Raw genomic sequence first — 70,233 nt, forward strand, 5'->3', positions numbered from 1 at the left:
GGGACTGAGGGAGGACACAAAGCCTGCGAGGGCCTATCCGGTTGACCCTGAAGCCTGGGGTCAGCTCCACAGGGACTGGCCATGGGGAATGGCGAGTGCACGCACCCCTAGGCCCTCTGGGCAGCATCTTCCCTGTGTCAGTAGGAAGCCCTGTGGGGAAGGTGGGGGAGGAACTCCATTTTTCTTCAGCCTCCTCCCCACACCAGCCCTCTGGTGAGTCCAGCCTGCCTTAATGACTCATGGCCTAGTCACCCATTCAGGATTTGAATCCTGAAAGATCAAGATCATATTCATCAATAAACATTTTTCCAGTATTTTCCCCAAAGCTCTGCATTAAATGCTCTTGACACAGTTTTTTATTGAATCTTCATAACACTCAGGGTCAATTCTGTTATTGTCAACACTAAGCAGGTGGTAAACTGGGTCTCAGAGAAGTGAAACCATCTCGTCCAAGGTCAGACATCTGTCAGGGAAGAGCCAGGATTCAATATGATTCTGAATCTGTGCTGTTTCCCCATCTGTGTGAAGGCAGGACTCACTATTAGAGAAGAAGATGGATTCTTCAACCTAACTCCATCCCCAATTTCAATACCAAGCACATTGATAATAGTCATCTTTTTCTTTCTTTTTTTGGCTGTGATGCATGTGCGATCTTAGTTCCCTGACCAGGGATGGAACCCATGCCCCCTGCATTGGAAGTGCAGAGTCTTAACCACTGGAGCACCAGGCAAGTCCCAAGAGTGGTCATCCTTAAAGCGTTAGCAGGTGCCTATACCTTAGTGTGAATGGATGATCATTGTGACCTTGTAGCACTAATGTCTTCTCATTTAGCATCTTATTGAGTTCATGCCAAAAGGAGCAGATATCATTACACCCATTTTACAGCTGAGAAACACAAGACTCAGGGAAGTGTGGTGACTGGTCCTACAATGCCCTGGCTGGCACTGCAACCAGCTCCTCTGTTAGGTGGGCCACTCCCTCTACCCCAGCCCCTCTCATTCAGGACCTTTCTCCCAGTGCACTTTTTTAAAATTAATTAATTAATTAGGCTGCACTGGCTCTTGGCTGCAGCATTTAGGATCTTTGATCTTTACTCTGGCACGCGAGATCTTTAGTTGCAGTATGCAAACTCTTAGTTGCGGTGTGTGTGATCTAGTTCCCCAGCCAGGGATCAAACCCAGGGCCCCCTGTTTTAGGACCATGAATTCTTAGCCACTGGACCACCAGGGAAGTCCCCCAGAGCACATTTTGTTAAGAGGAACCAGGACCCCAGAGAGACAGGGTGATGACGGAGAGACGTGGGTAGCAATGAGAAAACAGAGACTATCCAGACGATGGCTGGCCATCCTAGGCCATCCCTCAGGGGAAAGACTTCTCTGCTAATAGGCTGTTACACATGTTCACTGGAGAGCTGTGGGTTGCTCACCGTCCAGTGATGGCAGAAGTTGAATTTCACTTTTTTTTTTTTTGGTTGCCCAGCATGTGAGATCTTAGTTTCCTGACCAGGAATCAAACCTGTGCCCCTTGCAGTGGAAGTGCAGAGTCTTAACCACTGGACCACCAGGCAAATCCCTAAATTTCACTTGATTATGTAAAATAACCAGATCAGCATTCAACTTTCTGATATAACTGGAAAATAGTCTTTTAAAAAAATCAGGATCCTTCCAAAAGACTGTAGGGCAGACCTAGAATAGGGCTTCCCAGGTGGCGCAAGTGGTAAAGAACCTACCTGCCAATATGCAAGAGACATAAGAGATGTGAGTTCAATCCCTGGGTCAGAAAGATCCCCTGGAGGAGGGCATGGCAACCCACTCCAGTATTCTTGCCTGGAGAAGCCCATGGACAGAGGAGCCTGGCGGGCTACAGTCCATAGAGTTGCAGAGAGCTGGACACGATAGAAGTGACTTAGCACTGGCACATGCACACATACACAGGCCTGGATCAGGGCTTGTAACCTTGTGTGAGTCTATGCCATAACCTCCTTTGTCATATGGAGAAGCCTATAGACCCTTTCTCAGAATAATGTTCTTAAATGCATAGCATAAATAACATAGGCCTATGAAGGAAACCAACTATATTAAAATGTAGTTATCAAATATTAAAAAATATTTTAATGTAGATAGTGATTCCCAATCAATGCATAAAATACCAAGATCTAGCAACAAGTATAATCACTAATGTAGTTTCAAAACAGCAATGAATGTAAACCGTATTTCGATATATCTGAAAAAAAGTGATTTGAAAATAACTGTAATTCTCCCCGTGACACTAGCATCATTCCCCCTAATACTGCCAGTGCCAATACTGCTACTGGCAATGATGTTACCACATTATTGATGAGGAAAGGGAAATTCAGGTAGAGGTCGGTGAAAAGAAAAATTTTTATTTTCTCCTTCCAACTTTCAGACTCTTAAATGCTATCCTTTGATCTCTAGGGATCCCACAGACCCCAGATTAAGAACTGGCTTAGTTCTATCTTTTATAGCACATGTGTATAATGTGTAGATGTGGTTTTTAAAATCTGAGTAAGTTTACAAATAAATGAGACTAATTAAGAATGAGAATCTTAAATGAGAAATGAGAATCTCTGTGCCTAAGGCCTAGAGCTCCTGCTAAGGTTACTCCATTTGTTCTCCTAGAAAAAACAGAGCCTCTGTTTGCTCACCCCCAAAGTGGAGCTCCCAGGGTTACATCAAGGCACTGTGCCCCAAATGCCCACAGACTGCTTGGCACGGAGCCAGGCCTTCCTCCACCAGTGGGGCCTCTGTGCCTGTCCTCACACTGATGCCACTTGGCAGGAGAAGAATTACATTGGATCTGGGAATATTTTGACTGGCCCCTGACCTGGAGGAGGGTGACTTCACAGCCAGCCCTCCGAGCACCAGCCTCTCGGGCCCCCTGAGTCCTCTCACACCCAAAGCTCGAATGGCCTGCATCCCGGGAATTCCCCAGAAGCCTTTAGGCGCCTGCTTCCGTTCTTGACTCATTTGTGGTCACATGAGGAACAGAGTCACGAGCCAGTGTGAGTAGGTCAGTGCTGACAGGCTCACAAGACACTTGGCCAGGAATCAGGCAGCAGACAGTGCAGAGCTGCAAGGCCCTCAGGCCCCAGAGGACAGACGGAAGCCTAGAACAGAGGCTGACCCCAGCCCCTCAGACTCTGACTACCCAGATTTCAGGCCCTACTCCTCCCTGCAGCCTCCCCCATGGCCAGGCCGGGATTTCCAGGTGGCGCTAGTGGTAAAGAACCCACCTGCCAATGCAGGAGACATAAGAGATGCAGGTTCGATTCCTGGGTTGGGAAGATCCCCTGGAGGAGGGCATAGCAACCCACTCCAGAATTCTTGCCTGGAGAATCCCATGGACAGAGGAGCCTGAAGGGCTGCAGTCCATGGAGTCACAAAGAGTCGGACACGACTGAAGTTGCTTAGCACACACGCATGCATGGCCAGGCCGCTCTCTCCCTTGCCTGAATTGTCAATGCCGTGGGGCTCATTCCCTTCCCTCTAGCCAAGGTCTGCCATCCAGGTGCTCCTTCTCCAGAACCTTTTTCCCTCATCCTTTCCACATTCCTATCAAAACCCTCCTACTCTGCGTCCTGTCAGCCTCTGCTTTAAGGCAACTCCCAGTTATCTGAGGTAAGTGGAATTTGGAGTGAAAAGACCTGTATTCAAATATTGGCTCTGACTAGCTATGAAGTCCCCTTCCTCTTTGAGCCTTGTTCAGTGTCCTCATCTATTACATGATGTGTTGTTTTTTTTTTGTTTGTTTGTTTTTATGGTTGTGCTGGGTCTTCGTTGCGGCACAGTCTTTCTCTAGTTGCAGCAAACAGGGGCTACTCTCTAGCTGCGGTGCAGTGGCTTCTCATTGCGTTGGCTTCTCTTGTTGCGGTGCATGGGCTCTAGGCATGTGGGCTTCAGTAGTTGTGGCATTCGGGCCCAGTTGCCCCATAGCATGTGGAATCTTCCTGGACCAGGGATTGAACTGGTGTCCCCTGCATTGGCAGGCAGATTCTTAACCACTGGACCACCAGGGAAATCCCACATGATGTGTCTAAATTGCTGCCCTACCTTTCACAGCTGTTTTGAGGAGCAAGAACATTTTTAGATGTGAAATGACCTCATAAATTCTAAAGCATTTTCAGACCTATAATATGGGACTCATCCTGGCTGACAAGTTACAAGATGTATTTCGATTATCAGGATCCTACTGGAGAAATGAAAGTGGTGGTGTTTCAGGAAGAGGCCCTGCCACACAGTTCCACCCTGTCCCCTAAATCATACCCCAAATAAGACATGCCCTTGGAGGCAGAGTCTGGTCTTGGATCTGAGTGGGAGTTTGAAAACTGGAAAAATAACCCCTATAAACCCAACACAGGAAATTTACTGAGTAGGTGCTGTGGGTGGTGCAGATTTGCTTCTGCTTTAGAAGTGATTCATCCTGTTCATCTCAACCATTGTCAAAGAGGGACAATGAGAAGAGGGAGACTTGGAAGGATGGGACCCATTTCTGAGGAGGAAAGCTGGAAAGGTGCTGCACCCCAGGAGCCAAGCCTGAGGCTCACAGGAGGGCGTGTTCAAACCGTTTGTCAGCGTGGGGGCCTGGAGAGTCACCTGCTGGGAATCACGCCGGGTTTCACAGCAGAAGGCCTGGATTCCAGAGCCTGCTCTGCTGTGCCCAAACTGTGTATCCATGGCAGGTCACTGGCCATCTCTGGGTCTGCACACCCTGTGTGTAAAGGGCCTGTGATAACCCCGACTCAGGAGGGTCTTCCTAGGATTCATGTGTTCAGGAGATACAGAAATGCCTGCAGGGTGAGATGAGTTGCAGGGTGAAGTGCCCACCCACCCCAACTCCCAGCACAGCATCTATCTAAGCCTCTTACATGTTCATCTCCTCAGTGGGCTGACCTGCAAGGGAAAGCGGTGCATCTCTTCTGTACTCACAACTGGAGGCACCTGTAGTTACAGCAGGGCCCAAAGCCCAGGAAGGCCCCTTCCTCCCTGTGAGGCTATGATCACATGTCCACATCTGTATTGTTCTCACATGTATCATTTACCTCTTCCCTCTGGGGTCAGAGAAAACCTCAGCCCCAGCTTGCAGTTACCCCAGTGTCTGGGAGAATTTCATCAATGCCCTGTCTTCCTTCTTTGGGACTACAGAGTCTGGATCAGACCCCAGCTCTGACACTAGGTATAACCTTGGGTAAGTCACTTAACCACACTGTACCTTGATTTCCTCATTTGGGAATAATAATTCAACCTACTGCTGGGTAGATGTATATTCAGCCTGACAAGAAAATATCATATTGTTTTCTTTGGGGGGCGGGGGAGAATGTGGTTGTGCCTCTTGCCGCAAACAGGATCTTAGTTCCCTGACTAGGGATCGAACTCATGCCTGCTCTGCAGTGAAAGCTCTTAGCCACTGGACTTCCAGGAAAGTCCTTCAAATTGTTTTCTAGAGTGGCTGTGCCAATGTATATTCCCAATAGCTGTGTTTTGAGAGATCTGATTGCCCACATCCTCTTCTGCCTTTGTATTAAAACTTCGGGCAGCCAAATGGATGTAAAATGGTATTCATTATGATGTGTGTTTGCATTTTCTTGAATGCTCATGAGGTTGAGTACTTCTTCATGTTTACTAGTCAGATATATTTTCCCTTCAGGGAAAAGCCTATTCATATCTTTTGTTCACTTGTCTATCGTATTATATACCTTTTTGTTAATTGATTCATAGGAATTCTGGTTTTTTCTATATATTCTTTTTTTCTTCCTTTTAGAAACCTGTGTCCCTTTTTTATTTTATCTATTAATGTATTTACTTTTGGCTGTGCAGGGTCTTCACTGCGGCACGGGCTTTCTCTCGATGCGGTGAGCGGGGCCACTCTTCATTGCAGTGCGCCGGCTTCTCATTGTGGTGGCTTCGTCTGCTGCGGAGCACGGGCTCCAGGGAGCACGGGCTGCAGTGGCGGCAGCATGTGGTCCCAGTAGCTGTGGTTCACAGACTCTAGAGCACAGTCTCACTAGCTGTGGCACACTGACTTGGTCGCTCTGAGGCATGTGGGATCTTCCTGGATCAGGGATCCAGCCCATGTGTCCTGCACTGGCAGGTGGATTCTGTACGCCTGAACCACCAGTGAAGCCGTCTATATATTCTTAATACTCATCCTTTGTCGGTTATAGAAAATGATTATCTTCTCCCAGTTTGTAGCCTTGTCTTTCATTTTATTCAAGGTGTCTTTGATAAGTAGAAGTTCTTTTGTTCAAGTAATTGTATTTATTTATTTTTGACTACACTGGGTCATTGTTACTCTGCTCAGGCTTTCTCTAGTTGCAGAGATTGGGGGCTACTCTGTTGTGGTGCACAGATTTCTCATTTCAGTGGCTTCTCTTATTGGGGAGCACAGGCTCTAGGTGCTTGGGCTCAGTAGTTGTGGCCCACCACGGGCTTAGTTGTTCCACATAATGTGGAATCTTCCCAAATCAAATCCGTGTCCCCTGCATTAGCAGGCAGATTCTTAACCACTGGGCCACCAAGGAAGTCCCCCCAGAGCCAGTCTTAACAGATCTTGAGGGGGCAGGAAGGGAGGGCCCAGATAAAGCCTGAATAACACAGAATTCCCTCTGCCTGACAAGCACTTCAGAGGGGGTGTCACATCCGAGGAGCCTAGAGACGAATGAAGCCGCACTATAGCTTTGCCCAAGCAGCCCCTGCCTGCATTGGAGCTCAGCATTAACTGTTTTATTAAAGATGTAACACACACATGTGGCAAATAATGATGATAATACTTCAAATAGTGTTCCAAAGTATCAAATGAAGTTAAATTTTACCACTGCCCAGAGGTAATCACTTCAGTAGTGGCTTAGTAATGATTTTTAGCTCTTGTGAATTCTCTCGCTGCCTGCAAATAATATGCTTGATGCTTCTTATTATTGTTGCTTAGTTGCTAAGTCGTGTCTGACTCTTTTGCAACCCCCTGCACTGTAGCCCACCAGGCTCTACCTCCTAATTTATCAACTCTAGAATCACTCTATTTATTCCCTGCGGCAAAAGTTAGTTTTCTTCCATCTCCCCCATCGCTCCTCCCTTCTCGATCATTCTCAGTGTTTGATTTTTTTTTTTAATGAATGCTACATGTTATGCCAACTCCTGCAGTTGCTGCCACAACTGTATTTCAGGAAGCCCAGCCCTGTGAGGTTCCCGCCCCGACCCCCACCCCAGCAGGAGGACGTTAGACAGGACACTTCCCATCACCCCGCTTCCTGACTCCAGACATCAACACTGAGCTGGACAGAAGGAAAACAGCCTGTTGGTATCTGGGGCTCTTCCCAACAATGGTGCAAATGAAAGCATTGGGCCTGTTTCCTGAATGGGGGTGGAGAGCCCCAGGACAGGGCGGGAGAAGAATGTTGCCCAGACTGGTGATAGCCTGCCACAGGCTCCCTTGGGTGACCTTGGGCAAGTCCCTTCCCAGTGTCTGCATCTGTAAAATGCAGTTTATTGAGGTCCCTCCTACCATGGACTTTCTGTGGTAAGTTCAGAGTGACTTCTCTGAGGAGACCTTCTGATAAAGGGTAGAAAAACTTCAGGGTCCCTCGGGACTTCCAGAAACAGGTTGGGAGGCAGGAGTTAACCCTTTCTGAGCTTGCAGAGACCGTACCACCTAGGCCTACTGCAGGAACTCACCCTGGCTCAGGCTCAATGGACGGTTCTCTGAGACCAGTTTCTTTCAGAAAGTCTTTTCTCAGCCAGAGGAGAGTGGGGGACTGTTTGACCTGAGGAGACCTTTGCTCACGGGACCCCAGACAGTTCAGAAGGGCCTGGGGCCTAGTTCTCTCTCTAGCCCTCCCCAGGGGCAGAGCCATTCACACACTCTCCACTCACAGTCAGGCACATTCTTGGCCACACCACGTCCTGGAGACTCTGGGGACCCACAGGCTAAGCCCAGCACAGCCTGGCACTGGCCGCAGTTGGGCAGGCCTATTTCCCTTCAGGCCCAAGGCCACAGCCCAGGAAGGAAATGAAGGTGGGAGGGGCCCAGAAACGCTGACTTGGCTAGAAGTCTGCCTGGGAGGGAGGAAGCACAGAGGCCCAGCCAGAGGCTGTGGGCAAAGCCAGCAAAGCTGCCCTGGCATCTCTGAAGATCCAGGGCCAGCAGGGCCTTACCTGGGCCACTCAGCCCTGGCTTGTGGCCAGGAGGCTGGAGGAAGGATCTTGACAAGGTCGCACTGTGAATGAGGGACTGAGCCCACGCCCAGCCTCAGCTGCCCAGAGTATGTGTTTTTTCCCCTCACCGGCAGCAAGGGGCAGGGCTGGTGGCTCGTGGGCAAAGAAACGCCTATAGCTTAAACAAGCCCCTTCCCCAAGAGCCCAGCCTGGGAAACTGTACTTCTGAGCCCAATAGCAAGAAATGAGGGAAACAAAGAGACACCAATGAAACAAAGTCTCTTTGCTTTTGTAAGAGGGCAGAAGGCCCTCCAGGCTGGGGCAAATCTGAAAAATCCCCTGAGCCTAGGTCTGAGCACTTGGACCGCCCCCTGATATGTGGCCTACTGGGACAGATATCTTGCCAGCCCACCAGTGAGCGCTCACTCCGCACCTACTTTTCTGGTCGTGGCAGTGGAACTATAAATTGTCTGCCACGGTCAGGGTTTCTGAACCTCAGCACCACCTACATTTTGGGCCAGATATTGTTGGGCGGGGCGGGGTGGGGGCTGTACTGGGCTTTGTAGTGTGTTTGACAGTGTCCCTGGTCTCTATTCACTGGATGCCGATAGCACCCCTCCCAGTTGTGACAAACAAAAATATCTCCGAGCTCTGCCGAATGTCCCCTGGAGGGCAACAGGGTCCCCAGTTGAGGAGCACTGCTCTAGATACATTCTTCCTATCTTTGGTAATAAGATTCTTTTTGGCTGCCCTGGTGGCTCAGTGGTCAAGAACCCGCCTGTCAATGCAGGAAACATAAGAGACACGGGTTCAATCCCTGGGTTAGGAAGATTCCCCCGGAGGAGGAAATGGCAACCCACTCCAGTATTTTTGCCTGGAGCATCTCATGGACCGAGGAGCCTGGTGGACTACACAGTCCGTGGGGTTGCAAAGAGTTGGACACAACTGAAGCGACTTAGCATGTACACAGGCAGGAGGAATGTGGGATCTTCCCTGACCAGGGATTAAACCCATGCCCCTTGCGGTGGAAGTGTCGAGTCTTAACCACTGGACCACCAGGGAAGTCCTGCTAATACGACTTTTGATTTTCAGCTGACATGTAGTCACCAGGATCAAAGATCAAGGAGCAAGACCACCACTGCGGTTATGTGTAGCCACGTGGCTAAGGTCTGGCCAAGGAGAGGTAGCCAGAAGTGCAACTTCCAGGAACTGTCTTTAAAGGAAAGGTGTGTGTCCTTATGACGTCTTCTCCATTCCCACTGGTTAGAATGCAAGTGTGGTGACCAGAGCAGTGCCACTCATGGGTTATGGAGGGTATCAAGAGCTAATATGGCAAAACACATGGTCAGGAAGGAATGCCAGGTCCTGGATGTCCGTGGAGATGCTGTGGTGGAGAGGGACTCTCCCGCTGGACTTAACTCACCGAGAGAAATAAACTTGAGTCACTGCTATCTTGGCTGTCTCTCCAGAGCTGATTATAGCCTCTGATGAACTCTCCTGATACCATGGCCTCTTGTCAGTCCCAGTCAAATCTAATCCTAAGTAACATACTTGTGGCTTCAATCACCCACTGTCCTCATGTCTGTGAACTTCAGATTTGCCCCAGCCCAGTTCTGGTAGTTCACTGGACAATTCCACACAGTAGCCATCCTCTCTCCAACCTGCCCCTCCCCCAGTGCTCCCTGTCTTAGGAAAGGGCACCTCCACACTCCCAGCCCCGACCCCCCCAGTCATCTCTGATTCCCCTCCCCCTACTCCACCTCTCTTGTACCCACAAGATCCCAAATGCCCCATTCTGCTTCCTATAATAAAAAGGATCTATTCCTTCGTTCTACCTCAGGAGCAAGTGTCCCAGCTCAGCCCCTGACCTCTCCATACCTGGTTCATTGCAACCATCTCCTAACTGGTCTCCCTGCCTCCAGTTCCCACCCAGCCTGTCCTGGCCCTCTTGAGAACTATCCCATGACTCCCTTTAGTCACTAGGACAAAGTTCAAGCCTTCTGAGAAACATCATGACCCCCTGCCTTCTGCCACCTCATTTCACATCCCCTTACCCTTCTTCCCTCAGCACCTCCTTCTACAGGATTCTACACAGAAGTTGTCCCAGTTCCAGTAATATGCTGTGATTCTGTGTTTGCACACTCTGTTCCCTCTCTCCAATGGTCTTCCCAACTCCTGTTTGTAAACTCTTACTTCTCCTTCAAGGCCCAAGCAAAGGTCACCTCCTCCATGAGGCCTTGCCTGATTTCGCCAGCAAAAGTAGCCTGTTAATCTCTCCTCTATGCTACTGCAGAAACTTGCCCCTCTATCCCAGGGCTGATCCCACTGCATTCACTGAGTCAGGGTGTCTGTCTCATTTTAATGTGCTGGGAACCCACAGCACCTAATGTAATGTTGGCAAGGCATACGTGTCCAACACAGTAATGTCACCCATTTCCTAAGCCCTTACTCTGTGCCAGGCCCTGAGCTAGATACTTTGTTGAAACAATCTCATTTTATCCCCAAGATCACCCTTCCGGAAGAGATGAGACTGAGTTTCAGAGAGGCTGCAGCTGCTTCAGGTCACAGAACTTGTGCACAGTAGTGTCAGAGACTGATTCTCCATCTGCCACACTTGGTTCTTCCTCAGGATCTTGCCTCACCCCCACTGCTAAGCTCAGAGGTCTCCAGCGAAGTACCAATACCCAGAGCTAACCCGACCTGGGTGCAGAAAAAGCACTTTGTCCTTTTCTTCAACTAACAAGTTGAGATTTCTTGAAAAGTAATGTTAAATAGTAAACCAAGAGAAAGCACTCACAAACATATACGTATATGAAGAAGCAACTGCTCGGTTGTTTCTGAGCTTTGTGACCCTATGGGGTGTAGACTGCCAGGCTCCTCTATTCATGGAATTTTCCAGGCAAGAATACTGGAATGGGTAAACCATTCCCTTCTCCAGGGGATCTTCCCAATCCAGGGATCAAACCCAGATCTCCTGCATTGCAGATTCTTTACTGTCTCAGCTACCAAGGAAGCCCCATACACATATATACATACACATTAATATATCTATGTATGTATATTATATATATATACATATATATTTTAAACAAAATAGATGGGCAAGTTGTTCAGGTCCTCCCTCCAAGCTCTTACTTCCCACACTCTAAAACCAGCAGGAGGGACTAGATGATCACAATGATCCATATCAGTCCTGATAATCTATGATTCTTCAACTAGTTGCCCAGATGGATCTGGACTGATAAGTTTTGTTGGGAAGGGCAGGCCACTAGGGACACAGCTAAGGAAAGGGGAGGGGAAGGTCTTGCTGCAAGCTGACCATCCCCTATCCAGGTCCCCACCCCTTTATGACTAGACCTTAGAGGTCTAAAGGGAGAAAGAGACTTGCCCAAGAACCTCTCCTCAGCCTCCTCCCTCTCGCCTGGCCCTGCCTGGCCAACCTGGAGCCCAAACTGCATGCTTCCTGCAGGACCTACAAGCGTCCTGTCCCTTCTCTTGGCTTGTTCCCGCATCTTCCCTCCATGGGCCACCGCCCACCCTGGGCTCCCAGGCCCTGGCTCCTCCTCCCCACTCTGGCCAGTGGGACCCTCTGGAAAGCCCCACTGACTGCTGACACAGGAAGGGAAGAGGGGAGGCTCGTGGGCGAGTTCCTGCAGAGGCTCAGGCTCTCAGCTGTAGCCGTTGGAGCCTGTCATTTCCCTTCCCCCGCCCACCCAGCTGGGAGGCCCAGAAGTTTCATCACTGCTGAGTTGCTATCCTTATAAGGGAAGGGCCTCTTGAGCCTCTTCCTTGGGCCCTGGCTGGCTGATAGAGAGCCAGACCAACCTCGGGGTGTCTTTTAGGGGCCAGGAAAGGTGGAGATGTCCCAGGTCGGCCAGAATTTCCCTGGGCTGAGCATCCATCTGAAGTCACAGACTCTCCAGAGAAGAAACAGGAAGCAGTTGATTGTCACCCCATGCCCGGAACCTAGGGTGTGGAATCCCAGGTCCCGACGCTTAACTTGTGGTCTCCTAGGCAAGTTAAGTCTCAGTTTCCTAACCTGTAAATGGACTGAACAGAAATCTTCCTCATGAGGCCACTGGTGACAGTGAGAGACCAAAACAGGCCTGCCAAACAGCAGGGTTCTGCGAGCCTGGGCTGCTGGAGTTTATTAACCTCGCTTTCTGTGAGGCAGACCATGGGCTAAGTGTTCCACAGTAATCCTGTGAAGAGGGAGATTAGCCCATTTGACAAACAGGAAAAACAGAGGCACATTTTACCTAAGGTAAATGGCTTTACCTAAGGTAAACGCATTCGTGGCTAGAATTTGAATCTAGATGTGTCTGCCTCCAAATCTAAAGTTATATTTTTCTACTTACACCCTGCTACTTCCTCCAGGAACTTTGTTCCTTTAATAAAATTATGACAACAGGGTGGAATTCTACCATGACCTCTCCACCCTCCATGTCCCCCCACAGAGCCTCCTGGTAATGTCTCAGAAACCTCCACTTAAATGAGTTCATGAGGTCTTTTTTTCTGACAGCCCTGCCTCATGTCTCTGACATGTCTCCTGTCTGGGATAGGAGAGAGGGGTAGGGAAGGTGGGGAGGCAGGAACACAAGACTGGGGGGACACAAGATACGGTGGCTCCAGAAAGACACAGGGAGGTTCCCAGGCTCGGGCTCGGATGGGACCGGAGGCAGGGCCGCTCTGGTTGTCCCCTGCCCCACCTGATCCTCCCACAATGTCCTGAGTCCTGCTTGAAGGCAGCCATCTGTGGTTTGTAAAACCCCACAGGGCTTCAGACCAGATATACCAGGACTCGTATTTAGACGAAAAAGGCTCCGCTTCTCTGCACAGGCCTCCTGCCCCCAGGGCCAGGAGGAAAGAAAGTTCTCACCACATCCTTCCTCAGTCTTGCGGCTGGCTGGCCACTGACACCTTCCCGGCAGCTGCTCCCTCCAAGGCGGCCCTCAGGAGGAGACCTTGTTCCTGGGCCAGAGTAGGGGCACACCCCCGTCCCCGTAAAGGGACTTCTCTCCCTCACCTCCCTCACAGATGAAGTGAACCGATTTGCCTAGGGTCCCCCTGCTTCTGCAGACCACCCACTTGGTATGGTGGACACACGTCAGGCCAGTGACAGGGGAATTCCTGAGGGATAATACGAAGGTCAGAGAACAGTCAGTAAGTCCCGGGTCAGGTGCTTCCTGTTGTGCTGACCACCAGGCCTGTTCAGCAGCCCTCACAGATAAGGAAGGCAGCCGACCTTTGGGGAGCAAATTGCAGTGCTTTCCCACATTAGGAATGGGTGGCACTGTGATCCCCTTTATGAGTGAGGAAACTGAGGCCTCCAGAGGCTGAGCTTCACTGAGGTCCCTGGTGGGACTCGACACCTTGCCAGCAGCTTGATTTGCCTTGGTCGCTTGACTTGGAGCTGTCTGCTGGCCCAGGGGTTTCTATAGAGCACTCAGCAAAGCCCTGGGTCCTGCTGAGATATGTCAGGGGTACTACAGGCATCAGGTGAGGCCCAGGCTCACCCCAACCAGGACCAGGCTCTGAGGTTAAAATGGCAGCTGGAATAATTTTGAACCATCATAGGAAATACCTGTTCAGGCAAGAATCATCAGTGGAGACTAGATCTAGAGGGAAATTTTGATGAGATGCAACACATTTATGAATGGTCCTTTTTTTTTTCTAAGGCCACACTATGTGGAATGTGAGATCTTACTTCCCTGACCAGGATCGAACCAGTGGCCCCAGCAATGGAAGCACAGAGTCTTCATCACTGGACCACCAGGGAAGTCCTGTGCATGGTCTCTAAATGTCTCCCAGATTGCTTATTAGTTACAAAAGAAAAATATATAACTATACAGTAGAAAAATTAGACACTTTGGGTGATCAAAATTAACATCATCAGTGAAGGGCAGATGGAGATTGTCTCCAGATATGATATCCTGAGAAGGACCTAACATCACCTGTGCAGTTCTCTGGCTGAGACTCTATGACTTTGATCTAACTTGATGTATGAGGAAACCGCAACAAACCCCAAATGAGGACTATTCTATTAAAAAGCTGGGGAGGACTGTATTCTTCAAAAATACCCACATCATGAAAAACAGAAGCTGTGAAAACATTTCAGATTAAAGGAGACTTAAAGGGACATGTATGCAATATTCAACCCTACCCTGGAGGTAACATATGATTAAAGGTTATTAATGGGTCTAATGATAAAACCAGAAAATGAACAGTATTCTATCCATGTTAAATTTTCTGAAGTTCCTAACTGTACTACGATTAATAATAGAATATGTTTATTTTTAGGAAATACACACTGAAGTATTTAGAGGAAAGGGGCCATGGTAACTAATTCTCCAAAGTCTCCAAAAGAGAACTGTATGTCTATAACAGAAAAAAGGCACTCAAGAGATAAGCCAACAGGTCAACCTGAGTATATAGGTGTTCTTTGTAACTGTACTTATTCTTTCAATGTTTCTCTATGTTTGAAATTGTTTCCAATAAAGTTTTTAAAAACTGAAGAGTACTGTTCCCTATGATACTTAGCCCTCAGGCTGTAGAAATGTGTTAGTGGAAGGGGTGAGACTGTAAGGCCAGACCAAGTTTAGCGAAGATGGAGCATTGTGAGAAGGCGAGCCCCCCCAGCTTAGCCTATGAGAAGGGGGCCCTGGAACAGAGTTTGGAGGACTGGGGATGCCCTCATCAACCACCAACTATCCTCTGCTTCCATGAGGCCCTGGAGCTGGTCTCCACATCAACAAACAGGCTTGTGGCAGAGAAGTTCCATAAAAAGGGATTTATTGCCAAACTTCAAGAAAGGCGCTTCATAAGCAGAAGACATGGAATGCCATCCTCCTCCGGGAGGCCAGCCAGGCAGCCCCTGCATATTCCGGACCCTCCTCCTCTCCCCTGGAAGCTGGCGTCCCCCGTGGGTCCAGGCTGCCAAGGCACAGGCACTCCATAGGAACCAATGGCATCAAGCCACTGAGGTGACCCCAGAGCTGCTTGCTCAGCCTGGTCACTTATCAGAGCAGGAAACTGCGGCTCTAGTCCCAGGAAGGAGGTGATTTGGTGAATGCCTCACCCAGCCCAGGTGGCTGGTGAGGGAAGGCTGTTCCCCAAAGACTGCAGGGGCTACATGAAGGTGGGCCCCTGGTGACATTCTTGCTCTCATACTGGAGACATATGGAGAGACGGGTGGACCTTGATCTAATCTGATGTATGAGGAAACCTCATACAGGCTAGGTCTGGGAGCCCAATCTGTTCAAGGAGTGTGGTTCAAGGAGGCCAATGGGGGCTCACGAGTCATGACATTGCTGCTCGCCCACATGCCTGCCCAGTCAGGCCACAGAGTGGATACGTGCCCCTCCTGATACCTGCCACTACCCTCAAGAACCAAACAGAAGCAGCGTAAAGAAGGCAGGGACCTGCACCTGCAGCCTCAGTGGGCATGACTAGTGGCTGGGGGTGGGGCGATAGGCAGGAAAGCCAAAGCACGCAGCTGTGAGCTTCCCTCTCTTTCAGAAAACAAAAGTGCACTTGCAGAAACCCCTGAGCAGGCCTGTCAGAAGCTGCTCCTACTCCCACAGGCCCCAGGGAGCGGCTGTGGCCCTCAGAGCCTCCGCACCTTACAAACCCTGCCCTCAGTCCAGCCGCTGCAGCAGGACAGAGACCGGATGTGCTCTGGAGCCAGAGATGATATTGCAGGGAAAGGGTAGGGACAGAACGGACCAGGAAAGGGACAGGAGATAAAGCTCCTTCCACAAGGAAGTTCAGGAGAAGCAGTCCATGTGGAGCCGGAGCCACGGGAGGAGGGGAAAGGGGAGAGGAAAGTGATTTCAGGCCCAACAGCTCCGGTCAGCATTTGAAGAAATAACTGAGATACTGGACCCATCTGGGTTGAGAAGGAACCAAGGAGACCCAGATATAAATCCCATCTGGGAAGCACAGAAGTTGGGGCAGCTTCACTCCTGAATGTTGATTTATAATGAATTACATACATGATTTTCTGATGCTGACATCAGGTTCACCTGAACAGGAATGTGCAAGGCTGGACCCAAGCTGGTCCAGGGGCAGGGACAAGACTATGAGACCCTTCGAGTTCCTCCTCCACCCTGGAATCCACCAAGCCCGGCTCACCAGAGGGGAAGGCCTGCAGAATTGGAAACGGGCCCAGGGAAGGGCCACATAGCTAATGGCTTTCTCACACAGATGCCTCCCACCTGCCTTCAGAGGCCCCAGCTGGGATCCAGGTCACAGTCAACTGAAGGTCAAACCTCTGGTCTAGACCCGAGGCCCCAGCCACTTCTGGGAAGAGGTGGGTAGGGTGGGTCAGTTATGGCTTGAAGCTGCCTCCGCCATGAGGCTCTGCCTGGGAACATCTGGCCATGGAGGCTGCAGGGGGGCTCAGCTGTGCTCTATTCAGAAGTCAGGAATGTAAACTATTGAGGGCGGGAAGTAGACATGATGCCGCCCCCAGAAACCCCGAGCACTGTGCCAAGGCCCTGGGGCTGTTCGGAACCACCACACAAGCACAGACGTCCCGAGTGTGTGCTCCCAGCCCAAGCCCAGAACCGGAGGCCCAGCCAGACAGCAGCCCTGGGCGCTACCTGGCACCTCTGGCCAGGGCAGGGAGGGAAGGATCCCAGGAGTCTCTACAGGTCCTGGCCAAACCCCGACATGCCTGATGGCCCTTCTACAGCCTGAAGAAGCACATTTCTCGGCAGGGCTGGGCTCTGAGGGACTAAGCCGGCCAGCAGGGAACGTCCCTGGCCCGGCAGGCCCTAGGGTGCGCTTCTCCTGTAGAGGGTCACCAGCTCCCTCCTCTTCTCCCGGAGCCCAGGTGCTTCCTGGTTCATCTCTTCCAGATCCCTGATCTCCTGAAGGACCTGGGTGGCCTGTCTCAGCTGCTCCACAGCCTGGCTGAGCAACGTCTCGGCGTTCACGGAGGCGGACTCACCGCCCAGCACCTTGTTCAACAGTTTCTCTGTCTTTTCCGAGGCCACCTTCACCTCCAGCTGAGCCCGATGCAGCTGCTCCCCAGGCTGCCTCCGACGTCGGGGGCCTTCCCCCAGCAGGTCCCCCAAGGAGGAGCAGCGGGGATGGAGCTGAGGTTGCGGGTCCCAGGGGGGCAGGGCGGTGGATGTTGTTGCAACCTTTGGGGGAGTTCCTGGGGGGCCTGCAGCCTGGGTTGACTGGAGGGGCTCAGGACTGTCATCCACACCATTCACTGAGACCTCTGCTGGGCTTGGAGCAGACGCCTCAGAGGCCCCAGGACTCTTAGCTGGCCCAGAAGCCTCCACGCCACTCATGGACGCTTTCAGTTTCTCTGATAAGATCTTGGGCGGGGGGGTAGGGGGCTTCCCACCCTCCCTGGGCCCAGCCTCAGAAGTCTCAGCACCCTGCACCTGGGGCAGTTCTGCACTCTGAGAGTCAGGGGCCTCCTCAGGGCTGGGGTTCTCCCAGCTCACCTTCAACTTGTCAGGCAGGATCCTGTTGGGGGGCTGCTCAGAGTCACTGTCCTCCACCACTGGAGTCTCCGAGTCTTCTCGGCTTTCAGGGTGGGCCTCCGAGCTTGCTGGGACAGGGGCAGGGGCGCTCTGCCCCACAGGGGTCTCCATTCTGTCACCAGAACTGCTGGTCTCAGGTGCTGGGGAAGGCTTGGCAGGAGGCATGGGCGGCCGAGGTGTCTCCCGCGGCTGGGCTGCATCAACATCGTTACTAGGGGCTAACACTGGTGGCCCGCTGTCCGGAACATCGAGGTCCAGACGTGAAAGCCCATCAGATGCGGCATTGGCTACCTGCAAGGGCAGGACATGGCATCAACTTGGATGACCGGCCACTGGGTCAGCTGTGCCCACCTACAAGAGTACTCAAGTCCTCTCATCCAGGCTTCCCATGCCCCTGGCCTCCCACGCCGTCCATGCCCTTTGCTCTGGCTTCCAAAGCCACCTGATTAGTAGCTAAAGTGATTCTCTGATGAATCCTCTCATCTCTCTCACCTCCATAAAATTCCTGATTTTGGAATCACAGGCCAGGAAGCCAGAACCAAGGTGTCCTCTTGGGCCTCAGCCTGGCTTCTTCCAGCTTGTGTAACAGGCTGCTCTTTTGAAAGGCAACTGTGCTGGCCTGGGTGGCAGGGAACATGGTTTCCAGCCCTATTTCAGCCCCCCTAGTTGGCTGTAGGCCTTGGGAGGGTCCCTTCTCTGCAGCCACCCACCCAGCAGGCGACAGGATCAGATCTCACACACGAGTCTCCTGCATCACCCTGCGTTCACTCGCTGTGGAGACTTCTGTCCGGCCTGCCAGCCCTCTGGGCCAGAGCTCTCCAGCCTTCCCCTGCCCAGCTGCTCAGCAGCCAGTGCCCATTCTCCTCATGTCATCACACGTGGCCCCAGACATGGGCAGCCCAAGACCACAGCTGACCGCCAGAGGAGAACAGCTGCACCCAACAGGCAGCTGTCCCCACCTGGCCCCAGGGGCCCACAGGGACACCCAGCAGCCCCAAGGTCATGGGGACAACTCCTCAGAGGGCCTGGAGCAGGACTGGGCAGGAGGCCCCTCACGGTCTTCACTCCCTTTCACACGCAAAGGGTGACCAGGCCTATACGTGTCCTCAGTCACGGGACGTGAGTCCCTCCCTAAATTCTTCTCAGAGGGTCCCCCTTTCCAAGGCTGGCCCTCCCCATAGCTCCCAGGCTTCCTCCCTCAGACATGCCTTTCCTCTCTGGCTGCTTCAGTCACTCCCTCTGCAGGATGTTTTCCCTCAGTGGATAGACATGAACAGGCTGTCTCATCTCAAAAGCAAACCATCCAATGACCTAGACCCCCTTCTGTCTCCCTCCTTCCCCGCCACGGTCTCCATCGCACCAGCACCCCCAGCTCTGGGCGCCATGACAGCCCAAAGCCTACTCCTTCTCTGAGAAAATGTGCTGGAATCATCACCATCTGCCTTTTCGCCAGTCCTGCCCCATGACTTGTGGCTGCCAACCTGGCTGATGACCCATGGTCCAGGGCCCTTGTCTCTGGATGCACCCCTCTCAGGCTTCCTCTTCCTGGGCTCCCTGTGCCCCTCATTCCGCAAAGGTAACATTTGCTGAGGTTCTTTCCTGTCCTCCAAGGTCTGAGGAAGGACTCCTCCCTTCCCCCTCCCCTGACCATAACTTCTCCCCAATTCCTTGTGTCTAGGGCCTCCTTGTGTCCTTCCCCCTCCCACGCCCGGGTCTCCTGGCATGTGGGCACTCTGACAACTGTCCGTGTCCACTCTGCCTCCCTGAGCCCTGAATTCAGTCACAAGCCCAGGTGGCTCTTGCTGCCCAGTGTCTCTCCACTGGCCCCTCCCTTTACACCCCTCCTGGAGCCTGGAGGCCCTACCTCTGCCTTTATTTCCTGGCCCCTGCCTTTCCCTGCATCAACCCAACCAATACTACCCAGGGCCTCCAACTGACATCTGGAACACACCCTTCCATCCATCCTGCCCCCAAGACCTCCACAATTTCCTCCCCCACCCCGCCTTCCCACACCATCTCCAGTCAAAGGGACGGAGCACACCTACAACTCCTCTGCTGGGGCCTCAAACTCCCACCATTCCTTACACCCAGGACCTCCCTCACTCCAAGTCTTCCCACTGAAACCCTTCCTGTGCTTCAAGGGTCAGCTCAGCCTGATGCCAAGAGTGCTTAGGAACAAGGTAGACCCCGAGCCCGCTGCCCCCTAAGCAGCTGGGTCCAGGCTCAACTGACCCCCAACCCTTGCAAGCTGGGGGCAAGGCCTTACCTCCTTCAGGTGGACTCTCGTAGGGGGCCGGCGCCGCTGGTCCCTACGTACACGGTCCCGTGTCACATGCTCCAGGACACAGCTCTTATCCACCTTGACCTGGGAACAAGGAAACTGTGTCAGTCCCCACCCAGCCTTGGGGAGGGGAAGAAATGCCCAGGAGATGATCTGACCCAGAGGTGGGGTCTGCACCTCCTCCTTGCTTGACAGGGTCAAGTGCCCCACACTGTCTCTCTGAGGCCTCTCCCTGCATCCAGGTCTCTGCTTTTCTAACCCTGTCTCTACACGGCCTTTGTCGTTTCTCTGCAACCTAAGGCTCTCCCTCTTCTGCAGCTGCCCTCTGTGCCCCAGTTTTCCTGCCCAAACGCAGGCTATCAGCCCTCACTTCTCAGTCCACTTCAAATATATAAGCAGCCCTGTGGCTGTTTTTGTGCCTAGCTGAGGGGAGTGGGGAGGAGACAGCCCATGATCCCCTAGTACCTGGCTTCCAGAAAAAGCCTTCCTTGGCCCCAGTCACTCTCCCAGGACCCCTGAGGATCCTGAAAGAAAGCTCAAGAAAGACCAGCGAGACTACTCCCCCTGGGTCGGGAAGCCTGGAGGGCACCCTCTCTGAGGGTGAGGAATGTGGGCAAGGAGTAGCCAGGAAGCCACAGGGAGAGTCATGTGGGAAATCCAGACTGAATCCCAGTGCAGCTGGTCCCTGTGACAGGGGGTGTTCTAAGACTCTTCTCCCCTGACGTGAGACTCAGGCCCACCTGGGGGTCTTTGCAGTGCAGCAGCTGGTCCTGCTCCATCAAGGCTGTCAGCCAAGGCCATGCTCCTGTGGCCTCCAACATCCTCTCCCATGAAACAGGGACACTTTACCAAACGAGTGAAGGGCTGAATATGACACAGTCACATAAGACGTGACCTGGGAGCCATGGCTGCCAGTAAGGGAACCTGGGTGTTAAGACGGAACTTGCCTGGGAGAATTCGTTCCCCATCAACCTCAGTCTTCCGCAATCCAAGGGGTCACTCTAGGTGGCCCCCAGGTCCATTTTAGCCCAAATATCTATGAATCCATAATGTCAAAGATAAACCCTCCCTAGGAGATCTGGCCCGTGGGACACCTTTCCTGCTCAGAGCCTGATCACGGCCCTACTGGCATCACCACTTCAGACAGGAGGCTGGATTGCCACTGCAGACAGGTAAGGAGGGCCTGGCCTAGAGCCAGCCAAGCTCGGACTTCACAGCCCAACTGAAGAGTGAGCTGTCAGGCTCTCAGCTCACCCCAGACCTCTCTGCCCTGGGCCCACCTGCTGTTATGGCTGGATCTGGGTTGGAAAGGAAGCATGGTTGCAACCAGTTAAATTCTACCCATGTTTTAATTTTAAAATACATACTTAAATTTCCTTACACCTCAGTTTCCCCATCTGTAATATGGGAACACAGACATTTACTTTGAAGTGTGTTGTGAGGATTAAATGAGGGAATAACAGCAGGTGCTCCAGTGTTTGTAGCAGTGACATAATCAAGGGGTTGTCTGGGGTGGGGGGCAGGGTCCACTCTGAGATCACACGTGGAGGGAAAAGAGACCCAGAGCAGTCCAGAAGACTGCATCGCACCTCATCGAAAGCCTTGTTCTTGCCTCGGTTGATTCCTTCGTTGAGGGCTTTGATCCAGGACTCCTTCTCCTCCCCACTGGGTGCCTGGAATTTGATGTCACTGACCTGCAACAGGCATGGGTGTGAAGGATGGCAGACATTTATAAGGGTTCACACTTGGCGTCTTAGGGAAACTTCCCACCACAGCCTGAAGTCTACCTTCCCACAGCTGGTCAGGAGCAAAGCAAAATGACCCCCATATCAGGCCTCACACGGGGGCTCCAGAGCAAGGGAGGAAACAGACCCATCAGAGAAGAGGCCTCTCCATGTATACAGCCGCCAGGGATTTGGATTCAAATCGGCCTTGCCCAGACCTGTTCTCACCCTCTGTGACTCCCCCAGACTGCAGCCTGACCTCTGAGATTTCGCTATGAAGTAGGAATATAGGCTCAGTCTACATCTGCCAGACTGAGTACAACGGCACAGGCGACAGGCGTGAGGGGTGGTCATCAGAGAAGGCCTACCAGAACAAGGACACCTACAGCTGCCCAGGGGCCCCACACCCAGTTCTGGCCAAGTGAAAAGTCCCAGGGTCTCCGTTCTGGCCTTGAGTCATGAACTGAAAGAGAGAAAGAGCCTTAGGGGGCCCATTTCAGCCCCCTCATCATATAGATGAGGCTCATCAGGGAGACGGGACTTGGCCAAGGCAGCCTGAAGTAACCCCATGGCTCAGCCTCACATCCCCCCTCACCCCACCCCATGCCACAGGTCCCTTCCCACCTTAGGCAGGAGCTCCAAGCTCCTACATTAGAATCAGAGGCAGCTCAGAGAGGCCCCTCCTGGCCAGCCCCCAAGGTCAGACAGGAAACAGTGGAAGGAGTGAAGCCACTCAGACTGAGGAGCTGCCTTCCGTGGCGGACACAGCAGTAGGGCCCCTGAGCCGGACAGACCAGCACTCACAGCTGGCTGACTCTGCACTTCAGGGAGCTGTGAAGATCAATGATGTAGCAAAGCGTTAAACGTGGAAGTGGGTACAGACAAGAGTGCTCAGTCATAGGAACTGTCATCATTTCTCTCCTGCACAAAACAGTCCTAGTTTCTTTCTCTGGAAAAAGGGATGCCACTGCCTGCTACAAGCCAATGCTGAGGGAACTGAACACCCTGGTGACTCGGTAAAGAATCCGCCTGCCAATGCAGGTAATGCAGGTTCGATCCCTGGGTCAGGAGGATCCCCTGGAGGAGGAAATGGCAACTCACTGGGAAATCCCATGGACAGGGAAGCCCGGTTCACTACAGTCCATGGGGTCACACAAGAGATGGGCAAGACTTAGCAACTAAATAATAACAAAGCCAGGACCTGGCACATAGTGGGTATTCAGTAAGTAGTTGCTGAATGAACAGCTCATCAATGAATGAGCTGGCCCTTGGTTCCAGTTTTGGGGCCTCTCCCCACTCTCTGACCTCGAGATGCCCTAGTTCTTTGTCGGGCAGGTCACCAGCTGCCCATCCCGGCCCGGGTATTGGATCGTGCCTTCCCTCCTGCCGTTCTCCTGGTTATGTAACAACGGCCCGCCTGGCCCCCTCAGCATCCTCTTATATAACTTCCTCCTGGCTGCCTCTGAGTTCTCCTCATACAGGGCCCTGGTCCCACCCACCTCCCCACGCCAGGCACAGCCAAATGCTCATTTGCATGACCAGGGTAAATTCGATCCTGGCAGGAGATCGGCAGCTAAGTCGGAAACCCCAGGGCACCTTGGCAACTGCCTCAGCCCAGCCATCAGGGCTGCTCGGGGCTCAGGAAGGGACAGCACTGCATCTGAGCTCTGAAAGGGCCCGCTCAACCCTTTGATGGGGTTTGCAAGTACGGGGGCCCCAGGCAGCCCATCAGCCCAGCTACTGTCCCTGCTTGCAGCCCGAGTCAGTGGGGTGGGGCCTCTGCCTGGTGCAGGACTTAGCATCCCAGACAGCTTGAGAAGCATACACTTGAACTCAGAAAAAGATGCAGCAAGAGTGGGGCAGAGAATGAGCACTGACCGAGGAGTCAACATCAGAGTTCTAGTCCCACTAACCTGCAATGAGAACTGCAAGGGTCTCTTTACTAATTGGGGCCTCAATGGGACAAAAAATCCAACCACTGCACCCAACCCAAACTGTAACTCTTTCCCATTGGCCAGCCCACCTAAGCAGGCTCGGGGGAGTGTGCCGGCCCAGGGGTTCCCAAGGAGAAGGAATACGAAGTTATACAGGACCCAGCCCCACCCTAAGGAACCCAGTAATCCTGCTTGAATGAGCTAGGCATCAGAATAGAGACAGATAGAAGGGTGATCAGAATAGGGACAGAAGATCAAGAAGGTGCTCCTCTTGCCCCACCCCCACCCCACATCCTGAAGAGCCACAGGCTGCACAGATGGTCCCTCCCCAAGCCTTCCCAAGAAGCCCCAGGGCACAGGCCCCGCCAGGAGTTCACCGCCAGGAGTTCACAAGCTAACAGGACTGGACACAGAGAAGGCCCACTTGGCTGGGAGAGGGGGGAGGACAAAATGGCAGAGAGGAAAGAAGTGGGAGGGGGAGAGAGGAGGCAGGAAAGAGGAAAGGGCCAAGCTGGCTGAAACCAGTAGGGCAGCAAGGCCCAGCAGAGGCCACCCTGCTTCCTGGCAGCGTCTGCCTGTGACCTCATGGCAGGGGTGTGGGGACGGGGAGGCAGGAGGGAGAGGGGCATGCAAGACACTGGAGTCTTTGTTTATTTGATTAGAGGGAAAAAAAGGCGGCCTCAGGACCAGACAGCCGGGGTCATGTGACCTCCTGGCCAGCCTGTGGCCTCACTAAGGATGGGAACACCCAAGGCGATAGGAGAGGAGGGTGAAAGGGTGCGGGGGAGCTGGGGGCGGGGGAGCGGTGCTCTGTGCAGTCCACCATCTGATCTCTGGAGAGCCCCCACTCTCTGTGTGAGCTCCTGGGGTACCAAGGGTCGGGGTCCCTTGAGCTGAAACAAGGGTGGGCTATGTTCCCACTACCCAGTAGCCCCCACCAATCACGCCACAGCCCCAACTCCCCAACTCACTGTCCTGTTCCTAGAGTCACCCAGAGCCAACCTGAACTCCTGGCTTCACTGGGGGATGAAAGGGAGGGTGTTGGCAGAAGCAGCTGAGAACACAGCTGCACAAACAGGCCGCTTACTCGGAAGGTGATGTCCCACCCTGAGTGGGGCCCGAACCACCTAGCCCACCATCAGCTGGTTCTCAGAGAAACGAGGTGGTCCACAGAACGGCACTGGCAGAGGACAGAGATGCGAGACCCCTCTGCCTACATCCACAGGCGCTCACCGAGGGACACGCAGACGCAGACAACCCCTGGGCCAGGCGAGCGCTCTCCTGCACACAGAGGTGCACACATGGGCCTCAGGCACACAGGCCAAGCTTCCCACACAGCACACTCTCCACGTCTCCCAAACACACACACACACACAAATACAGCACCACTCAGAGGGAAAATGCGCCTCCAGAACAGGGTAGGGGTTCTAGGGCCTGAAAAACCAAAATATGGCTGCTCTCCCCATCTTCCTCATGGAACCCTAAGCAGCAGAAGTCAAGTGAAACCTGCCCCTGACCTTGGCACAACCCCATCCCTGAGATCAGAGCTCCATGCTTCCTTGCTCCCACCTACCACTGAGTGGGACAGAAGGTTATTGAGTCAAGCCATCATGGTCTCCCCCCGGGGACCATAGAGGACTGGGCTCCTGGCCCTTAAAGCTATGAAAGAATCAGAATGGCCTGGGGCAAGCCCAGACCAGGACCCAGCTTCTGTGACTCAGCCCCTCTCTGCGAGGCTCCACATGATGAGCAGAAGCTGGGGCGAGGCACGGCCCAGCTGCAGATGGGCGCAAGCTGGCGAGCAGCACTGTGTACACCAGCCTCCAAGCTGATCTCCCTCCTGACATCTGTGAAATTCTGCCACATGGCAACACCCACCCAGACTCCCTGCCAGAGATGAGGGGTACAAACAGCGAACTCTGTCCATGTACACAGCCTGTCCCAGGGAATGAACCTCTCAGGCAAGAGACTTCCTCCAGTTTTAGCCAAGAAAGGACAACGCAAAAGGAAGAAGGCTGGAGCTGTGGGTCTGAGCATTGAAGCTAGGATGGAAGGTAGGAGGGGTGGCCCACCCAAGAAGGCCTGGGATGAAGGAAGGGTGTGGTTGCCTGACTCTGGCAGGGTGCCGAGGTCTGGTGGGGTGAAGACCTCATCCCTACCCTTCCTGCCTCAGCCCCTGGCCTCCTGTGTCCAGGCGGTGGGAGAATGCCAAGGGCCCACCTCCCAAAGACTACTTTCCAACTACAGCCCCCAGGGCCTAGAAGCGGAGACGAGAGTGGAGCTCTCAGCCGAGCCCTAAACGCACCTCCTATCAACCAGGGACTGGGAGGCTCCAAGACAAAAACAAGCCAAAAGTCCCACCACAGCAGAACCTGGGTCTGAGCCTCCGCCACACTGAACAGAGACCCGTCAGGCTTGCATCCTGGGGCCCAGACTGTTTCAAGAACCTTCCAGGGTGACCTTCCCCAGCAGACCCTGGCCTGGAGGGAGGTCAGCCAGCAGCGGGCTCAGCCCTACCTTGTTCCCCGGGGACCGCAGCAGGATAAAGCGATGCTTCCGCTTGAGGAGGGCACGAAGGTCCTGGCACTTCTCATAGCTGCCCAGCTCCACTGTCTCCACACACTTCTGCTCATCCTGGGGAGGGAGACAGAGGGAACACAGTAAGCGCCAGATGCTCCTAGACCCTCAAACACCCAGGCCCGCCCCAGAGCCTGATCCCACTCAATGAGGGCATTGCTTGGTCAGAGGGGGCCCTGGGGCTGCCAATCAACCACCAAGAGGTGGCATTCAGACCCGGCAAGTAGACGATGTTCAGTCCACACTGGTTGGAAGGATGTCCTCAAAGCTCTCCATCCATATAAGAAATGGGCTCTCAGCACAAAGGTAGGTAGCAGGATTGATTCAGATATGCCTAAGGCCAAAGGAGGAAACAGGCGAAGCTGGAAGAGCTTAGGCAAGTGTGCCTGGGAGTCCGTGCAGGCCCAGAAGCCAGGCAGAGATCAGTGCAAGAGGTGGCCTGGAAGGAGGAGCAAGTTGAAAGGAAAAAAAGGCTTTCCAGGTAGAGCCACAGAGAGAAGCTGTTTGGGGCTATAAGACCTGACTTCACCACAGTGATCCGGAGTTGACTTCCCCACTGGGCATCTTCCTCTTCTGACCCTTCACCTGGGGTGAGAGGCCACTCTCCGTGGCCAGCACAACAGACAGGGCAAGAGTTCCTTCAAGAGCATCCCAAGCCTGCCACCATGAGGATTCATCACTAGTAGGGCTGGTGGCCAAACAGCGACCAGTCTCTTCTTGGCCACTTCTGGACACTGCCTGGGCCACCTTCCCTCACGCCAGCCCTGGCTCTTGAGTGTATTCTCCTCCTGGGCTCCACTCGCCAGGGGCCTCTCCAGCAAGTGGCCTGGGACATGCTCCTCCCTCAGTGGTGGTCAGCTGCTTCCTATTCTGGGGAAGACCAGGCTGAGGCCGCTTCCTCAGTGTGCCACACTCTCCCCCTGGAGACTCCAGGGAAGCAGTTGCATGCCCTGGGAGACTGGCTGGCAAGTGAAGTCAACTCTTGCTGTTGACACCATGCAGAGCCAGCAAGAGCATCCAACCAGGGACCACTTCAGGGCTCCGCAGTTTTGGGTGGAATATCTGGGAGGGAGGCAGTTGACTTGATTCTTTGCAGAGGATATACCCCAATTTCCCTCCATGATAATTCTCACCTACTAAGAAACCCTGACACTTAGCAAGCCCTTTTGCTTCCCTGATTTTCCAGAGTCCCTCAAGCACCCTGAAATCCTAGAATCCCAGGATTTGCCTCATTTTATAGAGAAAAAGACCCACTCCAGTGTTCTTGCCTGGAGAATCCCAGGGATGGCGGAGCCGGGTGGGCCGCCGTCTATGGGGTCGCACAGAGTCTGACACGACTGAAGCAACTTAGCAGCAGCAGCAGCAGCATAGAAAAAAAGAATGAGACCTGAAGGCAAAGGGAACTGCCCTAGGGCACAGACCCAAATATGGGCTTCCTCAGTGGCTCAGCAGTAAAGAATCCACCTCCAATGCAGGAGACACAGGAAATGCGGGTTTGACCTTGGGTCAGGAAAATCCTCTGGAAGAGGACATGGCACCCACTCTAGTATTCTTGCCAGGAAAATCCCATGGACTGAGGAGCCTGGCAGGTGACAATCCATAGGATCACAAAAGAGTCAGACATGACTGAGCAACCTACCACACATAGACCCAAACATAGGAGCAGTGTCAAATGGAAACACACATCCTCTGACTTTCAAGCCAGAACCCGTTTAGTACACCACACTCCTTCCAGCCAGAGCCAGAGGCTGGACAGTGGCCCTAGCAGCAGGTTGCTCTGCACCAGTGGTCCTCCAGGTGTGGTACCTGGGCCAGCAGCAGTCGCATCACCTGGGGACTTGTCAGAAATGCTCATCCTCAAGCCCCCACCCTATTGAATCACAATCTTGGGGGAATGGGCCAGCAATCTGAGTTTTAACAAGCCCTCCAGGTGATTCTGGTATTCGTAAAAGCTTGCAAACCTCTGCCCTACACCAGAGATTCTCAACCTTGGTGGCACCTGGTAGCTTTAAAAATCCCCATGCCCAGGCAACATCCCAGACCAATTACATTAGGATCCCTGGAGGACAGAGCCCAGACATTAGTATTTCCCAAAGCAGATGACTGTACAGCTAAGGTTTGTAACCACTGACATACTCTCTCTTCAGCCCCTCAGGGAAAGGGCAATAGGTAGCCAGGGTGACCCCTGTCTCTCCCATCTAGATTCAAACAAGTATCTTTTCCCATTCCTGCCTCCATGCACCTCTTTCCAATCCTTAGTCTTCAATCCATTGCATGTGTCCGCACTTAACAAAAGGCTGGTAAAATCCACCTGCTCCAGGAAGCCACCCTGCTTTCCCACACAAGCCTGAGCCCCAGTACTCTCTCTCCTCTGACATTCCCCATCTGCAGGCGTCTTACTAGGCGCTAGGGACACGCTGTCATGGGGAAGGACATCCTAACTCCCTGGAGCCACCTCTCTCCACCTCTGTTGCCTGTGTCTCCTTTCTGTTCCCCTGCCACTGCCCTATAAGGAACGGCGCTCCAGAGGAAAAGTTTGCTAAACTGAATGCCTGACTCAGAGCAAGACTCCAGGTTTCTTCCCTCCGATCCCAGAGAGAGATCCTCACCTACCTACCCCATGTGCACAGGCCTCCCCACACTGGGAAGATAACTGGGCCAAACACACCCTCCTCTGTCTGGAAACAAAAGGTCAGTCCATCTCCACCACCCAGTTCCCCACTGCTGCCTGACCTGGGTCTCCTCTCAACCTGAATCGCTGAATCATCTGGCCCTTCTGCAGCTCAGAAAAATCGGATAATCCAGCAGGCACTGGGCGGGGACAACACTTTTGGAATGTCAGCCTCACTGACAGCAAAGAAACAGCCAAGAGTCATTCGCACTCGCCTGGTTCCTTACATCAGAAAGGGGAATTGAACGTTTCTCAATTCCCTCTCCTGTGCCAAGTTCCCCCACCCCCGAATACTAAGTTCTTGAAACCGCCTTGAGGTTTTTAATAGTGTTTTTTTTTTTAAAGCGTGATTTAGACTTTTCGTGTTTAGGGGATGTGAAATCCTTCCTGCTTCCCAGACGCGCCCAGATGTAGAGAGGTGGCCCAGGACAAGGCTGGCAGCACCTGACGAGCTGACAGCTGGGGGCCTGTCATCAATTCTTATGGTAGCTGGAACTGGAGGAGGCTGTGACAGCCCCCTTTACTTGTAAAAATAGCCCCCTGCAGCCACCACAGCATATCCTGATTTGGTGGCAATGCAGAACGTCTGGGGACTGTCTGCACAATTCACCCCCTTGGCCTTCTCTGGCTGTTTCTCTGACACCCCAGCTCCACAAGCCTGGGGACTCAGCCAGGAAAGGTGAAGTGCATCTCAAAGGCAGCTCCTCCAAATGCCTAGGTCTCTCTTGGCCTGGGACAAGGACGAATTGACCAGGTCAGCCTGAGGCACACCAACAGGGGCTGATGGGGAACAGGCAGGATCCCCCTTCCCCTGCCCCCAGCCCAGTTCTTCCCCACATACCCATTGGTCAGAGGCACACAGCAGCAGCCCTCTTACAGCCTCAACCCCAAAACACAAAGAGCATTCCCAAGTAAAGACCACCTTTTCGCCTTAGGTCTTTACCCAGAACTTTATCAACACTTACTCGACACACAACTTCCACATGCTGGGTTGTCTAAATTCCACACCTTCCAAAAGGAAAAGGGGCACGAGTCTGAAGTGGAAAGATGCGGGGACTGTGAGAGGCATGAGGACAGCAAAAGAGGCAACCGGAAGGTTGATGTTAAAGGAGAAAGAAAAGCTGAAAAGTACAGTCCGGCAGTAGGAACAGCTGGCTCACCAGTGACTGAGTCACTAAGGAAGACTGTTTAGGCCAGCATCTTCTGCTGAAGCAGGCAGACAAGAATATCCAACATGTTTTAGAGCAGCGGTCCCCAAACTTTTGGTCACCAGGAAACTATTTTGTGGAAGATCACTTTTCCGTGGAGCAGGGGTGGGAGGACGGTTTTGGGGTGATTCAAACACGTTTCGTTTATGTGCACTTTATTTCTAATCTAATGCTGCCTCTGACCCGACAGAGGTACTGGTCCTTGACCTGAACGTTGGGGCACCCCTGTTTTAGAGGACTTCCATAAAAAACAAGTTTTAGAGTTTACTTGCTGGCATAGCTGGATGGAGAGCTCCCTGACTTTGGGTCTAGATCTGACCTTCTTTCACTGAGATGCTGAACAGGATCTGGCCACCCTGGGCCTCAGGATCCTCCTCTGTAGCATGTGACATGATGGCTGCTCTTCAGGGACTGTCGTGAGCATCGTCCAAGAAGTTGCTGTGAAGTTGCTCAGTCGTGTCCGACTCTTTGCAACCTCATGGACTGTAGCCCACCATGCTCCTCCGTCCATGGAATTTTCCAGGCAAGAGTACTGGAGTGGGTTGCCATTTCCTTCTCCAGGGGATCTTCCCGACCCAGGGATCGAACCCCGGTCTTCCGCATTGCAGGCAGACGCTTTACCATCTGAGCTACCAGGGAAGCCCATAGTCCAAGAGGGGTAGGCAAGATCGCCAAACAAGAATGAGAAGTAAGTATTATTTCTACTCTCATTACTGAGTCGAGCACGCTTCAGTTTTCTGGAAACTTCACGTAAGTGGAACCTAGCCCTGGGACAGCGAGCTGCAGAGTAGGTGGCCAGCTGAGGAGACGCACGCATCCCTATCCACATACACCTCAAAGAGCCCTCACCTGGAAGCCCTACACTTACACTTTGAGGTACCGCCCTTGTACTGCACAGGCCCAGAGAAAACCAGGCACTTGCCCAAGGTTGCACAGCACATCCAAAGTGAAACAATGGTCCAGGATCCCTTTCTGGCCTGGGCTGCCCTCACTTGGCTCCCCAACGCAGAACACTCAGACTCAGGAGCAGGCCTGTCCTTACCTCATTCTCGTAGACCAGCAACTGGGCCTGGCAGAGGAGCAGGTAGCGGTCCTTCCAGAGCCCTAGGAAGCCCCCGCTGCTCTTCTTGATCCAGCCAGCCTTGTCCGCCGTCTGCGCGCTCCGAGGCTTCTGGCCCCCCTCCTTCACACCCTATAACAGAGCATTCGGACACACCATGAGGGCTGCTGCCCGGAGGCCACACGGAGATGTACCCCTCTGCTGGCTATCACCTCACGTGAATTTCCGCCCCCCAATCCCTGAGGCAGTTACTCTCAATCCAGTATCAGAGATGGCAATAACAACAGCAGCCACAATAATAACCACAGGCACCATATATTGAGTCACTGTATTATGTTTTACACAAACTGCCTAATTTAACCCATGCAACTACCCTCCTAGATGGTAGCATCCTCATCCACATATCACTGCAGACTGAAGCTCCGACAGGGGAGGTGACTTACCAGAGTCACACCACTGGAAGGACAAAATCAGAATTCACACTGGGCCTCTGACCTCACATTCCCCTCCACTATTCTGCTCCCCGTGTATTCATTCAACCACGTCAACACCAGAGATAAACACACGAACAAGTGTGAAATGCTATGAAGCAATCAGTGAGAGTGAAGTGAAGAGGAGGGAGTGAGACAGGATGGTGGGGGACCTGGTTCAGGTCAGGGTGGCAGAGGCCTCTCAGAGAAAAGGATGTTCAAGCAGGATCAGAAGGATGGGAGGAGGCAGGCAGGCAGAGTGCTAATCTTCCTCCTCACCCCTGCCTTTCCAGAGAGCCCTCTCGGCAGCCCCTGCGTCCGGCCCCAAAGCAGGAGATTCCACTGCCCTCATCCATGCCCCAGGTCAGGACTTTAGCGCAGCCGCCCCACCTGACGAGGGCTGCCTTCAACCAAAGGCAGGTACAGGAGGTAAACTCAAACCCTTCTCGAGGACATAGCAGCCACCCTGGAGCCTTCAGGCCAGTCACTGACATCTCGTGTCTCTTGGTTACCCACCTAGGTAGCTGGGTGCCAGGTATATGCCTACCAGGTGGGGCCCAATTCACATTTAGTACCCAGCACCCAGTACTGTTTCTTTACACCTAATGGGTGCTTGAGAAAGACCTGTGAAATGAAAATAAAAATACACCCAGTTTGCTAACCACTTTGCTTCAGTGACTGGTACCCACAGTGCTGAGTGTGAAGGGGAGGGTGGAGGAGAAGGGGCTAAGAGCATGTCAGAATCTACAGGATGCTAGAAGGAAATCAGCACTGACTAATTTTGACTACTTTATAATTTACATAAAGCTTAAAAAGGCGGGCTCCAGTTAAAAGGAGCACATCTCTCCCCAGAGATATCCTGTGGCCACCGATGCTTTTAGAAGGACAAGTCCAGAGAGAAGAGTGGTGAGCTGTCAGGAGTGGGGCAGGGCATGGCCTCCCTGAGCTCCATCACAGCAGGGAACCCCCAGTCTGGTCCTTACTGTGGCCCCCTCCCCCACTGCGTTACACACGCCACTGGTCAGGAGTCTGAGCTTTGAAGCCCAAGCCACACAGACCAGAGGCAAGTCACATGATCTCTCTGAGCCTCAGTTTCTTCATTGGTGACATGGTGATATTTACAAAAGTTGCAAGGACTGTAACTCTGTGAGGCTGGGGATTTTTGTTTTGTTTACTGTTGTATCCCTAGTGGCTAGACAGTGTCTGGTACACAGTAGGTGCTCAATACATGTTTGTTGCTAAATAAAAAGATACAACATATAAAGCAATGCCTAGGACCCCTAAACTTAGTCAATGGCAGCTGTCATTGTTACTGTTGTCACTGCCTTTCCCTCTGCCTCTCAGGGACCCTGTCCCTGCCTGGTTCAGAATTCAAGACAAGACCTATCTGGGCTCAGCTGCTGGGCCTCAATGCCCCCAGGAGCTCCAGGAATATGAGGTGCCCCCTAAAGATCTCTCTCTAACTTATAGATGGTAAGAGAAATGGAGAAGTGGAATGGTCCCAAATGGTTCCCGGAGGGAGAATGAGGAAGTGAGAGGTTTGCTGACAGGCTAGTTATGAGCCACCCTGATCAGGAAAAAGGACTATGGGGCCCTTTGACAAGAAGTGGGGCTCTAGCATCCTACTATGCACCCAAAGCCCCACCCTCATCACTTGTGTTCAGCCCTGTGGGCTGTGTGACCCATTGAGACCTTCTCCACTCAGGGAGCCCTGCAAGCTGGCCTAGGCCCAGGGCTGGAGGGGAAGAAGTGGGACAAGGGAAATCCCACCCCCACATTTGACATGTCACACCCCTCCATTAGCAACTACAGCAGCTGGTCACCCCCCCACCCCCACCCTGCCTGCAGACTTAGGCTTCTCTTACACAAGACTGCAGAGCAGCAGCCCAGATCTCCCACCTCTGAGCTCCAAGCTTGCCTCCTGTTTCCAGGGGCCCACTCACGACCCCATGGGATCTCACAGCCCCTCTACTTGTGACCTCTCCTGCCTGCCTCACCCACAGCCTGAGATGTGAAAACTTCCTGCCAGCTGGAAGCTCCGGGGGCAAGGCTGGAAGCTTGTGTCCTGATGCATCCTCTTTGCAGGTAGCAGAGCAGCGTCCAGTGACTGCCATGATTGTATGAGCCAGAAGCAAGTCCAGAGCCTTCAGGGATGTGGATATCAGCATGGGGCTGAGACAAGGCACTCGGGGATGCGGGTGACAACTGAGGGACTGGAGGTGGTACAAACCCAAGCCCATAGGTGGGTCTCCTGGCCAGGAATCAGTCACAGCAGATACCAGCAGACAGGCCTGGCTGGAGGTCAGAGTCCCGCTACCCTTCACCCAGTCCCTCTCCTGCCTCTCAGACACTCTCCCACCAGGAGGCTGGCTATCTATGCCCCAGTAAGTTTTAATAAGCGGGCCCTCCCCTTGGTAGGGCTCAGAGGGGAGGTTTTGTCCTGCTCACCCCAGTTTCTTGGCCTCCTCTCTCATTGACCAGCTGACCACTCTTCTTCCTGTTTCGCCCTCTCTTCTCCCACCCATCCTCACTCAAGCCCCTCCCCATGCCCACCGTGAGCAGCTTCTGAGGCACCCCTGGGCTCCAGCCTGGCTCTGCTTTGCCTGAAAGGGGAGGGTCTCTGGGTCATTTGTTTAAAAAAAAAAAAAGGAAAAGATACCAGGTCAGCCCAGCCCTGTGCACAGAAAGGAGCCATGCCAGGGAGAGACAGACCAGCAGAAAAGAACTTGCTGGCACCTCACATCACAGAAAGCTTGGGATAATGACCTTTGCTCTTGGACTGGACTAAACCCCATGATGCTCTGACCAAACTCTGTTAAGAACCTACCATGTCAGAGCCCTGTGATGGGGCAATCAGAGAGAGGAAGCACAGGCTCTGCGTGGGGAACTTCCAGTCCGATGGGCACAACACAGACCCCGCACAAGGGAAACCCCCAGTCTGGGGGCTGGGTGGGCACCCTCTGCTTGAGAGGATCCCAGTCCGTTGGGAGGGCTCCAGCACCTACCCAGACGGGTACCCAGTCTTGGCTCTCTGGTAGGGCAAGGGCTTGGGGTTAGTTTGGGAAGCCCTTGCAGAAGGAAGAGTTTTGGTAGGATTGTGAGGAAGGAGACACATATCTTGGCCCAGAGAAGGGCATCAAAGACCCTACATTCTCAACCCCTTCACTACAAGATGAGAAATTGCAGGCCAGAAAGAGTCGAAGATTAGCTCAAGGTCCCAAAACCCGTACTGGGACAGGCCACTGCCCTGCCACTCTCTAGATGGGTAAGGGCAAAGGAGCAGCCTGGTGCCACTGGAGGCCAAGCCAGGGAAAGGCATGGCTGAGAGGAGGGGGCAGAACCCCAGGGCGGAGACAGGAAAGCCTGAGCCCAATTGCAACAATAACTTCACACTGATCACTGCAGCTTTCAAAGCTTTTGTACATAAACCATCATATTTCTGGACTGCCCACCTCCTTCATTTTACAGATGGGGAAACTATGGCCCTGGGAACACAGATGGACAGACGCCTAGTGGACCCGCATTTCCGCACCAAACCTCAACCTGATGAAACTACCATCCTATTATATGGAGGAGGTAACTGAGGGGCCTTGGCACCAGTGTGCCTGGGGAAGAAGTTCAAAGCTAGGGGGAGAAATAAAGGAGCCATTTGGGAGTGAGGTGAGGAGGCCAGCCTGGGGTCATGGGGCAGAGAAGGTGACTACAATCTAAGCAGTGTTTAAGAGAAAGGAGGATGGGTACTGAGGCCTGGAGAAACAAGAGGAAGTGGTGGGGAGAAGAAATGGGAGGAAAAGAGGGATGCCAAAGGAGGGGTAGAGAACAGGGAGCCCCTGGTCATGTGGGGAGGTGGTGGGCAAAGCCGATATCCTAGGTATGCAGGGAGCTTTTGGCATCTGGGAGTTAGTAAATGGCAATGTTAGAGACTCAAGACCAGAGGAGTAGAGGGCTGGGTTGACCACCAGACAAGCCATTGGACGAGGAGGCCCCAGGAGAACTTCCCTTAATTGAGGGGGGTGCGGTGGCCAGAGCAGCTCGGAGATCGAGTAGTCCTGTCCCACATCCTCTGGGAGAAGAGGAGAGGAAGAAGCCCAGGCCTCATAGCAAGGGTAAGGGAGCCCCACCCCTGTCAGCAAGAAACCACAGCAAATCATAGTGGCCTGACTGTGCCCCCTATTTCCACCCACTCTGAGAGAAGGGGCTACAATCAAGACCCGGGGAGGAGACCAGGCCCAATATTTTATAGAAGAGGAAATGCAGGCTTAGAGGGGAAGTGACTTATCTACCATCCCACAGAAGTGCAGGGCCTGGCCTGAGGGAACTTGGACAGATACCGCAGCTGCTCCGGGACAGTGTTCCCAGGAAGCAGGGAGATGAGCACGGATGGGGACACAGGCAGTCTGGTCCCCAGCTGGCCAGGGTTGCCCCAAGAGTGAAGGTTTCATTTTTCCTCCCCACCTATCCAGGCAAAGACACAGCCCCTCCCCTCGGTATGGGAGGGGCAGAAGCTGAGACCCCCTTGGGGGACCAGAAGCAAAATCCTCTAGTCTCAGCAGGCCCCTCCCTAGTTTATTCATTCCACAGTCACACATTAAGGGCTGGCAGTGTGCCTGGAAGAGGGGGCTACTGAGAGAACTGAGTTTGCAAGTAAAGGGCGGGGGTCACAGAGTGCTTGACCACACTCCAGACCATGAAGGTCCTGAGGGGAATGAGGGAGGCTCAAGGACCACTGCTGGTCCAGCTGTCCAGCTCCTCCAGGGAATCAGCCCTCCAGGGATGTGAGGATGGCAGGGGCAGGGATCAGCCCTGATCAGGGCCTGACACCTAATCAGGGAAGAAGCTGGACCCACCAGGGATAAAGGACCTACAGGGATTTAGGGGAGAAAACACAACTTCTCCAGTCCTCCAGCCACCAGACAGGGTCACAGCCTCAAGATTCCTTGAGACAAGGACTCCAGAACCCACAGACCCACAACACAACACACACACACACACACACACACACACACACACACACACACTGTGCCCTTTTAGGATCCGACGTGGACAGCACAGGGAGTCAGTGATAACAAGGGCTCGAGCCCAGCGACTCAGGCTACTTTCAGCAAGTCATCAAACTCACCGGAGCCTCAGTCTCCCCATCTGTCCAATGGGAACAACCAGCACCACCATGACCACAGTTGGTGGGAGAAGACAGAAATAATGAAGGAGAACGGGTCTGTGATCCCTTACTCCCGCTCCCGCCTCATCTCATTGGGCCTAGGCTCTGCCTGGGGGATTGGCGTGGACAGGGTGGGTGGGGGTGTCCGGAGACCCGCCGCAGGAGAGGGGCTGGCTGGAACAAGGGCCTGAGCCAGGCACCCCAACCTCCGCAAGAGTCTCAAAGACCCTAGCCCAGGCCCCCCGACTGGCCCGGCCCTCACCTCCTCTTCCATGACGAGTCCGCTGAGGTCCGGCTGCTCGACCGCTCGGCCGCTCACTCCCGGCGCCGCGCGATCTCCGATACCTCCATCAACCGCCGGCCGGGCGGCGGCTCTGCGCGTTCTGTCCCGCTGGCTGCCGGGGGCCCAAGAAACTTCGGGGGGGGCGGGGCCGAGGGCGGGGAGAGGCTTCCGGGGGCCGGGGGCGGGGTCCAGGGAGGGGACTAGAGGGGCCTGAAGGCCCCGGTCTGGGCGGGAAACTGGGACCGGGGCCGGGCCGAGGGAGGAGCCTGGGCGGGGCCCGGAGGGGGCTTGGGACTTGGATGGAGGAACCCGAGCTGGAGGAAGACAGAGGGGACCGAGCGGAGAGGTTTCCCCGACCCGCGGAAGGACAGGGACTGGAAAGGAATAAGGGGTGCGGGGGACCGGCAGGGGGAGGGAGAGGGGGAGGGGGCTTCCGGCCAGAGGCGGAGTCGAGGAGAACGGGCGGGGTCCGAGGGCGGGGCCGGGGTGGGGCAGGACCGAGCGAGCCCCCGAGGTGCTGACTGCTCCTGCCTTTGAGATCTCCTGACCGAGTGGGCTGCAGTTGCCAGACTGGGCTAACCGGCCTGGGCGGCCCAGAAATGGGGGCAATCAAGAGATTCCTTCTTTTCTCCCTGACCCTGGGGTAGTGGCAACGACTGGTCCTCCTCCCCGGAATCTCGTGGTAGGGCGGCGCCTGGAGCTCGGATCCCAAGAGAGTCGTATAACGGGAAGACCTGGGGTTGGGACTCTGGACTCCCGCGTCCCTTTGCGGGTGGAGGTCTGCCTCTGGCTCTCAGGGCCAGAGGTCCTGAGAGGGCCACAGGTCCCCAAATCAGTGTTCTGCCCTCGCTGGGCATTGCTCAGGGCTATCCACCTCTCTAATTCCTGTATCTGAGGGGTCCCCCACCCCCATCCAGCAGTGAATCTTGCAGCCTTGACAACCTTGCTGGGAAGTGAAATGTAAGGATAATGGTGTTAGACCTTGTGCCCTAACTTTACACTTAGAGAAACAGAGATCTACAGAGAAAAGGTGACTGGCTATATCCCAACCTCCAGCACCTTTACACATGCACGCAGGCGCGCACGCTCGCGCGCGTGCACACACACACACACACACCTCTTCCCTCTTAGCTCTCTGGGTCAACCCTGCCTAATGCCTCTGCAGGAAGAATTAAGCGTGAGTGGAACCAATGGTGACCTCCTTTGGCTCTGGCCGCCATAGCAGCAGCTGTGCTAGTTGACCCAGCTCCCCTTTCACTGCCTTCTACTGGCCCTCAGACTTCCAAGGCACTTCCAGCCAGCATGGAAAAGGGCATCCTGGAGCTCCAGGACCAAAGGGAAGGAAGATGGGGGTCATACTTTTTCTTCACACCTATGCCTGGGTTCCTTCATCTAAAGGGATAAAGAAAATCCAGCTTGGGGAAACAGAGACAGCCAGTGTTCATGGCTGCTGCTGCTGCTGCTAAGTCGCTTCAGTCGTGTCTGACTCTGTGCGACCCCATAGACGGCAGCCCACCAGGCTCCCCCGTCCCTGGGATTCTCCAGGCAAGAACACTGGAGTGGGTTGCCACTACACCTCTTAAAGCCTCCACATGGTATAAGTCCCTCAACCTGCAGAACTGTGTACCCAATGCCTGAGGACTCAGAAGGTCCTGTATCTAGAAACTCAGGTTCCATTTGCCTGAGATCAGAGACCCTGGGGAATTCATGTGGTTGCACAGAAGCAACTCATGGTGGGGGTGGAGTGGGAGTGAGGTCAGTTCTGAAATTCAGTCATCTCTGTTGCTACTGAAAGTGAGCCACTGATCACCAGTTTGGTCTCAGTTTTTCCCCATCCAGCCTATGCTGTCCCTCTAATTGTTGCCTCCACACTACACACATTCTTTCAACACGAAGATTTTATTTGCCGTGATTATTTGTCAGGCCCCGCACTAATGGCTGGAAGATAACAGAAGGACCAAGTGTCCTTGGCCTTTATCAGGCGAGAAAGGCATGTAAACAGAGAAAACTATGTGTTAAATGTGAGGGAAAATGCATAGAGGAAGGGCACCAAAACTAAGACAGAACAGCATTTCAGGCAGAGGGAACAATGTGAGCAATGGTATGGAGGCAGGAAACAGGGGTGTGGGGGTGTGGGGGTGTGTGTGTGTGTGTGTGTGTGTAGGGAGACCAGGCTGGAGAAGAAGACAGAGCTCCATACAGTGAGGACCTTGAGGGTCATTTTAACCTCAGGGCAATGGGATGTCATTGAAAGTCTAGGGCCTTGGAAGGGATGGAGTGTGTTTTGCATGTGTGCCATTTGATCAACAAAGTTTATTGAGTGCCTCTGAAGCCATGTGTTTTCCAATACATCATCCTGGCATTTGTCTGTTCACTCAGAAAAACTTAGGACACCTCCGGTATCTGCTCACTGTACTAAACTCTTCACATATATTTCATTTAATCCTCACAAAAGTAGGTTCCCATCCATGAAATAGACAGAATTTTTATCCTCATTTTACAGATCAAGAATTCAAAGCTTAGGGGCTTCTCCAGTGACTCAGTTCAGTTCAGCTCAGTCATGTCCAGCTCTTTGCCACCCCATGGACTGCAGCACTCCAGGCTTCCCTGTCCATCATCAACTCCTAGAGCTTGCTCAAACTCATGTCCATTGAGTTGGTGATGTCATCCAACCATCTCATCCTCTATCGTCCCTTTCTCCTCCTGCCCTCAGTCTTTCCCAGCATCACGGTCTTTTCCAATGAGTCAGCTCCTCGCATCAGGTGGTCAAAGTATTGGAGTTTCAGCTTCAGCATCAGTCCTTCCAATGAATATTCAGGACTGATTTCCTTTAGGATGGACTTGTTTGATCTCTTTGCAGTCCAAGGGACTCTCAAGAGTCTTCTCCCTGGTGGCTCAGTGGTAAAGAATTTGCCTGCCAATGCAGGAGACATGGGTTTGATCCCTGATCCAAGAAGATCCTACGTGCCAAAGAGCAACTAAGCCTGTGTGCCACAACTACTGAGCCTGTCTCTAGAGCCTGGGAACCACAACTACTGAGCCCACATGTGGCAACTACTGAAGCCTTGCGCCCTAGAGCCCATGCTCTGCAACAAAAGAAGCCAGCACAATGAGAAGCCCTCACAGGGCAACTGGAGAGTAGCCCCCACCCACACAACAAGAGACAAGCCCTCATAGCAACAAAGATTCATCTCAGACAAAAAAAAAAAAAAGAATCCAAAGTTTAGACCTGTTTAGTATCACTTGACTGATGAGTCGTGGCCAGAGGATTCAAACCTCACCTGACTCCAGAGTCTGTGCTCTCTACTAAATTATGTCTTTTGGCAGCACTGTGTGACCAGGCTACTCAAAAGCCTAGGCCCTGCCTTGGAGACGTATGAATCAGTAGGAGGGTAGACAAGTCCTAAGAAGGGATACACCGTGTGTGCTAAGAGCTGGTTTCCAGAGGGCTGGAGTGACTAAGCTGTATTCTAGCAGGGTTAGATGGATGGGGGCAGAGGAGGAGTCGCAGGAATTTAGGAAGTGGGAATGTCTCACAAAGAGAACTTGTAGAACACCCTGACTTGTTAGGGGACTGTAGGCAGATGTCTGTGGTCATTTGTGTGTGATGGTGGTGGGGAGTTCAGAAAGATGCCACCAAGGAGGCAGCAGGAGCTAGAATACTGAGTGCCTTGAATACTGACCTGAGAGACTAGAAATTTTTCCTGCAAGTAGCTGGGGGCTGCTGAAGCACTGAAACAGGATCTGACATGGATTTTCATATTAATACCTTATTTTTGGAACTGTTGTGTGTGGGTGGGATGAATGGAGAGAGTAGCATGGAAACATACACACTGCCATGTGTGAAACAGATAGCCAGTGGGAATTTGCTGTGTGACTCAGGGAGCTCAAACAGGGCTCTGTGACAACCTAGAAGCAGTGGGAAGGGGTCAGTGTTAGGAGGGAGGTTCAAGAGGGAGGGGACATATATATACCTATGGCTGATTCATGTTGATGTATGTCAGAGACCAACACAACACTGAAAGCAATTATCCTTCAATTAAAAATAAATTAAAAAAAAAAAAAGGAGAACTAGTATGTGAAGAATGGTGACAGGGCAAGAGAGACATGGAGACAGACCCACTGGGTCAGAGATTGTCACAGAAATCCAGGTTGGAGTCGATGGAGCCGGAACCAGGTCAGTGGTTTATATGGATGGTAGAAGCAGATTCAAGAGATAGTAGAGATAGAGGGTCAGGACTTGGAGGGAATGGCTTCATTATTCATTGATAAATATCCATTCAATAATATCTGTTGAGAGGTTACCATGTCTCGGGCACTGTTCTAAACACAGGGCACAAAGCCATAACGTGACAAGGGTGATCTCTGCCCTCTTGAAGCCGGAAGAGAGTGATGATAGGCAAATAAACAAATGACCATGATAACAACACAATGTGGAACGTTTTCTAAGGGAAATAAACAGGTAATAAAATAGTAATTTTAGATATGGTGTGAGTGGTGGTGGGGGAAATCTTTCCACAGAGTGGAAATTTCAGCTGAGACATGAAAGATGAGAAAGAGAAAGTCCCAAAAACAGGCAAAGGGGAGAGGGGGGTGGTATTTCATACAAAAGAAACAGCAAACGCAAAGACTCTGGCATGGGGTCGTCAAGGAACACAAAGGGGACAAGTGTGACAGAAGCACAGTGAGTAAAGAAGAAGGTGGTAGGACTTCCCTGGTAGTCCAGTGGTTGAGAATCTGCCTGCCAAAGCAGGGGACAGGGGTTCGATCCCTGGTCTGGAAAGATCGCATATGCCAAGGAACAACTAAGCCCATGCACTACAGCTACTGAGCCTGTTCTCTACAGCCTGCGAGCCACGACTACTGAGTCCACTCACCCAACCAACTGAAGCCTGTGTGCCTAGAGCCCTTGCTACACAAGATAAGCCCTGCCATGAGAAGCCCATCCACTGCAACTAGAGAGTAGCTCCTGCTCGTGGCAACGAGAGAAAAGCCTGTGAGCAGCAATGAAGACCCAGTACAGTCAATAAATTAAATCAATAAATCTTTAAATAGAAGAAGAAAGTGGAAGATTTGAGGTCACAGTAGAAGAAAGGGAGAGAGTTGGCCTCAGGCTATGGTAAGGAGGACTAGCCTAGGAAGCCTTTAACTGGAGCAGTAGCAACATCTGATTTACGTGTTTGAAAAGAGCCCACCTGCTGCTGTTTGGAGAAAGGATTGTAGGGGGGACAGAGCAGAATCCAGGAATCCAGAGAGATTATGAGTCAACTGCTCTAATCCAGGGAGCTTCCCAGGTGGTACTGGTGGTAACGACTCGGGTTTGACCCCTGGGTTGGGAAGATCCCCTGGAGGAGGGCATGGCAACCCACTCCAGTATCCTTGCCTGGAGAATCCCATGGACAGAGGAGCCTGGTGAGCTGCAGTCCATGAGGTTGCAGCATCAGACACAACTGAAGCAACTGAAGCGATTAGCACGCATGCATCCTGTAATCCAGGGGAGATCTGACAGGCTGCTAACTCTAGGTTGTGGTGTGGGGATGGAGGGAAATGAATAGATTCAAAGTACATTTTGATAACCTATAATAGAAAAAAATCTGAAAAAGGATATCATACATATATCACTTTGCTATGCTTGAAACAACATTTTAAATCAACTATACTTCAAATTTTTCTTTATTCATTCAACTAATGAAGGACATTTAGGTTGCTTCTATGTCTCAGCTATTGTAAAAAGTGCTGCTATGAACATTGGGGTGTATATATCTTCCGGGGATTTGTTGTTGTTTCATGTATCTTTTTGAATCAGAGTTTTCTCCTGATATATGCCCAGGAGTGGGATTGTTTGGATCACACTGTAACTCTATTTTTAGTGTTTTTTTATTTTTTAAAATACATTTCAGTGATACTTTTAAAAAATTTTTATTTATTTATCTTATTTCTGGCTGCACTGAGTCTTCATTGCTGTGCTTGGGCTTTCTCTACTTGCACTGATCAAGGGCTGGGCTACTCTCTTGTTGCAGTGTATGGGCTTCTCATTGAGGTGGCCTCTCTTTTTGCAGGGCATGCGCTCTAGAGCATGTGGGCTTCAGTAACTGTGGCTTATGGGCTGTAGAGCACAGGCTCAGTAGTTGCGGTTCATGGGCCCAGCTGCCCCACAGCATGTGGGATCCTGCAGACCAGGGATGGGACTTGTGTCCCCTATGTTGCACAGCAGATTCCTAACCACTGTATAGAGAACCTCCGTACAGCTTCCATTTTCCATAGTGACTTTGATAAGGACAGAGTAAAAGGATAAAGTAGGTGATTAATTAGTTAATTCCACCAGGGGATTGTAGGTAGAAAAAATATAGGAGACCCCTGGAAGTTAATGATTACTAAAGAGAGCAGGTTTGCTTAGCCGCAAACCAAGCAGCCTTGCTTAGCAACAAAATTATGCAACAAAAGCACGAGACATGCCCCAAATAATAAAACAATGGTGGCATGAGACACATGCTGCCCAGTGAACTCAGTAAGTTAATGATCCCTAGGACATGTTCTCTGGACATGTAAAGCATGACCATGTAGGGACAAGAAAATTCCCCTGCCCACCCTAGAGGAGAAGCTAATGATGGAATCATGACATCTACTCAAGAGTGACAAAGAAGTTCTTCTCCTCCCTACTTTTCCTTTGCTTGTAAAACTGTAGGCCAGTAAGTTCTCAGCAGCATGCCCTCGTCCGCCTGCTTGTAAGCCTGACAAGCATCCTATTGTAATAAATCACTTCTTATCTATCACTCTGCCTCTCAATGAAATCTTTTCTGCACTGAGACATAAAGGGCTATGGTACTGGCAGCTCTTTGGAGCCCACCCCCCCACACACAAACGACCCCAAACAGTTTCAGCTGTAACAATTTACATTCCCCCCAACTGTGTACATTCTCCACACCCTGTCCAGCATTTGTTGTTTGTGGATTTTTTAATGATGGCCATTCTGACTGGTTCGATACCTCATTGTAGTTTTGATTTGTATTTATCTGATAATTAGTGATGTTGAACATCTTTTCATATACCAATTGGCCAGCTGTATGTCATCTTTGGAGAAACGTGTATTTAGATCTTCCTCCCAGTTTTTGATAGGGTTGTTTCGGGGTTTTTGTCATTAAGTTGTAAGAGCTGTTTGTATATTTGGAAAGTTAGCCTTTGTCAGTAGCATCATTTGCAAATATTTTCTCCAGTACGTAGATTTCATTTCCATTTTGTTTATATCAACTATACCTCAATTTTAAAAAACAAAACAAACATTTTGGAGGTGGAAACAATATTTTTCAATGGTTAGCTGGATGTTGTAGGTGAAGAAGGGATCAAGAATATGGTGTGGTTTTCAACTCGAGCTAAAAATGGAGGTGCCATTTATAGAGATGAAGACAAGAGAAAAACAAGTTTATATGGTATTGGAAAATGAAAGCTGCTCAGTCGTGTCCAACTCTTTGTGACCCCATGGACTATACAGTCCATGGAATCTCCAGGCCAGAATACTGGAGTGAGTAGCCTTTCCCTTCTCCAGGGGATCTTCCCAACCCAGGCATAGAACCCAGGTCTCCCGCATTGCAGGGGAATTCTTTACCCGCTGAGGATCACGGAGGAGGAGATTAAAATCTGTTTTGGAGAGAGTGAGTTTAACATGCCATTTAGGCATCTGTGTGGAGATAGCATCAGGAGGACAAATGAATATGGTCTGGAGATCAGAGGAGAAGGGCAGGCGGGGGTCATAATATTGAGAATCAACATGTAGCTGATAATCCGTGGGATTGGATAAAACGGGAGGGAAAAAAAAAAGTTCTCCTACATTGAGAGGGCTGGCTGAGGAAAAGGGATCAGCAAAGGAGAATGACATGAAGCCGCCAGTATGTAGGAAAAATGAGGGAATGTGTGTTGTAGAACTTGAGAGTATTTTAATAAGGGAGAATCAGAATCACCTGTACCGGAGGGTCAATAAAATGAGTGTCAGCTTTCCCAAAGCAGCAGCAGTGCGAGCTGAATTCGTGCTCCGTAAGCTGGAAGACCACGAAACACCCTTTCAAGCTCCTCTGCAAGACTGCGTAAGCCTAGGACTGTAAAGGTGGAGAGAGCACGGCGAGAAAGGATCATAAAGGGGAAGGGCTGGCTCTTCTATATACCAAAAGAGAAAACGCCTAACAGTGCAATTAGTAAACTATCCCGTTCTGTGTTGATGTCGTCATTATTTGTGAGTCGGAGCCTGGACTGAGACCGCCAAGTGGGAGAAAGCAGATAAGATGAACAGAGAGAGTTCTGGAGAAGGAAATGTCATAATGAAGAAAATCCATCCCTCCAGACAGCTTGCGTTAAAACCAGGCTTTGGGTTAGGCGAGGAGACCAGGGAGCAATGTTGCGCTTCTCTTGGAACTGACCCCGCGGCGGCAGCAGTGAGCAGAAGACCTGCGGATGCAAAAGCTGCACAAAGCCATAGGGAGGAAGTCGGGTCACAGATGTGAGCAATTCCTCTGCCTCCGCCTCCCTCCTTCATCAGCCAATCAAGATCCAGCTGAAGACCCGTGGCGCTGGGGCGGGGAGGAGGGCGGAGCCTGAGGACCGTTAATCCGTCGCCAAGCGGTGTCCAGCTTTCCTCTGTCCAAGGACTCACTGTTAACCTGGTGGGCAGACAACCACTTTGGGAAAAGCTCTTGCAGTTTCATATAAAACTAAATATAAACTCCAAGACTCAGCAATTTTTCACCTAGGTATTTTTCCAACAGAAAATAAAGCATAAATAGCACAAAATCCAGATATCCATCAACAGGAAAATGGATAAACTGTAGTATATCCATAAAATGCAACACAACTCAGCATTAAAAAGGATCAAACTACTGATACAGTCAGCAACATGGATAAATCTCAAAATCATGATGAGTGAAAGACGCCAATACACACAAGAATACATATTGTATAATCTGTGCATTTCACTATATGTAAAGTTTACATTAAAAAGGTAAGCATAAACTCTAGCTAATTCTATGCATGTTGAAGTGTTTAGATGTGAAATATACTGTTGTCTGCAACTTTGAACTGCATCACAAAAGATGGATTGATGAATGTGGGGATGGATAGATGTGTTAAATACTTCCCTGATGGCTCAGCCAGTAAGGAATCTGCCTGCAATGCGAGAGACCTTGGTTCTATCCCTGGATTGCAAAGATCCCCTGGAAAAGGGAATGGCAACCCACTCCAGTATTCTTACCTGGAGAATTCCATGGACAGAGGAGCCTGGCAACCTATAGTCCATGGGGTTGCAAAGAGTCAGGCACGACTGAGCGACTAACACACAAAACAAATACAGCAAAATATTAATTGTAGAATCTTGATGGTAGGTATATGGTGTTCACTGGAAAAGGCTTTCAATCTTTCTGTACATGTTGGAATATATTTTCAGAATAAAATATTTGGGGTGTCAGGGGCTGAGAACAGAGGAATGGGAGTTATTGTCTCAGTTCAGTTCAGTTGCTCAGTCCTGTCCAACTCTTGGCGACCCCAAGAACTGCAACACGCCAGGCCTCCCTGTCCATCACCAACTCCCGGAGTCCACCCAAACCCATGTCCATTGAGTCGGTGATGCCATCCACAATCTTATCTTCTGTCATCCCCTTCTCCTCTTGCCCTCAATCTTTTCCAGCATTGGGGTCTTTTCAAATGAATCAGCTCTTTGCATCAGGTGGCCAAAGTACTGGAGTTTCAGCTTCAACATCAGTCCTTCCATGAACACCCAGGACTGATCTCCTTTAGGATGGACTGGTTGGATCTCCTTGCAGTCCAAGAGACTCTCAAGAGTCTTCTCCAACACCACACTTCAAAACCATCAATTCTTTGGCGCTCAGCTTTCTTTATAGTGCAGCTCTCACATCCATACATGACTACGGGAAAAACCATAGCCTTGACCAGACGGACCTTTGTTGACAAAGTAATGTCTCTGCTTTTCAATATGCTATCTAGGTTGGTCATAACTTTCCTTCCAAGGAGTAAGCGTCTTTTAATTTCATGGCTGCAGTCACCATCTGCAGTGATTTTGGAGCCCAGAAAAATAAAGTCAGCCGCTGTTTCCACTGTTTCCCCGTCTATTTGCCATGAAGTGATGGGACCAGATGCCATGATCTTCGTTTTCTGAATGTTGAGCTTTAAGCCAACTTTTTCACTCTCCACTTTCACTTTCATCAAGAGGCTGTTTAGTTCTTCTTCACTTTCTGCCATAAGGGTGGTGTCATCTGCATATCTGAGGTTATTGATATTTCTCCCGGCAATCTTGATTCCAGCTTGTGCTTCATCCAGCCCAGCATTTCTCATGATGTACTCTGCATGTAAGTTAAATAAACAGGGTGACAATATACAGCCTTGACGAACTCCTTTTCCTATTTGGAACCAGTCTGTTGTTCCATGTCCAGCTCTAACTGTTGCTCCTGACCTGCATACAGGTTTCTCAAGAGGCAGATCAGGTGGTCTGGTATTCCCATCTCTTTCAGAATTTTCCACAGTTTATTGTGATCCACACAGTCAAAGGTTTTGACATAGTAAATAAAGCAGAAATAGATGTTTTTCTGGAACTCTCTTGCTTTTTCAATGATCCAGCGGATGTTGGCAATTTGATCTCTGGTTCCTCTGCCTTTTCTAAATCCAGCTTGAACATCTGGAAGTTCACGGTTCATGTATTGCTGAAGCCTGACTTGGAGAATTTTAAGCATCACTTTACTAGCGTGTGAGATGAGTGCAATTGTGCAGTAGTTTGAGCATTCTTTGGCATTGCCTTTCTTTGGGATTGGAATGAAAACTGACCTTTTCCAGTCCTGTGGCCACTGCTGAGTTTTCTAAATTTGCTGGCATATTGAGTGCAGCACTTTCACAGCATCATCTTTCAGGATTTGAAATAGCTCCACTGGAATTCCATCACCTCCACTAGCTTTGTTCGTAGTGATGCTTTCTAAGGCCCATTTGACTTCACATTCCAGGATATCTGGTCTAATGCGTACAAAGTTTCTGTTTCAGAATAATGAAACTTTTCTGGAAATAGTGGTGATGGTTATACAATATCTGAATGCAGTTAATGGTAATGAATTGTATACTGAAAAATAGTATGGTGCGTTTTATAGTATGTATATTTTACAATTAAAAAAAAAATTTGAGGGAATTCCCTTGCAGTCCAGTGGTTATGACTTGGGGCTTTCACTGCAAGAGGCTGTATTAGATCCCTGGTTGGTGAACTAAAATCCCGCAAGCTGCATGGTGAGTCCAGAAGAAAAAAATACTGGGGGAAAATTCGTATGGAAGTCTCCATGCTTTCTCTAGAACCAGTCTGGGATACTACACAGAGAGAAGGGAGAAAGGAGCAGGCTGTGTGAGTGTGCTGGGCCTACTTTGAGCACAGGGTAGTGGGCAGAGAGAACATAGGCTTTGGAAATAGACACAGACTTACATTCATAATCCCAGCTTTCATTTTCTAGCTCGTGATTGTATTTGTTTCTTATTGTTATAGCTACTGTAACAAATTACCACAAATTTGGTGGCTTAAAACAAGACAAACTTATTATCTTGCAGTTCTGGAGGCCTAAAATGTGTCTCATTGGACTAAAATCAAGAGCTGTGTTCCTTCTGGTGAATTTAGAGGGGAACCCACTTCCTCTAGCCTTTTCTAGCTTCAAGAAACCTGTATCCCATATGGCTTGGTTCATGGCCCTTTCTTCCATTTTCTAGGCTAGCAGTAACATCTTCAAATCAGCCTCTCTCTCTCTTTCACACACACACAAAGACACACATGTCCACTTATTCATCACATCTCCTCTGACTCTCTAGCCTCCCTTATAAGAATCCTAATTGAGCCTACCCAGACAACCCAGGGTAGTCTCCCTATGTCAAGATCCTTAATTTATCACATCTGCAAAGTCCCTTTTGCTATGTAAAGTAACATACAAAAGGAATCTGGGGATTAGGATGTAGACATATTTGAGGGGGTATCATTATTCTGCTTACAACAGTGATATTAATTTTTTTTCTGTGCCACTAGTAGTCATGTGTCAAAACAACATTTAAGAGGAAAAATATTTTTCATTTTTATTTTTTCCTAACAGTTTTATTGAGATACAATTCACATACCATACAATTTAAAGCAAATAATTTTATGGTTTTTAGTATAGTCATAGTTATGCAATCATCACATTTTCATCTTTCTCCATTTTTAAATATAAGGAAACAAAGGCTTGAGACATTAAGGAAACTTGCTTAGAGACATTAAGGAAACATCAAACCTGCAGGTCTGGCATAACAAATTGCCTTTCAGGAGCTGAGATTCCAGTTCAGGCCTGGACTCCCTTCACCAGGTTAGACCAGCCTCTGTCTCTCTTTCTCTCTCTCTCTCTCTCTGGGAGCAGCGTGGTGTAGTAGTTAAACTAACAGGCTTAGACTTGGCTTACAGGGTTTGTTTTGCTATCTATAAGCTATGTGACATCTGGTAAAACTTTCTGGAGCCTTGGTTTCCTTATTTGAAAAATGTGGGCAATTCAATAAATGAGCGAGCTGACTCACCTGTAAGATGCCTTCTAGCTAGTCATTCCAAGATTTGATGAGGGAAAAGAAAATTAAAAACAAATTCCCTATGTATTCAGTGCAATGAGAGGGATACGCATTCCCTGAAGACAGAGGCTCGCTCACTTCCCTCGTACTCTCTGAGCACTTGGTCACAGGTCTCAGTTCTTCACTGATGTGTCTCAGACGGATGGGAAAGACAAATGAATAAAATGACACAAAGACCGATAAGCGTGGAAGGAACTGGGGGTGGGGGCAGCGGGAGCAGCAGGTCTCGGTCAGGGGGCGAGGGCTGGGGGGCGGTCTGCCCAGAAATGGACAAAGGTCCCGTGAGTGTAAACAGAGATGGGAGGAATCAGAGGCAGCTCTTACCCAAGGCCAAGTTCAGCCGCTGTGTGAGGGCTAGAGGGGAGGAAGTCTGTGTTGGAGGCAAGGTCTTGAAAATAAATCTTCAGAGACGAGATTGGTGACACTAATCCACGCGCGGCCCAGCTGCAGTCTCCGTCCCCTCCCACCACATCCACTCTTCCGCGCGACTTGGTATGCTCCGCCACCACAATAAGCCTCCTTCCTCTGGCGTGCTATTGGTACAGCCCAAGCTCTGAGGGTAGAAAGGCACAGAAAGACACGCCCCTTGTCACGTCCGCTTTCTCTGATTGGCTAGAAAATTTAAAGATCCTGCAGGTGATAGGATGATTCTCTACTCCCAGAATTTGAAAGTCTCCAGTGTGCTACTTTTGCCTGCAGGCCGACTTCTCTCAACTGGTTCGTCCGAGTGCTGGCACAAGTGAGTGTCCACCTGATCCCAGACGTGGGAGGCAGAATGTTCTTCTTCAAGGGGTCTCTGCCGGGAGGGTGCATACGAATGAATCAGACGGCGCGTGGACTGGTTCCCAGAAGCCAGGGTCCCTCCGCTATTTCCGAAGCCAAATAATTTCACTTCCACCCCACCTTAGAGATGAGAAGCACCAGAGCTTCCGAATCACACGATCCCTGACTCCTACCAGCCGTTGTGGTCTCTTTCAGCCTGTTTTCCACTTCTGTACATGGGAAATAGTGACACTAGCTTGGCTGCATATAAACCAGTGAACGTAGCTGGGAGAGGGAAGGCGCTGATAACATGTCAGTCCTGCTTACCTCCACAAGTGAGTCTCCTGCTTCCTTGCGGAGAGGACTCAAGATTCCCGTGCCCGCCCTGGGTCTCTTAGAAGCAAGCTTCTTTTCTGTTCAGGGGCTCCCTTCTTCTGTGGCTCTTGTCGGACAGCAGAGGTTCCCAATCCTTGGTGCGCTTGACGTTGCCCATCCGCAGCTCTGCAAATTATTGTGTGGGAGAGAAATGTCTAGGAGAATTTCCTGTTTGCCCCCAGGGTGCTTTTACAGTCTCCATGACCTCTTTGTGTTACCAGTGACAGCCCTGGAACCCTTTGTGGCTTTGACTGGGCTCCCTGTCCAGACTTCTGTACCACCTATGATGTCCCCTGAGTCCCTGTGACGCCTGTGCTCCGGTCTTTTTGCAGACCTGCAGAGGCGGCGGCGATGCTTTCGGGCACCCAGGCAGCGGCCGCAGAATGCGAGGACGGAGAACTGCGGTGCCGTGTGGCCGTGGAGGAGCTGAGCCCCGGTGGGCAGCCGCGAAGGCGCCAGTCCCTACGCACCGCGGAGCTGAGCCTGGGTCGTAACGAGCGCCGCGAGTTGATGCTGAGGCTGCAGGCGCCCGGGCCCGCTGGGCGACCGCGCTGCTTCCCTGTGCGCGCCGCGCGCCTCTTCACCCGCTTCGCTGCAGCCGGGCGCAGCACTCTGCGGTTCCCCGCCGACAGCACTCCCCGGGCCAGCGCCGTCCAGCTGCTGCTCTCCGATTGCCCCCCGGACCGCCTGCGCCGCTTCCTGCACACGCTGCGCCTCAAGCTGGCTGCGGCCCCAGGTCCCGGGCCGGCCTCCGCCCGCACGCAGCTGCTTGGCCCGCGGCCCCGCGACTTCATCAGCATCAGCCCCGTGCAGCCCGAGGAGTTGCGGCGCGCGGCGGCCACCCGGGTCACGGATATCACGCCGGTGAAACGGCCCACGGAACCTCGGGCGGGAGCCAAGCCCCGCACCGTGAGGACAGGAAAACGGGGGTCGCCTTGGGGAGTGGGAGATGGAAGAGACTGAGGAAGCCCAAGTTTAGGGGGAAGATAGTGGTGGTATTTGAGATGGCTGCTAATTACTTCAGAGGAGATATTCATCAGGCTTCTGAGACTAACGGAAATATGGGAATTGTGCGTGTGTTTCTCATAGTGCAATCCTTGAGATTGAGAATAGGAAAAATGCGCTTAGGTCACGTTAAAAGAGAAAGCAGAGAAGGTGCTTCAGAAGAAATGTAGGAATGAGGTCCTCCTTGAGGAGGAGAGGAGGTTTTGGAGAGAATAAAGTTATCAGCTGTGTTAGGGGCAGCCCACAGGTCCAATCAGATGTGGGGGAGGTGTTGGGGGACAAAGTCTGGTGGATGTGACAGTGTTCGCAAACTGGAAAAGATGGATCACAAACCACAGGGGTTTGAGACTAAGCTGGAGAGAAGATGGAGATGGGGCAAAAAGGGGCCCTGGCTAAGCAGGGTTTGGCTTAGGAGATTTTAGGTCAAAGAGACAGATTGTGACAGGAAAAGCTGTGAGAAGGAAGGATGGGTTGGAGGACCAGGAGAGTTAGGGAACCCAGGAGAGGATGCTGAGGAGAATCTAGACCTGCAGACAGGGGACTTTAGGGGTGATACCAAAGTCAGTGGAGATCCAGCTTTGATCCCTTCCTCAGGGAGAGACCTGGACCCCTGTGGTTACTGGCAAGATCTCCAGGTGAGCCAAGGCTGCCCAAGGGCTCCAAGGAGAGAAGCCAGCAGAGACACAAAGGGCTACCAGACCAAGAAGGGAGGGGGTGATGCCGAGGAGATGTGGGGAGGTCCTGAGACAGCCCTCTTCCCTCAGGAAGTCACAAGGTGGCCCCTGCCTGTGAAGAGGCTGAGATTGCCCCCCACCAAACCAGAGCTTTCCAAGGAACAGGCTGCTGTCCTGAGGGCTGTCCTGAAAGGCCAGAGCATTTTCTTCACTGGAAGTGCAGGTAGTGGTGGGGCAGAGTGGGTGTGGGGAGAACAGGGGTGTGCTGGGATGCAGGAGAAGTGGCCCTGACTTTGCCCTCTGCCCAGGGACGGGGAAGTCTTACTTGCTGAAGCGTATCCTGGGCTCACTACCTCCCACGGGCACTGTGGCCACTGCCAGCACTGGGGTGGCAGCCTGCCACATCGGGGGTACTACCCTCCATGCCTTTGCAGGTAAGTGAGAGCTCCTGCGGTTTAAACTGGGAGCAAGCCAGGCTGGTGGGAAGGGAGGGGAGGTCAGGGTTGAGACAGTGCTGGGATCTCAGCCCAGGCTGAATAGTGTCCCTCACAGGCATTGGCTCGGGCCAGGCTCCCCTGGCCCAGTGTGTGGCCCTGGCCCAGCGGCCCGGTGTGCGGCAGGGTTGGCTGAACTGCCAGCGGCTAGTCATTGATGAGATCTCCATGGTGGAAGCGGACCTGTTTGACAAGCTGGAGGCCGTGGCTAGGTCAGTATGTGCAGTGAGGACCGGGTTCTGGTGGTCTTCTGGGTGGAACCCAACCACCCCAGCCCCTAGAGCACCCTGTGCTCCTCTCCAGAGCTGTCCGGCAGCAGAATAAGCCATTCGGAGGGATCCAGCTCATCATCTGTGGGGACTTCCTGCAGCTGCCACCTGTAACCAAGGGATCCCAGCTCCCGCAGTTCTGCTTCCAGGTACCGCTTGCCCTCCAGCCCTAACCCCCATGGGGGTCTGCTCTGCTCCCTGACTCCCCCACCTTGCTCCCACCAGGCCAAGAGCTGGAGGAGGTGTGTCCCAGTGACCCTGGAACTGACTGAGGTGTGGAGGCAGACAGACAAGACCTTCATCTCTCTGCTGCAAGCTGTGCGGCTGGGCAGGTGGGGCCTGGTGAAGAGAGAAGGGGCCACTGGATGAGGATCCAAGCATGGATCAGAGAGGAGCACAGGGACCCAGAGAAGGGGGAGAAGTGCTTCATGACCCCATACGAGACGGTCAGTCTGTGAGCATCAGCCAGCACGGGGCCTGGCACAGAGTACATTTCAGGCAGATAGAGACACTCCCATTTTATAGATGCAGAAACTAGGGTTCAAAAGAGGTGAAGTGACTTGCCCAGAGTCATGGCTAATAAGTGGCCGAGCTGGAATTTGCACTCGGGTCTGATGCTGAAACCCAAGTTCCTTCTACTCTTAGAGTCCATGGAGTCAACTGGTATGGGAGGAGAGGTTGCAGATGTGATCCTACCCTAGCAAGGACAAAAGGTTGAGATGCTACAGCTGCTCTAACACGGGAGTGGAAAGGAGGCCAAGAGGGCAGAAGAAATGAGCCAGAGCTGGGCCTTGAGACCCAAGTCAAACTGGGGATGGGTGGTGGTGAGGGGCTTTCCAGGAGGCAGGTAGGAAGGTGCGCGGCACACACCAGCAGTGTAGGGGACAAGAGGAAGGCTGAGTGGCAGAGCAGTCAGAGATGGTCCCAACTTCTGCGCCCTCCTCCCACTTGAGTTGCTGCAGCACCCAGTCTTCCCCAGGAGGAAGGCTTGAAATGGGGAAAATAGAAACATAGGCTATATATTTTTTTTCCTGTAAGGCAGCAGGCAAGGGACTAGAAAATTGTAGCCTGGAGGGTGATCTGATGATAGGGTGCCAGTATTACAGGGCATCAGCCTCAACCTCAGAGCCTCGTCTGCATCTCTAACTCTCTGTCCCGTGCTCACTCATCAGATCCAACTTCCTCAGGAGGGCAGCTAGTTCCAATCAGAGGACAGACACAGGGAAGGCTGCCTGCCCCTGATCACAGTCATGCACCATTGCTCCATGTCTGGGGTCCAAGTGAGGAAGAAACAAGTTGGCCAGCCTGGGAACCAGCAAATCTTGCCCTGGTGCCCCATCCAGTCCCCAGGCCTGGTCCATGGCCTGACACGTGCCCCACTTTCCCCGGTGTTCAGCTCAGCTCTGCCCTGATAACCTGGCCTCCACAGGTGCTCAGATGAAGTCACCCGCCAGCTCCGGGCCACAGCTGCCCACAAGGTGGAGCGAGATGGGATTGTGGCCACAAGGCTCTGCACCCACCAGGATGACGTGGCCCTTACCAATGAGAGGCAGCTGCAGGAACTACCAGGTAAGCAGAGAGCTGGAGCTAGGCCAGACCAGCTAGAAAAGGCCATCAGGCAGACATCTCCCCCCTACCCCCCACTCCAGGCAGCCTGGACCCTTGGTGTCATTTGAATATCTTGGTCCCTAGCCTTAATGGCCAAAAAGTCCCCTACGTCTGCAGATGTAATTGTGACTTTGAGAGGTGTGACCTTTTCTGGGTCAAAGTAACTCAGCCAGTAAACACTAAGAATGAGACTTGAACAGGCCTCTGACTTCAGAACCCCAGCTAGGCCTGAGGTGTCCTCACTGCCTCCCCCAGGCCCTGGGCTAATGTGTGTTTTTTTGGAAATTGAGTCACAAGTCAGTGACTTGTGGTCTGTCTGCCCGACTCTTTCCCCAGGCGAAGTACACAGCTTTGAGGCCATGGACAGTGACCCTGAGCAAGCCCGGACCCTGGATGCCCAGTGTCCTGTTAGCCAGCTCCTTCAGCTAAAGCTGGGGGCCCAGGTGAGTGGGAAGTGGGGCCTCCCAGACCCCTGCCCTTCTGTACAGGCTGCTCCATGGCCAGAGGACCCACCTGTGGCCACAATAAACTCTTTCCCTCCTGTTCCCGCCCACCTTCCTGTCTTCTATTTTCCACTGCTCCCCTCTTCTCCCACTTGGCGCTCCAAGCAGTGTTGCTTTAGACAGATCACTCTCCTTTGCTGGAGCTGGGTTTCCTCATCTCTAAATTCAGAGAAGGGGACTTCCTTGGTGGTCCAATAGTTAAGAATTTGCCTTTCAATGCAGGGGATGTAGGTTCAATTTCTGGTCGGGAAACTAAGATTGCACATGCAATGGGGCAACTAAGCCTGAGCGCTGCGACTAGAGAGCATGCAGTCGCAGCTACTGAGCCCACCTGCTCTAGAGCTCATGCTCCACACCATGCACTGCCACAAAGACCCAGCTCAGCCAAAAATATCAATAAATAAATGCAGAGCAAAATACCCATCACACACAATTGTCTTCTGTAGTGCACCCTATATTGAGTCTCTCCTTCCTTCCATGAGAGTGAGGGTAGCCAAATGGGGGCCTTTCCTTAGGTTTCAAAGGACCCCAGGGGAAATTTCAGGCACAGTGGTTGGAAGAAGGCTATTGCTCAAGACTGCGGTTCATAAACAACCTGTAATAGACATGGTCATTGTCAAAGCCCTGTCACCTTATTATTCTTTATCCCCTCCTTCTAAGGCAAACTGAGCAAATGCCATTCTCCTTTGACACAAGGGGGAAACCTAGGAAATAAAGCAGCTTGCTCAAGGGATCCCTGGACTCAGTGCCTCTCCATGACAGCCCCCAGCCTCGCAGCAACGCCTGGAGCTGAGACCAGGCGTAGGGATGTGCGGCTCTCTATGCTTCCCATTTCCCTTCCCTTGCAGGTGATGCTGGTGAAGAACTTGGCAGTGTCTCGGGGCCTGGTGAATGGTGCCCGAGGGGTGGTAGTCGGGTTTGAGGCCGAGGGGAGAGGTAAGTGGTGGGGAAGCAGTCCCACTGCTCGGGTTCGCAGCAGGGCACCAGGGTTAGCGTATGGAGGAAAAGGCTAGTGTGGAAAGGTGAAGACAGGTCTCACCTTGGAGTCCTGACGTGGGAATGAAAGGTGAGACTTCTCCGCACCTCCCTCAGGGCTGCCCCAGGTACGGTTCCTGTGTGGAGTCACTGAGGTCATCCGTGCTGACCGCTGGACGGTGCAGACGACTGGGGGCCAGCTCCTCAGCCGGCAGCAGCTGCCCTTGCAGCTGGCCTGGGCCATTTCCATTCACAAGAGCCAGGTGAGTGCAGGGGCTGGCAGCAGGGCAGGGTGGAGGGGGCAGGACAGGCCTGGGCACGTTGAAGGGTGGGGGTCTTAAAGGCCTTGGGAGTGATGGGAGGTTCCAGACCAGCTGTAGAATAAACCTTTCTTTAGTACATTTCCCATCCTGCCTCTTTCCTGGACACATATATTTCCCTTCTTTCCTCTCCTGCCATTTTCTGAGCCACTATTGGATATGTTAATTTTAACATGTTATGATCACTCTGTGAGGTATAGTTGTAAGAATCACTTCTGTTTTACAGAAGAGGAAACCAAAGTCAGAGAGGTTAAGTGACTCGTCCAGGGTCATACATGTAGTGCCAGGCAGAGCAAGGCTCGTTTCCATGCCTGTCTGACCCAGACCTGAGTTCTTTCCTTTCACCCTTATCCCTCTGCTCTTATCTTGGATCCATATTTCCTGGACACCCCCTTACTCAGACATCAGTCATCCTGTCTCTCTGGCTCAGACTCTCTGAACGGCGTGAGGAGATCAGGGGCCATAGCTGGGCTGGTGGTGGTGGGGTCAGCTTCTTGGGCACAAGTGAATACAGGCTGAGGTGGCTCCAGCCCTGTCTCTCCCTGCCCCAGGGCATGTCCCTGGATTGTGTGGAGATGTCTCTGGGCCGTGTGTTTGCCAGCGGCCAGGCCTACGTGGCCCTTTCCCGGGCCCGCAGCCTGCAGGGCCTCCGTGTGTTGGACTTTGACCCCATGGTGGTTCGCTGTGACCCCCGCGTGCTGAGCTTCTATGCTACCCTGTGGCGGGACAGGGCCCTCAGCCTGGTAAGAGGGAGTCACCCAATGGTGGGCGGAATGTGGCCGTGGGTAGCCTGGGAGCTAGGAGGAAGGGAAGGCCAAAAACACTAGGGTGGGGGTGGCAGAGCCCCTCTGGCTCCATTGGAGGCGAGGACAGGATGGAGATGCTGGCTCCCCAGCTGTGATTCTAGGGGATGGTACAAGCCCATGAGTGGGTTTCTCTGGCTCTGATATAGGAGTCCCCAGATGATGAGGAGGGAACCTCAGACCAGGAGAACGTGGACCCGAACCTTTGATCTGCGAAGAGAAGACAAAGGGTGGTCTCCCCCTCCTCTTGCTCCCTAGGGAACCAGGCCCTGGGGGATCCCAGGGGGAGGGTGGTCAGTGTCCCTTTCCTCCTTTGTCGGGGGCTCTCAGCCTCCAGCCGGCTTTCCATCCATTTGCCCTGTGCCTCAGTTTCTCCCCTTGCCCTGGCGAGCTGCCTCCAGGGTCAGGAGTTGGCACGGGGCCTGTGGTGGTATCTGGTGATATAGGACAGAGCTCTCTGCGAGCGGCCGGCCACAGGGCCACACAGAGAGGAGAGGCAGCAGGTCCTCCAAGAGGAGGAACAGGCTGTAGGGGTCCTAGCAGGGCACTCAGCACCGAAGCAGAGAAGGGAACCTGGGGGGAGTCTTCATAGCCAGATCCAGTCCTGCACAAGTCAGGACAAACACCGTCCTGAGCTTAACTTGAGAACACGCACTGCAAAAATGTGCATCTATATCTTAAGCTGCTCTTTTGGGAAAGACATTGTTTGTGGGAGCATGGATATTCTCAGACTGTATTTATTTAGGACAAGTAAACTGTGTGAAGATTTTGTTGAGTCTTCTGTTCCCTTTGAAAACCCCTAGTGAATTCCCTGGTGGTCTAGTGTTAAGACTGTGCTTCCACTACGGGGGCGTAGATTCGATTCCCGATCGGGAAACTAGGATCCTGCATGCTGACTGGCATAGCCAAAAAATAAATACATAAAGAACCCCTGCCTGGGACGCTGGCTAACCCTTTCCAGGGAGGCTTCTCCTGCCCTGCCTGTTTACACAGAGGTGTCTATTATGTCCTGATGGCTGAGTTCACAGCACCCTTATGCGAGGTTTTGTTAGTATCACTGGTTACTTCGCAAAACTGAGGTAGATGAGTTGTTGACTCACAGTGAAATGACGAGGTGAATCACCATTACACAACAGGTGGGCATGTTGCTGGTTGAGCTTGGTCTCCCGTGCAGGGCCTACAGCCATTGGCAAGAGGCTGAATATGCCCTCAAGGTGCAAGAAGGACCAGGGCTTCTGCCCAGAGATGAATTTCCCATCATCCTCCAGAGTCAGGCTATTGAAGATGTCTTAGAGATAGTTATTTCTTTTGTACCCTCTCCTGGGACTCTCCTCTCTGACCCCACCCTCAACTCACACTGCTGAGGCACCTACCACCACCCCCAACCCCTTTCCCTTCACCAGGGACTGATTTCAGCTTTCCCTAGTCTCCGATGAACTCACCCTGCTTAAAGATGTCTTCCTCACAAGACCACCCGGACACCAGAAAGTACTGCCCTTAGCAATCCTCTTTCATGGTGAAGATGCTCTCCAGGAGACCCCTGGAGGAGGGCAAACTGGTTCTCTAGAAGGGGGATCTCCAGACACCTCTGTCCCTCAGGCCAGATCATGAGAGTAGACTGCCTCATGAGGGAGGTATGCAAGGAACCTCCCAGTTCTTTATTTTCTTGGCATCTCATTTAATCTAACTTAAAAAAAATTTTTATTTATTTATTTGGCTATGCAGGGTCTTAGTTGTGGGAACACTTAGTTGCAGCATATGGGATCTAGTTCCCTGACCAGGGATTGAACCCAGGCCCCCTACATGGATAGTGCAGAGTCTTAGCCACTGGGCCACCAGGGAAGTCCCCTCATTTAATCTAACTTCAAACCTGTATCCCTGGGAGTGTATGGGAACCCTAGCTCAGTCAAGATTGGGGGCTCCCCACCCTGAAGGTCATACAGGCAAAGAGTGGGCCTTCTAGGAGCAGGCCTGTCACCTCCAGGATGTTATGGTAACTGCTGACACCCGCAGTCACCAGCATCCACAGTTCATAACCCTGCCCAGGCCCAGGGGCAGTGGGGGGAAGGCTTTCCCAGAGTCATAACCTCTCTGGGGGCCTCACACCATGCCCTCTGGAACCCTGCAGCTCCCTGTGGTGCTCCCAGGGGACACTGATCACCCGCCCCTCTCCAGTCTTGGAGACCTTCTTCTCTGACCCCTTGTGGAAAAAAAAGAGTAAAAGTGTTGGTTGCTCAGTCATGTCCAGCTCTTTGCAACCCCAAGGACTGTAGCCTGCCAGGCTCCTCTGTCCATGGAATTCTCCAGGCAAGAATACTGGAGTGGGTTGCCATTCCCTTCTCCAAGGTATCTTCCCAACCCAAAGATCAAACCTAGTTCTTCTGCATTGCAGGTGGTTTCTTTACTGACTGAGATACCAGGGAAGCCCCCTGATGCTCCTTCAGTTCAGTTCAGTTCAGTCGTTCAGTCGTGTTTGACTCTTTGTGACCCCATGAACCACAGTACGCCAGGCCTCCCTGTCCATCACCAACTCCTGGAGTCCACCCAAACCCATGTCCATTAAGTCGATGATGCCATCCAACCATCTCATCCTCTGTGGTCCCTTTCTCCTCCTGCCCTCAATCTTTCCCAGCATCAGGGTCTTTTCCAATGAGTCAGCTCTTTGCATCAGGTGGCCAAAGTATTGGAGTTTCAGCTTCAACATCAGTCTTCCCATGAACACCCAGGACTGATCTCCTTTAGGATGGACTAGTTGGATCTTCTTGCAGTCCAAGGGACTCTCAAGAGTCTTCTCCAACACCACACTTCAAAAGCATCAATTCTTCGGTGCTCAGCTTTCTTTATAGTCCAACTCTCACATCCAGACATGACCAGTGGAAAAACCATAGCCTTGATTAGACGGACCTTTGCTGGCAAAGTAATGTCTCTGCTTTTTAATATGCTGTCTAGACTTAGCAGCAGCAGGTTGGACATAACTTTCCTTCCAAGGAGTAAGCGTCTTTTAATTTCATGGTTGCAATCACCATCTGCAGTGATTTTGGAGCCCAGAAAAATAAAGTCAGCCATGAAGTGATGGGACAAGATGCCATGATCTTCGTTTTCTGAATGTTGAGCTGTAAGCCGACTTTTTCACCCTCCTCTTTCACTTCTGCTCCTTACCCCTAACATAATCCCCTCAAAGAACTGGACCCAGGATGCAAAAGCCAAGAAATGGTGTGCCCTCAAATAGCTTCCAGATTGGAGACAGAGAAGTCTGGTGACCCCATTCAGAATCTGGGAGCAGGGGTGGAGGGATAAAGACAAACAGTAGGAAGAAAATCTTGGTAATATCCCGTCACACTGGGATAAAGGAGACTTCCCACCAATCTTGTGTGTTCGTTTATTCATTCATTCATTTCACAAATATTTATTCAGGTGCTGGCTGGACACTGGAGACCCCACAGTACACCAGAGTGAAATGGCCCTGCCTTGGGATGCATACAGTTACAGGCGGGAGACTGATTACAAACAAGCAGGCAAATAACCTCACACTGCGAGAAGTGGCAAATAATCAAATAATAGAACCTTCCAGTTGGGGAGCGCTCACTTTTAGGATGGTCAAAGAAAGGGCCTCTGGGGTAGATGCCTTCACACCTCACACCTCCCTGACTTGACTACATGTTTCTAGAAAATCTGAAATACCCAGATTAACCTTTCATGACTTGCCTCAGACTTCACCCCCTCTGTTTCCCAGGATATAGCCCTGCCCCTTCCTAGGCAGAATGGTCTTTTGGGTCTCTGAGCATATGCATCATGCATCGTGCTGTTCTTTGCTGTGGGTCTGTCTCCTGCACCAGAAAGTTCCTCAGAACATGATTGAATCTCCTGACTCTTGCAGCCCCAGGGCCCAGCCCCTGGAATGGAGCAGGCAGAATGAGTAAATATGGGACTGAAAGGATTCAGAAAGCCTGCAGTTAGGGGACCAGAAAGGCCTTCCACCCACCTGAGCCAGATGCTCTGATAATGAGTGTCTGTGTCACTGCTTGTTGGGAGAGCAGGGGGCAGTGGGAAGACACCAAAAATGGCACCTTGACCTCCATGGCCTCCCTGCTTGCCTGGTCATGGGTATTTCCCACTCCCCCCTCCATCCCAGAAGGAAGGCTGGAGAGGAGTTGTCAGGTGGACAAGTTGGAGAAAGGCATTTCGGAAAGGAGAACTGTGTAGGATCAAAGCTCAGAGGTGTGAAAGATGGAGCTCAGTGGTCCAGCAAGAGCGGCTGGGAGGGGGAAGCGGGCCTAACCTTGAGGGGGCTCAGCATGGGATGAGAGCCCACCTGGGGGGGTTCCTATGCTTCCCACTTCCTGCCGGCCCCCATGTATGTCCCCTGCCTCAATGCTGCCTCAGTGTCAGTTGAGATCTGCTGCTGCAGCTGATGAGTAATTTAACATGTCGGTCTCCCCTGGGAATAAGGTGGATCTCTTGGTAGCAAGAAACTAGGCTTAGATGTCTTCGTATGCCAAAGCGCTCCACACAATGACTTTGGAAAGGAGACACTTCATAAAATGTTTGATATTTAAAGAATTCAGGGACAGTGCCATTCCCTGAGAGGTGGGGATTTTCACTCCCATTTTGCAGAGAATGCAGCTGAGGCCCAGGGAGCTAGGCAGCAGCAGAGCTGGAACTGGAATCCTGTGCCCTCCCCTTGGTGTTCATCAGATAGCAGGACTGCCCACCTTCACCCTACCCCCAGTTGGGGGAGACCAAGGGAGGGCTTAGCTAGGAATGAAGTGTTAGTCGCTCATCATGTCCGACTGTTTACGACCCCATGGACTGTAGCCCGCCAGGCTACTTTGTCCGTGGAAATCTCCAAGCAAGAATGGGTAGCCATTCCCTTCTCCAGGGAATCTTCATGACCCAAGAAACCTGTGTCTCTTACATTGAAGGAAGATTCTTTGCAGTCTGAGCCACAAGGGAAGCCCTAGCTTGGCATAACCTCCTCCTTTTTGAGGTCTGGGCAGAGTTTGCCCACCCCTACAAAGCCAATGGTCGTGCTCAGACCCCTCCATCCCCAAGCAGGCTTCCTGCTCCCCAAGCACCACACACAATGGACCACGAGGTGGCGCCAAGTGGTCGTTCAGTGTCTTCCCAGAGCCCCGGCAGGTCCTTTTGTCTTCCAGTCTCTGTGCCTGGATGGGGGTGGGGGGTACCTCAGCAGCTGGGCAGCCAGTAGACATAGGGAAGCTTTGTTGAGAAGTTTGTACCAGGTATCTGTTGAGTGTCTCATAATTTGAGTTCATTAGCCCCTTGTTTTTCACAATAACCCTGAGAGGACAGTGGAACATCCCCAGCACATGGGGAAAGAAAACTAATCTCTTGTAAGATGAGGTGTCTTGGCCAAGGCCACACGGTGAGCTGGATCTGGAACCCAAACCCCAGGGCCCGGGGGTTTTTGCAAGGTCAGCAAAGGGCTCTGAAGCCAGATACTGGCTCCACCACTTGCTGTGTAACCTTGGATGTGCTGCCTAAACGCGAGCCCAAATTTCATCATTAGCCATGGAGTTAGGACAGGTAAAGAGCTGAGGCATTGACAGGCATGTGGTAAACCCTCCTGGTTAGTTCCCACTGGCCTTTATTACACTTACCTGAAGAGGCCACCCTCCAACCCCCCTCATCTCTCTTTCCCCCACCCCCCAACCTCTAGAGTGGCCAGGGAATAACAAAGAGAATTAATTAGCAGAGCCCATTCTTCCCTCCTGGAAGACCCCGGGCTGTGCCTAGCCTCTGGGGAAGGGGAGAATGAGATGGTCCCTTCTCCTTCCCGCCACAATCCTGAGTCCTAGCCCTGGTGGATGATTCTGTCATAGCGGCCCCTCTTCTTGCCTCTGTCCACCTTGACTCAGTGTCTCTGACGACTCCAGGAGGGGGATCTTTAGGCCTAGTTTACAGAGGAGGTTCACAGCAGGTGGGCAGCTCAAGGTCACAGGGCTGTGAATGGCAGAGCTGGGATAGCACTGCGTGTCTCACGCCTCACCCTGGAGTTCAGGGCCTTTGCAACAGGGAGGAAGTAGGCGGTGCTTCCTGGCCCCTAGCTTTGTCCTTGAAACCCCACATCAAGACTCCATTTCTTTCAGATTCCAAGAGCATCACCTGCTGAGACGTAAATGGCTGGGAGGGGCCGAGGTGGAAGAGGACGGGCTTGGAAGGAGACCCTGAATAGGGCTGAGAGCCGGATGCCTGACAAGCCCAGTGGGGAGGAGACCGAGAGTCGGCTCACCTTCCCCTCCATGGACTCCCACCCCCTCAGCTCCCTCCTTCAGCCTGGCAGCCTCCCGGCAGAGCCCGCCCAGGGTGCCCCCCTACCCTCCCCCAGCTGGTGTTGGGTTCAGTAAGCAGAGCCCAGCTCACCTGGGAAGGTGCCGAGTGAGGAGGGCGTCCAGTTACAGGCTGGGGCTGGGAGGGCAGACCAGGGCAACCCAGGGGCAGGAACTAAAGGCCTGGGCCCTGGTAGGGCGTAGGGGTAGGTATGGGGGGAAACCCCAAACCCCGCACCCTGCAGGAGCCCCATCCCTGATACAAGAGGCCCCAGCTCCTGGGGGCTGAAGCAGAAAGACCGTGTCATCCTCAGATGCCCCTTGGTGGCTAGCACACCTGTCAGTTCCCTGAACTGACTTCAGTTTCCCCATCCTCAGAATGGGGGTAGGGTACAATAAACCCTGTGTGAGCGATCACCGCAGCTGGGACTAATCTGGGTAAACTGTGAAGCGCTGTGCACATCCTCGGGGAGGCTGTTCTCCTCTCCTTCAGCTCCAGTCCTTTCTCTCCACCACCCAGGATGGCCTCCTCCCCCACCCCCCACCCTGGGCCCTGGCACTGCACTCCATGCCTATTTAAGGCAAATCTCCTGATCTCCTTTTAAGTAACATTTGCTCCTTGTTGTGGAGCAAAGGAGCAGGGCTTGAGCTTACAAAAAGGGGAGTGAGTTGCAAATATCCCATCAGAGAGTGGGGAGAACGGGAGATACAGGGGTGAAGGGGGATGGGAGGGTCCTTGTACCTCCTTCCCCAGCCTCCCATTTGGTCCCCTCACTGCACAGGCCCTGGATTGACTCCAAGCCCTTTAGTGGGGCTAGGGCCCTCCAAGACGACTCCCTGCAGGCCCAGGGACTGAGGTGGGGCATGTGAGCTGAGGAATAGCACTAGGTCCAGGACCTGGGGGTGGTGGGCTTGGGTGTAGAGGTGGCATTTGACTGGCAAGGGGAGTGGGAGGGTCTGGGGTAAGGCTGACATCTAATCTCAAGCTGCCCAGAAAGGATGAAACAACTGCTACTTGGGTTCTACAATCAGGGGCTCAGAGAGGCCAAGCCACTCCAAATTTCATGCTTTCTGCCCCTCCATGCCAAATCTCCTCGGGCCGGGGCTGTATGTGACGCCTGACAGTGACTCATCAGGGACCAGCCATCATTCACAGGCCCCTACATACACCCTTCCTCTGCCTGCATAGCTCCCCCGCAGGGACCCGACTCCCTCCTCTTCTCCCCAGGCCCACCACCCCTCTCTTCCTTCTCCTCCTGGCTTTCTGGCCCAGTCATCCCCCTACCTCTGGCGTGGCCTCCAGAACAGCTCACTTTCACGTGGTTTACACACTAAGGAACTTACAGCCAGAAAGTGGCATGTCCCATCCACCTCCAAAGGAGCGAGTCTCCCCGCAATGGCAGGACCCCCACAGGGCCCTCCATCCACTCAGTTCTTCCCCCTTTAGGCCGCAGAGGCCCTCCCTCTCCGGCTTCCTCCTCTCCCTCTTTCCCCAGGTGCCCTGGCTGCTTCCCCAGCCTCCATCAAGCATGGCTAATCGCCCCCTGTGGTCCTCACATGATGGAGGAGCCCTCTCCAGGGTTCAAAAGGAGACACTCAGGGATCCTTTACAGATCATGTTGCCTCCTGAGGACCAGGCGCTCACTTCTCAGGCATGCAAGCCCAGTGGGCCAGCCCTGCCTGCACATGGGTGTCAGGCTGGACTAGGGGATGCAGGACCAGAGGGAGGAAGAAGCCCTGGCCTCCTCTTCCTCTGGGTGCTTAGAGCAGACAGCGCCCAAAGCAGTCAGCTCATCCCGTGGCCTCATTTCACAGATGAGCGACTGTGGCCCAGGAAACAGTAGGGGAGGCCCCTAGGGCCCACAGTGAGACAGAAGCCAACCTTGGTTTTATTGGGACCCCTGGTAACCTCCAGTGAGGCTTGATCCTAGGGGAAGTAGGGTGTATAATAGGAGGAAACTCTGCTCCTCCCTTGAGCTTTTCCAGGTCTTTCCAGTTTGGCTCTTTTGCGCCCTTGGGCAATCCCCTTTCTTCTTTGGGCCTCAGTTTCCTTGTGTAAAACAAATGGGTTGAGTAGATGGTCTTTAAGACCACTTCCTGTTTATTTTTATTATTTATTTTTAATATTTATTTAGCTGTGCCAGGTCTTGGTTGCAGCATGCGGGATCCCTTAGTTGTGGCATGTGGGATCTAGTTCCCTGACCAGGGATTGAACCCGGGCCCCCTGCATTGGGAGTGGGGAGTCAGTCACTGGACGACCAGGGAAGTTCCAGATGTCTTCCTGGTTAGATCCCCTGCGCCTCCCATCAGCACAGCCCCAACTCCAGGCCTGTTTTCAGCTCTTGACCTGGCCCAGGGCAGCCTCAAAGCGCCTCAAGATTGTTCCGACAGGGAATTCCCTGGCGATCCAGTGGGTAAGACTTCGTGCTTCCACTGCAGAGGGCATGGGTTTGGGCCCTTCTTGGAGAACTAATATCCCGTATGCCACACTGTGTGGCCAAAAAAAATTGCTCCAACAGCCTCTACATTGCCTCTGGCTCCACTCTCTTGCCTTGCAATAAGTCACCCCAGACATTGTCTAAGTAACCTCCTGATGCTTAGAAACCTCCCATGGCCCCTCCATGGCCTCCTTCAGGGTAATCCAACTTATCACCTGGCATTCAGCCCATCCCACCCACAGCCTTGGACCCTGAGCTCAGTGTCTTCACCTACCAAGCACTGACAACCCCTCACTCAGGGCCCGTGCTGTGGACACACACACAGAGGGGGCACAAGCGGGGAGCCTGGGAAAGGCTGGACGGTCTGAGTAGCCCTCCAGGTTTCTCTGTGCTAAGAGGCTGCCCATCCCACTCCCACTCCTTCATCTACACTGGCTAGGTGCTCCAAGGCTCACTCAAGCTCCCTCCCTTCCTGGAGTGGCCAGGCCCCCTGGAGGCCCCATCAGAGTAACCTCACCCATGTGGCGTTCCCACAGGGCTGGATGCCCTCGCCTGCCTGCATCTGCAGCTCCTGCCATCCTGCAGGGAACCAGCTGGCAGGATACTTGCTGAGGGAACGGCTGGATCTGAGGACTCCGCCCGCCACCCCTGGCCCCCCCATCCCCCACCCCGCCCCCGCCCCCCGCTCCCGCCTCCTTCCCCAGGGCTGTGTTTTTAACGTGGGATTTTCTTTGACCCTCAGAGATGTCCTGACTGCCAACTCCACAAGCTCATAGTTGGGCCTTGGGGCAGAAGCTCAGCTGGAGGTTTTAGACCCTGTCTCACCCTGATCTGGTGACTGGCCAAAAGGACTCTCAGAAACCTTTCCCCAAGGCCCAGGAAGGAGTAGCTGGCAAGAAATACCAGTTATTAGAAGAGATTGCTAAGGGAAGAGAGGCCAGTACCTAGAAGCTTAGGGACCTCTCACCCGGGGGTCTGAACACAGCTTAAGCCACTTACTAGTTGCAAGGGTTTGGGTAGATTACCTAATGTCTTTGAGCTTCAGTTTCCTCATTGGAATAATAACATCTCATCCTCTGATGAGAGAATTAGATGATGCATGCAAAGCGCTGAGCTCATGGCCTGGCACCTCGTAAACGCTCAAAAAATGGTAGCTCTCATCTTTATTGAGGACAGATGGATCAAGGCCCCCACCTGAGGGGTTGCAGGCTGTTGGTTGCTTAGCCAGAGGTAGGCAGCTGGTTAGCATCTAGAATAGAAACACGAAGTCCCCAGCCTTGTGCTAAGCAGTCTCCTTACCTTATCTCATTTAAACCTCAGTCCCTTCCTCTGTCAAAAGTAGGTGTTTGGAACAGAAACCTCGTAAGGTGCTGTGAGTGCTCGTAGAAGGTCTGCAGTTTATAAAGTACCATTCACTTTATTGAGCCATCCTCTCCTCCTATGAAGGTGCTTCCTAGGTGGTGCTAGTGGTCAAGAACACTCCTGCCAATGCAGGAGATGTAAGAGCCGCGGGTCCCTGGGTCGGGAAGATGCCCTGGAGCAGGAAATGGCTACCCACTCCAGTATTCTTGCCTGGAAAAATCCCACAGACAGAGGAGCCTGGTTGGCTACAGTCCATGGGGTCACAAAGAGTTGGACATGACTGAAGTGACTTAGCGAGCACACACTCCTCCTGTGAGCACTCTAATAGTTGTCGATGGTCACACAACTAGATCTGGGGCTAGAACCAGAGGGATGGCTCCATCTTTCCCCAGAGGCTGGTGGCAGACTCTCTGAGGGGGTGGATGAGAGACAGGGCCCTGGAAGACAGCGGCATCAGGGAAGTTTGGCTCTGGCTCCTGTCCAGCATCTGGTTCTGTGCCTGGTGGAGGCCTGGGTCTGCAACTCATCAGCCCCACCTGTCAGCCCTCCTGGCCAGCACGCGGGGCCTCCAGTTATCACTAAGGAGAGCGCAGCTGAGAGTGAGCTGAGAGTGGCTTTGGTCCAGGGGCCTGGGATCCCTCCCCTGTTGGGCATCCTCAGTCATGGAGCTGTGTTCCCGTCAGTCAAGCACCTCCAGTTGACTGAACTGTTATGTGACAGGCACCGTGAAATACACAAAGACTGTACTCATTCAATAAATATTTATCGAACACTGACAGTGTGCCTGGCCCTGAGCTGGCTGTGAGGAATCAGACAAAAATTCCTGCCTATATTATAGTAAGAGAAATATAAAGGAAAGCATATGTGTGATGCAAAAAAAAAGAGAGCAGCTCACTTTACACAGATTAGTCCTAGAAGGCCTCTGAGCTGAGGGAAGAAGTATAGCTAAAACGAGCCTTCTGGTCAGAGGACAGGGGCCATGCAAAGGCCCTGAGGTAGGAAAATTTGGAGTGTCTGGAGATCAGTAAGACCAGTGGGAGGTGGGCACACATCAGCTTGCCCTCAGTAAATGCCAGCTGAACAAATCAACAAATGACCATAAGGAATTAAAAAAAATAATTTTCTATGTTTATTTTTGGCTGTGGTGTGTCGTCCTTGCCGTGTGGGCTTTTCTCTGGTTGTAGCAGGCAGGGGCTACTCTTTGTTGTGGTGTGCGGGCTTCTCCCTGCAGTGACTTCTGTCCCTGCAGAACACAGGCTCTAGGGCATGTAGGCTGCAGTAGCTTCAGCCCGTTGGCTCAGTAGTTGTGGCTCCCAGGGTCAACAGTTGTGGCACATGGGCTTTGTTGCTCCACGACACATGGGATCTTCCCGGACCAGGGATCGAACCCGAGTCTCCTGCTTTGGCAGGTGGGTTTTTCAACACTGAGCCACCAGGGAGGCGCAAGATTCTATTTATTTATTTCTTGTTGGCTGTGCCGGGTCTCAGCAGTGGAATGAGGGGTTGTTGATCTTCACTGCAGGCATGCAGGATCTTTAGTTGCAGCATGTGGGATCTAGTTCCCCAACCAGGGATCAACCTTGGAGTCTTAGCTCCTGGACCATCAGGGAAATCTGATTATAAGGATTTCTGCATCCAGCTGAGATGGAGTAACAGGGATGGGCTTTACATCCTCACCTAAGACAACTAAAGTGAAAGTGTTACTCGCTCAGTCGTGTCCAGCTTTTTGTGACCGCATGGACTATACAGTCCATGGGATTCTCCAGGCAAGGATACTGGAGTGGGTTGCCATTCCCTTCTCCATGGGACCATCCCAGCTCAGGGATCAAACCCAGGTCTCCTGCATTGCAAGCAGATTAGACAACCAAAATACCCCACAGAATATATGAAATGGTGGTTCTCAAGACATTGGAAGCAGAGAGGGAAAAATAGTGACTTCTGGAAGTAAACAAATGAGGTGAGCCCTCTAAGTTCCACCTCACTGCCTGAAGAAAGTTTCCAGGCTAGAGCACAACGAGGGGAAGACAGGTGAATTCTGACAGCCTCCCCACACTGGCACTGAGAAGCCTGCAAAGCTGGGAGGACAGAACCCACGGCAGAGAACTGAAAAGGCAAGAGCTGCACACAGAGAACTCTAAGCTCTATAAGGGTGCTCCAGCAGTGGTTCTGCTCAGGGCCTGCAGGTGAGGAAACCAGCAGGAAGCACAGGAAGCACCGCTCAGGAGGATGAGGGAGGATCATCCTTGGAGCTCACACCTTGGAGGAGCATCCTCGGAGCTGCAAGCAGTGCTGCTTCCCACGAACCAGACACTGCACAACTAATGGGCCGTTGAGGAGGGCGGGCCAGCGCCAGGAGAGATTTTGGCTCAGAAGTGAGAAAACACTAAACATCACTTGATCCCTGGGTCCAGAAGATCCCCTGGAAGAGGAAATGGCAACCCACTCCAGTATTTTGCCTGGGAAATCCCATGGATAGAGGAGCCTGGTGGGCTACAATCTATGGGGTCACAACAGAGTTAGACACAACTTAGTGACTAAACAACAAAAAAGTTAAAAATCTGAATGTTAATACAACACACACACACACACACATATATATATGTGTGTGTGTGTATATACATCAATAACCTGTTGGTTCTGGGTCTTACCTCCATTTGCAGAAAGGTGTTAGAGAACTTCCCTGGTGGTCCAATAGTTAAGAATCTGCCTTCC

The 70,233-nt window shown here is 52.2% G+C and overlaps 2 protein-coding genes across 2 annotated transcripts; one reads left to right on the top strand and one right to left on the bottom strand.

Annotated features, from left to right (window-relative positions):
- Positions 1–14,940: 14,940 nt before the first annotated feature.
- On the bottom strand, positions 14,941–37,129 carry PLEKHO2 (pleckstrin homology domain containing O2). The gene is made up of 6 exons (XM_055537651.1): positions 37,014–37,129; positions 31,106–31,255; positions 26,125–26,241; positions 21,539–21,643; positions 19,935–20,033; positions 14,941–17,959 (listed from the first exon to the last, which is right to left on the bottom strand). Exons 1-6 carry the CDS (start codon positions 37,023–37,025, stop codon positions 16,943–16,945), a joined length of 1,500 nt encoding a protein of 499 aa, XP_055393626.1. The 5' UTR covers positions 37,026–37,129; the 3' UTR covers positions 14,941–16,942.
- A 13,452-nt stretch (positions 37,130–50,581) lies between these two features.
- Positions 50,582–57,741, top strand: PIF1 (PIF1 5'-to-3' DNA helicase). Its single transcript, XM_055537652.1, has 12 exons — positions 50,582–51,689; positions 52,550–52,682; positions 52,768–52,893; positions 53,012–53,165; positions 53,257–53,371; positions 53,448–53,554; positions 54,652–54,791; positions 55,167–55,273; positions 56,182–56,269; positions 56,426–56,571; positions 57,180–57,371; positions 57,581–57,741. The coding sequence occupies exons 1-12, from the start codon at positions 51,132–51,134 to the stop codon at positions 57,638–57,640; spliced, it is 1,926 nt and encodes a 641-aa protein (XP_055393627.1). The 5' UTR covers positions 50,582–51,131; the 3' UTR covers positions 57,641–57,741.
- The last annotated feature ends 12,492 nt before the right edge of the window (positions 57,742–70,233 follow it).

The sequence above is a fragment of the Bubalus kerabau genome, chromosome 10, assembly GCF_029407905.1.
Source record: "Bubalus kerabau isolate K-KA32 ecotype Philippines breed swamp buffalo chromosome 10, PCC_UOA_SB_1v2, whole genome shotgun sequence".
NCBI lineage: Eukaryota > Metazoa > Chordata > Mammalia > Artiodactyla > Bovidae > Bubalus > Bubalus kerabau.

Bases quoted from the DNA above. Each gene is read 5' to 3' on its own strand.
- PLEKHO2 (XM_055537651.1), bottom strand. The intron at 21,644-26,124 runs GTAGGGCTGAGC...TGCCTGTTGCAG, and splicing joins TGCGGTCCCCGGGGAACAAG to GTCAGTGACATCAAATTCCA. The intron at 20,034-21,538 runs GTGCGATGCAGT...CCTTGTTCCCAG, and splicing joins AGAACAAGGCTTTCGATGAG to GTCAAGGTGGATAAGAGCTG.
- PIF1 (XM_055537652.1), top strand. From the start codon at position 51,132: ATGCTTTCGGGCACCCAGGCAGCGGCCGCAGAATGCGAGGACGGAGAA. The intron at 53,372-53,447 runs GTACCGCTTGCC...TGCTCCCACCAG, and splicing joins TCCCGCAGTTCTGCTTCCAG to GCCAAGAGCTGGAGGAGGTG. The intron at 54,792-55,166 runs GTAAGCAGAGAG...CTCTTTCCCCAG, and splicing joins GCAGCTGCAGGAACTACCAG to GCGAAGTACACAGCTTTGAG.